The sequence below is a fragment of the Cannabis sativa genome, chromosome 5, assembly GCF_029168945.1.
Source record: "Cannabis sativa cultivar Pink pepper isolate KNU-18-1 chromosome 5, ASM2916894v1, whole genome shotgun sequence".
Classification (NCBI taxonomy): Eukaryota; Viridiplantae; Streptophyta; class Magnoliopsida; order Rosales; family Cannabaceae; genus Cannabis; species Cannabis sativa.
In genome coordinates, this window is record NC_083605.1 from 73,987,211 (window position 1) to 74,059,299 (window position 72,089).

Consider the following 72,089-nt stretch of genomic DNA (forward strand, 5'->3'; position numbering starts at 1 on the left):
ATAAAATAGTATTAATTAATTTAATATTATGCATTAATGCATCGTATCTGAACCAAACAAAATTAAAGCTTAAAATATATATATCTTAGCTTTATGGGCGGCGTAAGTGTTTTCCTTCCTAAAAGATAAGACTAAAATTAATTAATATAACACATATTAATTAATCATAATTAATTTTCACAAAAATTAGACCAAATTAAAGGAAATAAATTCTGGTAATAACTTTGAATTAATAAGAAGATCAACAATAGTGGGTAACGTACCATGTTTTAAATGCACCAAAGAATTATATTGAACATGGAATTTAGACAAATATTAAGATGATAACCTTTGACTGTAAAATTTTCTTATTTATCATTTTTATATTTTTAAGATTTTCTTTTCACTTTTTTCTTGATTTTATGTTCCATATAGTGGTGTAATTGATAATTAATATTTTGAACATAATTTATAATAACTTTGTTACAAAGAACATAGGGATATGCAAAGATTCTCTCTCATGCCATTTTATGTTTTATGTGCATGAATGTAATAAAGCTTACTTTATTCAAAAATGTCAATTTTTTATGATGTTATTCGATGTAGTTAAAATATCATGTCTGTAAATTTTTAAAAAATTTCAAATAATTTACAGTGCAAAATATAAGTTTGAAGTTTTTTAAATACGCGTGGTAAAATGAAATATCATGAAATCTGTTTTTTGTACTGTAAATTATTCGAGATTTTTAAAAAATTACCGAGAAAAAATATTATAACTATAACGAATACTGCTATAAAAAAAAAGTTAAAAAAATATTCTGACATGTGATTTTGAGTGTGGAGATTGACTAAAAAATTATAATAAAAGGTTGTAATTAGTACTTATCTACTCTCGACACTAAATATAGTAAATTAATTAATTTTCAATTTAGGTAAGTACTGCAAATTGGGATAAAAAATTAAAAAAAAAAAAAAAAAAAAAAAAAAAACATTCTTCATGTGTTTGACTAATAACTAGAAAGCCAAACAAAATGTTTTAATTTGCAAAATATTTATCTTATTTTTCGCGTGGAAAAAAAGTAGAAAAAAAAACTGTAAAATATATTTATCTTATCTCATGTGCATGAATGTAACTAAAGCTTACTCTCTATATACTAAATGTAATTAATTAATTAATTAATTTTCACTTTAGGTAAATACTGCAATTGGGATAAAAAAAAACATTCTTCATGTGTTTGATTACTCTATAATAATAACTATTAAGATTTAATTTGCAAAATATTTATCTTATTTTTCTCGTGGAAAAAAAATGAGGGAAAAAATCTCTAAAATATAGTGTTTGATGAGTTCTGCCAAATTAATTAGGCTGACTAGTCCAATGGATAACTCAATTGACAATGATTTTTCTTTGTTTTTGAGAGTTTTCCAGTCAATAAAATTATGAATTTGAGTCTCAAATGGATTATTAATTATTCTTGTTTTAATTTTGATTCAAATAAATTAATAATCAAGGGTGTTTGACTTTCGTAAATAAGTTGTACAATCTCATATTATCTAGGTCAAGTGTATAATTGTATGAGACTACACAGATTAAAAGAGCTTAAATTGATTGATGAGTATTACATGTGCCAATAAGATCGGTCCTAAAGTATATTAGGCTTAAGAGCACAAAATTAAATTTTGGGGCGCCTATATAAATAATTTAATTATTATCAAATTAATATTTCTAGTACTTGAAAAAAAAATTAAAAATCTTGAACCAATTTTTCATAACTACACATTAAATATTTCTAAAAAATATAGAAAAGTAGAAGTTGGAAATGGATCTCTTACCTCTTATTTTAAAATAACATTCTCTACCACTACACTAAACACTATCTTATTATATTTTTTTATTATTTAATATTTTATTTATATACTAATAATTTTTTTAAAATAATTAGCATTTATGTCTCCTGAACTTTACCTCATTTTGTCCCTTAAAATATACGACTTATTAAAATATTTTTCTAAAATATGACAATTACATAATTATGCCACTTCTGTTAGATTTTGTTTCTTTTACTGTTAAAAATTAACAATTTTATCCCCTGAACTTTGACCAATACAAAAATTTTCTCCCTTTTATTCAAAAAATTAATTTTAAAAGTTATAATTTTATTAATTATGAAAAAATCAATAAAAAAATTATTAAAAAATTTGATAAAAATATTAAGTTTATTAAAAAAAATGTTAAGTTTACTTAAAAACCTACATTATTCCTAAAAAAAATTCAAATTTTATTTTATTTATAAATGTATCTTAAAAAATAACACAAAAATAATTAAAAATCCAATAAATAATTTAAATACACTAAGATTTTTTGAAAGAAAAAATCAAACTTATTTATATTTATAAATTCATATCTTAAAAATAAATAAAAATAATTAAAAATTAAATAAAAATATAAATTTATTTTAAAAATAAGTTAGAAATTAAACTAAAAATAAAATGTTATATTAAATCAAGATTTTTTGAGAAAAAAATAGACTCAAAATTTACTTTTAACAAAAATTGGATTTTTAATATATTTTTTTATACCAAAAGAGATTTTTTAATAAAAAAGTAAATATTTTCTTAAATTGCTTAATCAGTTTTAAAATTTTAATTTCTTTTTAATTTTTGTAATCATTCAAAATATTTTTTTAAGATCTAAATCAATTTTTTAAGATTTATTAAAAAAAAATATTGAATTTTTTTATTTTTATTTTGAGGGGGTACGATTTATAATAGGTGTCAAAGTTTAGGAGGTAAAATTACTAATTTACAAAGATACATCAGCATTTAAACGGAATATGCGACAATACCTAACAGAAGACTATTTTTTTGTAAATATAAAAGTTTAACGAGAATTCTTAACAAATCTTATATTTTAAGGAGTAAACTTAATATTGTTGAAAGTTTATGAGTAACTTAAATTAGTTAAATTGATCATGATATTGCAACTTTCACTCATAAATATATAAGGAAAAAGTTTTAAAAAAATGAACTCATAGATATAGTTGAGGAATTTTTATTTTATTTTTGGTGAAAAGTTTACAAAGGTCTTTGTGAAGCAAATTTTTTATTATTATTATTATTATTATTTAGGTTAATCTATAAAATTTTGAGTTTTCAAAAGAAGAAAATATTAGAACAAAAGAGAATTATTAAAAAAACACAAAAAAAAAAAAAAATAAGTTTGATTTATTTATTTTTTTTTAGAAAAATAAGTTTGATTAGGAAGGGTGATTAAGTTAAAATTTTGAGTTGCCATTTATTCTATTAATGGGAAAGTGGTCCACTATAAGACTAAGTAGATGGATCCACGTCAACTTCTGCCCAAACTGCCCAAACTGAGAGTACGTGCAGCCCAAGCTGCCCAAAATTTATTCTTCTTATTAATTGACTTCTCTCACTCTTCTAACTTCTAACTCAAAATTCTTTCTTTCTTTCCAAAAAAAAAAAACACAGAAATTCCTTACGGAGCACCCACGCGGCTCATAATAGCAAATGCCTCCTCCAATATTTACTTGACTAACTTTATTAAATTTTCTGCATCAAAAAAAAAAAAAACTTTATTAAATTTTCAAAATGTATTTTTTTTGAAAAATTTTGTAATGCACTTCTTAGAAGGAGTCTAATTTTTTTGTTTAATCAAATAGGATACTCGATAAAATTTTGAGAAATTTATAAAAATTTAACACGCTAGAAATAGAACTCAAACTGTCTTTCACATGCGTATAAAATAAAAAAACGTGCAAGTTGCAACAGACTGTTTGAATCATATTTTCTCTGTGTTAAATTTTTTGAATCTCTCAAAATTTTTCAAGATGTTTTAAATAACTACAACATAGACAACCATAAACAAATAGACTAAAAAATTCTCTCAAATACCGAAACAGATAAGAGGTACATCACCGGACCACTTTTAAAAGGTGAATGGTATGTTTTTTTTTATTTTTTTTGCAATAATAGAGATAATAGAAGGAAAATAAACTCAAGAGCATATAAAATCAAAATTAAGAGGAGAGGAGTGTTGTGACAAATTAATAACGAGAAAGATTGGGTATGTTGAGCAATTTCATATTGTTTGAAAAAGATCAAGTACGATAATTTTGATACTGTGTAAGTATGAGATTACACAGTTAAAGCCTTGAAGAGATCTTAAATAGATTTATGAGTACTACCTATGACAATATGATGCATATTCTTTTCGATAGCCCATCACTAGGGATGAGCATCAGTCGGTGTGGTTGATTTTTTTCTATATAAAAATCTATAATTTAGTTTTTGGTCTTGATTGGTGCAATTCAAAAACTGACCGCCCAATCCAGAACTTTCTTAAAACTGACTGTTTTGAACCTCAATACTCTTTTTTTTTTAAAAAATCTGATCCAATTTGTTCTATAAGCACATTATTCTACATTCTACAACTCCAACCATATAAATTAATTGTTCAAAAACCAAATTTTCTTATTCTTTTAACTTTAATATTAATAAAATAATAATATATTTTTATTATATATTATCAATAACTACAATACATAAAGCAAAAACAACTTAATAAATTAATATATATGTATAATGGTCGGTTTATTATTCAAAAAAAAAAATTGACATTCAATGGCAGTTTTAACTGTTAGTGGTTTTTTCAATTTTCAGTTTCGCCGATTTCGGTTCCAACAGTGTTCGGCAGGTCAGTCTGAATGGTTTTTTTGGTTTTCTAAATTGCATGCTCAACCTATCCATCACTTAAGAACTTCAAAGTTAAATGTGCTTGGCCTCAATTAACCTTAGATCATAAGTGACTTTCTAGAAGTTTTCCTAAGAAGTGTGCATATATACCCGTGTATACTGTGTAAATATGAGACTACTTAAGTGAAGCGAATGTATTACAAATGCTAAAGAGACTCTCTTTTAAACTCTCTTCATAATTTAGTGACAACTCTCACTCCTTAGCACTCCTCTAAAATCATTGGCTAAAAAGAAATGAGGAATTAGAGAAAAAAGATTGAGAAATGATGTAGTTGGTTCTTCATTAAGGCAAACTAGACTTGTGTTTTGTGCCTTCAAAAAGCAGAGCTATAAATTCTTTATTAAAGAAATGAGGACTTATATCAAAATGACTTGTAACAAGTTTGTTATTTAGATTTTTACGAGTATTTCTAATTTATGTTTGTTTGGACGTCCAATGTTATGTGACTATAGTATATAGATTAGTTATCGATATTATTCAAATATATAAAATGATAAACAACTTGTAAATCTTCGTATTGTTTTATCTTTGGAGTTTTTTTTTTTTTTTTTTTTTTTTTTTTTTTGAAGGAATCTTTGGAGTTTTTAGTTCTTGAAATTTTTTGGCATTAGATTATTAATTCAATAACATATTCATTGCTTAAAAAAACTCTTATGTAGTGAAATCTACATTATAAATTCAATTATTTGGTATTTAGTTGCAGTTTTCGTAGGAACGATCTCACTCACATGAGTTATTACTTGTAAAAAATAATATGTATGTGTGTTTAAAAATTTGCAACAATTTTTTCCCTTGAATATTTTTAATTTGTTGCAAAAATTTTCTTGACCAATACAAATCATTGCAAATATCTTAAATTATATATTGTTTTTTTTAAAAAAAAAAATAATAAATTACTTATGTGGCCATAAGTTACAGATTTAATATAATTAGTGTAAGGATTTATTTAACAATTTTATATTAGTATTTTCACATTAGGCATAAATATTATTTCTAAATATACATATTCTCATAATTTATCATTTAATTATTATTTATATATTTATTTTTTATTTGGACTCCTGAATTGGATCAGATTAACATCATGTAAGTGATATTTCAATAAATTATTTTAAAAAATAATTATAATGTAATTGGAGGAAATATTTGTAACAATTTCTATATTTTATGAGGAATTTTTTGTAACAAGAAGCAATACTTTACAAGGAACATAATTTGGAGAAAATCCTATTCATTCAACCATTATTTTTAAGAAAAAAAAAAACAATTTCTTTTTATTGATTTTTTTAATATGATAAAATTCCTTTTATTGTTATGTCATAGAAGAACTTCTAATTTTTTGTCAATCATAAAACATATTTTATTTTCCTTGTTATTAATTAAAGGAATTATATCTGATTTTATTATGTACCCAATTACTTCTTCCAACTACTCCACAACAGCTAGTCAATTAAAGTCGATATATTAAAGATGATTTCTCTCAAAATTATAAATTTGGACTCTCTTAAAAATTCTCAAAAATTTTATATAGAGAACATTTTGTATCATTGCTTAAAACATAAAGTACCATTCATTTTGTTTAAAAGAAATCAAGTGGTGTTTATTATCTCCCACCGATTCCACCAACTATTTATAGGTGGTGTTTGGTTACAAAATAAAAATAGAATAAGACTCAGAATAGAAATGGTAATAAGAATAAGAATAGAATGGAATTGAATTTCTTTTCTTTTGTTTGGTAAAACTATGAAATCAATAACTGAATAAAAATTATGATGTTTGGTATAATATGGAATGAAATAAAAATTTTATTATTTTGACCAAAATATTCTTTACCGTTTTAAAATAATTTTTGTTTTATAAAAATACCATCAAAGTACAAATAAAAAAAACGATATATATATATATATATATTTATGTATCACTCTCAAATTGTATTTTTTTTAGATTTAATTATCAAACAATAAAATATAAATAAATATTTAATTTAATAGTCTAGTTTACATTAAATATTTAAGTATGTTATTCATATAATTTAATCATCACACATCGTCTATCTATATAATTTTAATAATAATATTGCTTTCTTATAATTTTATACAAAAAAATAATAGACATATTATTGTAATATTAAATGTTGTAGATATATGTTTTAAAAAAAATATATATATATATATTGTCCATATAATTATAACTTTAATCTTTTATTTATGAGAAGGGTATATAAGGAAAAATAATTTTTGGTTGGTATGGAATGACTTTTCAAGTCATTTTATTTAGAAAAAGCTATTCCTTAGTTTACATGAATTACAATTCCTATTGGAATGGATTTTTTAATGGCAATAAACAAACCAAACACTTGAATGATCTTTCTTTAGGAATAATACTTTCATTCCTATACTCATTCATGTAAACCAATCACTACTTTATATAGGCTCATATCTCATTATCTTTTAATTTTAATTTTTTAAAATAGACCGTCACAATAAGTTAATCTCCTAAAGAGCAAATAAAACTCCACCTAAAAAAATTGTGATAGGATTCGAACCTGTAACCAAACAAAGAAAGATGCTAACAAAAACATTCTTATTACTACACTACACATGGTGGGAATATACTCATTTGATACTTGATAATTTGTAATTAAATTTGAGTTCAAAATCCTATTTTATACCGACTTAGTATAGGTGCATAATTAAAACAAAATGCTAGTAAGCATCATATCACTATTGACATAATTAAATATCGAAATTCACATACTTTGAGTACCACCTTAGTGTAATACCTAGCAGACTAATGTCTAATAGCAACACTCTAATTAAAACATAAAAAAGAAAATTATTTTTTATATATATATATATATTTTTAATAAATATTATATGTAAAATACATAAAATTATATTTTTTTTCTTTTAATTTTCGAAAGACTAATATATATTTTTATATAATGTTCAAAAAAACACTATAAAAAATTTGTAAAAAAAAATAAAATAAAATAGGGGAGCCATAACAATCCATGTCCCAAATACCTTGTCCAAAATATCCGACAATTGTTTTGAGAACACAGTTTACTAAAATTTTATTAATTTAAAACATAAAGTACCCAATAAGTAATGTTATCCTTTTCTTCTTTTTCATAGTATAAAAATATAAATTAATAAGGATGACTCATTATATTTTATTTAAGGTAAATATGATTTGAGACTTTGAGTTTTGTTAAAGTTATTAATTGGATCCTCTATTTTATTAAATGATAAATTGAATCCTGTATTTTTTAAAATAATACTAAATAGTACACTTAACTAATTTTTTATCAAAATTAAACATAATAATAAGGTGATATAGAGGTGTTATTACAAAACTAATTACGTTTTCTATATCTGTTCATACTAGAAATTGTCTTCAAGTTGGTTATATTAAAAAAAAATTGAAAATTAAGCTAAGGTTATATTTGTACAATTTTAGAAAATACATGATCTAGTTTGTCATTTAACAAAATAGAAAGTCGAATCGGTATTTTTTGCAAAACACAGAGTTTAAAATGATATTAACTTTTTTATTTACGATAAATTTGACGGTTAAATTTTCTTGGTCAACCGGGGTTGTTTCAGCCCTAATCTATGGTGGAGCTGAGTAGTTGGACCAGTTTAGTCAGGCCAACTTCCAACCATGGAAAATCATAATTATTGTTATAATATTTTTTGTCAAAAAGTCATGAGTTAGAAAATTCAGACATGTGAGACGTTGAAAGTTCTAATAGAACAAATTTATGTTTGAAGCTAATAATATTATTAAGATGAAACAGAGACTTATAATGTTGGAAAAACACAAGTAGCTAATATTTATATATATAAGTAAATAAAACTCACTCAGAACTGGTCTTTCAAACTATGAAAAATCATGCTTGTCTGCTATGAAGGTTAATTAACTAAAGCCATTATTATTTGACTGAGAAACTTGTTAAGTTATCAAATTTAATCAGTTATTCATAAATGTCAAACATTTTTCTGAGACATATATTGTTCTTTATTTCTTTTTCCGAAAAGGGTGACATTTACATTATGTAAGAATTGTAATTAGTATATGGAAGTTACAACTACTAACCACATGTTTTTGACAAGGATTTTCCAAGCATATTCTTTTCTACTTTTTCATAAGAAGAACCACAGTGTGAGCAGCGATGCTTCGATTTTCCCCGAGACTATCGACCTTTTCGTGAGTTTTCGCTTTCAGATTAACAACTGCAGGGTCAGCTCCTAGAAGTTCAGACAAGTTGGCTCTGATAGCTTCCTTGTGTGGACTTAACTTTGGTCTTTGAAGAATTAATGTTGCATCTAAATTTCCAAGCTCATAACCTGCCTCATGCATCAGTCTCACCTAAAATATAGATAAAACATATTCAAACATGTTTATATTGTCTCTCAACTACTAATAGACAGCTCAGAGTGAATGGTTTTCAATAATTGTGTTCCATTGTTTGTGACAAAGAGACATTGTTGAGAAAAACTTCCCAAGTATAATTCTAAATGATAATTTCAACAAGTGTGTGTGTGTGGATGTAAATTCTACAGTTAACAATTCATTATTGGCTTCAAACAAAAAGTCAGACCTAAACAGATAAATAAGACTTTGTCAAGGGTTAATCCCAATCCCAACAGTCTCAATCATTTGGGTTTGTGTTGAAAATTGATAAAACTAAATATGAAATACTTAGTTAACATTATGAAAAGAGAAAGAAAAACATCATTTCTTGCTTAGAGTTTATGTTATAGACAGTGGAATAGGCAAACCGAGCTTTGCTGAACCACTATATTTCCTTTGTGTCATTACTTTTTACTTTCTTTTTCATTGCTTATTATTTGAGTATTCGTACTTTAAGCGAGTAATCGCCGTTTTGGTGTGATTGTTCTTGCCTTGCTCGAATACTCGCACTTTTAGTGAAAGATAGAAAAACATTATTTCTTGCTTAGAGTTTATGTTTGAACAGCTAAAAGGAAACATAGCACAAACTCAATTCAATGGTAAAAATCTGTATATGACTGAAGATTTCATAAGCACAATACAATTCAATCAAGTGTAAAATGCATAGAAAAATCAAACAAAATTGGTTGAATGAAACATAACAATAACAACTTACAGCTTCTTTGATGAAAACTGATGATGCAGCCCCTTTCCATTTGGGATCAGAATCAGGGAAAATTTGACCAATATCAGGAAGCCCCAAAGCACCCAAAATAGCATCAACTACACAATGAAGCAAAACATCCCCTACAAACCCAAATCAAAGAATATATCTTTAACTCTCTTTTCACAAAGAAAATCTAAGAAAGTTCAAGTTTTTATATTCTCAGCAACCAAACAGTATAAAATTTAAGAGTTCTTCTACACTGCACCTCTTAGTGTTAAACTTGCAACAGACTATTTGACGAGTTAAATTATTTTGAATTTCTATAAATTATACCAAATATAAGATTAAAACTATCTAAATATGGAAAACAAAGAGTCGAAATTTCTGTAAATTTAGAGCTTTTACTAACTTAATCCAAAAATTAAAAGAAACCCATTTCAGATACGAATGATTACCATCAGAATGAGCTTCGCAACCTTTCTCATGAGGTATATTAATACCTCCAATTATCAAAGGATACCCAGGCTCCAATCGATGAAGGTCAAACCCATGACCAACCCGAAAAGGAAGAGCCTTTGAGGGAGTAGCAGATACCTCAGACGGAGCTTGCTCAGCGTTCAAAGCGGTGGTCGCGGCGGCCGATACAGAAGGCAGAGCCGAAAGCGGCGTCGTTTTCGATTGTCTTAGAGATGAAATTGAGGACGATGAGAAGAGATTTCTGGGAACTGCGACCGTGAAATGGGAGTGATTGAATGATTTGGGGGAGGTATTGGAGTAGTGTGGAGGAAGAGTTGAAGCACAGAGTGGTGTTGCCGTCGCCGCCGCCATGGCCGTCGAAGGTGGAGGTCCGTGGGTTTGTGGTTTGGCTTTCTCTTCTTAGCTAGTTGTTAATTTTTTTTTTTTTTTTAAAAAATAATATTTAATTAAGTTAAAAATATTTGTTCATTTTTCAAAATATATTAAAAATAAAAAATAAAGTTGTTTGGTAGTGTATGGTACAATGTGTTAAAGCATATGGTACAATAAGGTATGAGCTTTACTATGGTGCTAGATAGCCAAACCTAATACTACTAAACAACTCATAAAACCAAACCTAATAGTATTTTCTTTTTATTAGAAAAAAAAATCACGTGGTGTAGATTTTTTTTTTACTCTTTCAGTAATTTTAATAATCTCGAGGACTAATTTTGAAGACTATGTGACAGCTATATGAGTATTAAATATCATTCTGTTTTAATTGGATTATTGGTATATACTTCGAGGATTCCTATCCCATTAAAGATGACATATTATCGTCATAGCAAGCTAGTCTTTTAAAAGGTCAAGCATAATTCATTCCAATAAAGAGTTATAGTGAGATTCGAACTCTCCATCTAAACAAACCAATAAAAGTTTCTCTACTACTATATAATGTCATTTCGGGGACTTAAAATAAAAAAAAAAAATATTAGGATTTTATTAAAATAAAATTAAGTATATTGTAAACAACAAATAGTCATAGTTTAGTTACTTGAGGTGTATGACATATTATACAATGTCATGAGTTCGAATTTCATAACACTCATTTTAATTTTTTTATATATATATTTCTGAGGGCCCCAAAATTTAATCCGCCTTAAGCCCATATATTCTCAGGGCCAGCCCTGACTATACCACACAATACGTTGTCAAACGTAATACTATTACTAGTGAGTTTGGTTAATTATTATTGTTATTAATTATTTTTATTTTTCAATATGAACTTCACTGTGTGGTAAGTGGTAAGAGTAGCTCCCAGGAGACTGCATATATGTTAAATGGTGTGTATATGTCGTCCAAGGATGCTGTATTTCTTGTAGCATTTTGTTGTTTTATCTACCGTGCACGACATATATGATGTGCACATAGTCACGGCATAATTTTTTTTATATATATATATAATTTAGTTAATATTTATATTATTGTATTTGTAAAAATTAAGAATTATTTTTTTGGGAAATTTTACAATGTACATTTTAAAAGTGATGTACGAATCTACTCCTATTTGTTTCAACATCCGACATACTTTTGTAGTCTATTTTTTTATATAGTAGTGTATATTATAGTTATTTAAAACATCTTGAAAATTTTAGAAAAATTTAATACGCCAAAAATAATACACTTCTTTAAAAGTAGCGCACTGATATACGCTTACTTGCTTCGGTATTCGGGAGACTTGTTTAGTCTTCTTTTTTTTTTTTATGGTCGTGTCCATTATAGTTAGAAAATTTTGATTTTTTATGCTTACATTTGGTTAAAAAATTTCCCCTAAACACATAATTACTAATATTTGTATGATATGACAACTTTTATGATATCATTAAAGTGCCCCCATTTACATCACCCCCATTTACACAATCGGACCCTACATCGGACCCTATATCGGACCCATCGGACCCTATATCAGACCCATCAGACCCCCCATCGGACCTACGTCTCCTATCTCGCAAACTCACAGTTTCATTCGACCCTATTGGACCCCATCGGACCTTGTCCAAAATCATAGATCTGAGATTCTAAAACCTAAATCTATCCCTAAATCTAACAAAATCTATCTTTAACACTAAAATCACAAACAAAATCAATAATAATAATAATAAAAAAAAACGGTGGTGGTGCTTCGGTGGTGGTGCGTCGTGGGTCGGTGGGGGAGCGTCGTGGGCCGGTGGGTCTCCTGTGTGTGTGTGTGGCTGGAGTTTGAGACGATTTGGGGTTTCAGGTGGGATTGGGACGACTCGGTTGGGACGAACTGAAAGAATAGAAGGAAGGAGAGAGAATGGGTGTGGAATTTTGAGAGGGGTAGTTTTGGGATTTAGGTAAAGTGGGCTTATTCTAACAATTACCTATAGTTTAAGTTTTTCTAATTAATTAACCCTTAAATCATCCATAAAAAATCAAATTATTATCTTTAATCTAATTTGTAAATTTATATAAATTATTAGTTAAATATAACAATTGTGGTAATTTTTGTTAATTAATATGATATTATTTTTTATTTTATTAAAAAATGAATATAATAATAAAAAATATTTTTAGTGTAATTTTTAGTGTTGTGGTTAGAGTAAAAATAATTTTTGACGCCAAATTTAATGATAGTGTGACACTAAATTTAGTTTTTCCTTGAAGAAGAATAAAAAAAAAATACAAAGTCAACAATTTTTTAAATGACTTCATCATCATTCTTTCTTTTTTCAATTTTTTTTTTTTTATGACTTGATTATATTATTATCACTAATTGTTTTATTTATGGATATTTTTTGGATTACAAATTCGTGTGTTAATTTAATGCATTTTTATGTCATCGTTAGTCTTTTATTTGTTGTTAGTGGGGATTTTTACTATGTTATTTTGCCTTCTGTAAAAGAGAAGGTCATGGATTGGCCACTTTTGTTACAAATTTTATTAAAAATTATATTTGGATAGATGTTTGTCATCAATTTTTAAGTAATTGTTGATTTTTAATTTAATGAAACATTTCTTCAAAATATATATATATATATGTATATATATATATGTGTTAATAACTTTATGTTCGAAGAGAGCATGGTCATCTACTGTGTTCTCTCTCTATCCCTTGCTGTGTCTCAATTCTTTTCTTCCTGATCTGAGGGTCCTTAGTGTTCTGCTTTTTGTTGCTTCGTGAGTCCTTTTTGTTGGTTTTGCTTCTTGCTTGCGTGTGTTTTTCTGTTTGGGTCTATTTGCTTTGGTTTGCTTTGGTTTCAAAGTCTCTTTATTGTTCTGGTGGTTAAGTCCTTAGTTTCACTTGTCCATGTCCTAGTTCTGGTGTGCTGCTTCCATTTGGTTCTCTCAGGGGTTTTGTAGTAAGAGTTTTGAGTGTCTTAGTTGTTTTTTCTACCTGTTGTTGTTTGTGGTGTTTTGTTTTGGTTTGTCGTGTTGCTGTCGGCATTTATGGAGGTAGTAAATGCTTCTTTAGCCCCCCCTCTTAAAGGCAAATGCCTTTCTGTTAATGATGCTTTGGTCAAGTTGGTTCCTTGCGAATCTTCTCGGAAAGCTCTATCTACCTTTTGTCTGCTGGGAAAGGTAGTGGCCCCCATGTCTGTGAGTGAGGCCAATATTATGGAATTTGTGGCCAAAGCTTGGAAGTTTCCTGTGTCCGTGGTGGCCTTAGCTGAGGGCTCTAATCATTCCAACTGGTTCGAGCTACGGTTTTCTCGTGAGGAAGACAGGAGCTGGGCATTGGACCATGGCCCTTGGTGTATCCGAGGCTACACCTTTTTTCTCCATGTTTGGTCTTCAACCTCGGATTCCCCGGTTCTCAGTGACACAATGCGTATATGGGTTCAGGTACATAATATACCTCATGAGTTTTTTTCTATGGCTAACGGGTTATTACTTGGTGGTACAGCAGGGAAATTCGTCTATGTAGATTTGAAAGAAAATGATCCTGCCTCGTGGGGGAAATACCTCAAGATTTTGATCGAGAAGGACTTCAACTCGCCTCTGTTTTCGGGTTGTTTTTTTGACTTGGATTCGGGAGTCAAGAGATGGCTCCAGTTCAAGTATGAACAAGTAGGAATATTCTGCTATTTCTGTGGACGTCTCGGACATCAAAGAAGAGGGTGTACGCTTACCTCGCCGGAGTTGGTGACCAGTGACAATGGCACCCCTTTCCCTCTATTCGGGTCGTGGCTTTCAACGTCGTCAACCTACAGGGATGTCTTCTCCAGCGCTAATTCTTTCTCTCCATGCCGTGAGAACTCTGGTTATGCTCTTTATGCTCCATTTCGCCGTCCGTCCAAGGTGGTAGCTCTCGGCCATGGCGAGGGTGACTTCAGGCGATCGGTCTCCACCATTGCTCGTGGCTCGACACGGTCAGGGATGGTGACAAAGCGTGGAGCTCTGTCTGCTGGTACTGGTACTGTTCATCGATCGGAGTGGGTCTCCAAATTAAAACCAGCTGGTGTTGTACCTCCTTCTTCCAAATCGGGTAGAGAAAGTGAAGATGGAATTGCTCAAATGGAAAAGGTCTCTGAAGTGTTACCTGTTATAGAACAACCTATCTCTGAAGCTATAGAAGACCGTTCCTTGAAGATTGTGCCTGATTTGAATTTATGTGAAAAAAATAGTGGTAACATCTTAGTGGATCGGGCCCATGTGAAGCCCGTTTCTGCTGGTGGGCCGAAGGTGGGAGCTGACCATTTTGGAGTTAATTATCTACATAAAGATAAGTTGACTTTTAATTCCTTTGGTGATAAAAGAAGAGATGTTGGGCTTATTGGGCCGTGCGTGAAGGATAGTGGGCCGAACTCCAATCTTGTGGACAAAATTAGTGGGCCAATGATACTTGATATGAATATGGGTATTAATGTTAGTGGACCCCCCCCCCCCATTAATATTAATCCTATTTCATGTGGGCCTACTTTGGTGGAGACTCAAGTTGTATCTAATATTAATCATGGGCCAATGGGACCGGATTCTTTGGGAGTAAATGATAATAGCATTGGGCCAATTAATCCATCTCAAGCTATCATTGGGCACGTGGAGGCTTCTTCTAATTCTATTTTGCCTATTGCTTCCCATGGGGCAGTGGAGCAAGATAATGAAGATCAAGCATTGACTCAATTTTTTAATGCTCGAGAAAGTTTATTGTATGACCTCAAACACTTTGGGAACCTTGACTTGTATGAGATAAGGAAAATCGGAGGGGACATTGGGGTCCCGGTTTCGTCTGAAGTTAATGAGAGAACTACTCCCTTCAAGAAAAGGAAATTCGAAGCGTCTGCCTCTCTTTGTTCTCGGCCTCACAAAATTCCTCGCAAGTATCCAGAAGTTGTTCGTGATTTCCCTTGGGACACTAAGCACCAGGCCAATGATTCGAATTTGGTGATTGATGACCCATCTAAGGATAGTTCTAGCTCCCCGAGCTGCTCCGGAATTCTGAAGAATGCCCTGATTGGTTCGTTTGTGATCGATGACGCTGTTTCGAGTGGGTCCTCTTACTCCCACAACCCTGTGGAGGAGAATGTCGAATCTCCTCCACAGGAGCCATGAGAGGTATTGCCTGGAACTGTAGAGGGTTGGGGCAGACCTCTACGGTTCGGGAACTGAAGTCCCTGATCTTTTCCCGCTCTCCGGATTTTGTTTTTCTTTCCGAGCTCAAAGTGGACGCTAATCCTCTGGTTGGGAGGATTAACCCTTCTTGTGGACTTCGGCAAGGTGACCCCTTATCCCCTTACCTCTTCATTTGGGCGGCTGAAGTTCTATCTAGATTATTCCATGATGCTCTTCACCAGGGGGCCATTAAAGGAATTCAGCTAAGTAGGAGAGGGCCGGTTCTCTCTCACATTTTCTTTGCGGATGATCTAATTCTGGTTGGTCGAGCTAACTTACTTGAGGCGATTGGCTTCTGGGGATGTTTAGAGAAATTCTGTTTGTGGTCAGGTCAACAGGTGAATAAGTGATACACCACCTATACATCACGTGTATAAGAGGAGGAAAAACCAACTACTTAGATAAATAATTATTTTATACGAAGTATATAATCTGTATTAGTTAATCTATATATTTTGGTCTAGGTAAGGTTGCTGTCATATTTTATTATTATTTACTTTTACATAGTCCAGCTGTCATAATATTACAGAGACAGCTGGCACATTTATTTGGGAGGAGAAACTATAAATTAGAGAGGGATAATCATTGTAAAGGGGGTCAGAAAAATAGAAAGGAATTATTGGAGAGTAACACCCTCTCGAAAGGTGAATTAGGAGAGTAGAGCCTCTCGAACAAGCTCAACCCAGTTTGTAATTGTTTTCTTCTGAAATTCAATAAAACAGCAACCATTTGGTTCTCACCTTTGTTACTTGATAAGAATAGAATCAACTAACCAAGGAGGTTCTATCATTTTGGTGCGGTGAGCTGCGGATGGCACCCAAGAAAGCTGTCGAACGGTCGGACAACATGGAAGAAGAGATGGAGACAATGAAGATTGAACTGGCGGCAGTCAAAGAATCCATCCAAGAAGTGGGGCGACAAATGCAACAACAACTCCAGCAGCAACTGAAAAGCTTTTTTGAGATGCAAGAAAATTCAAGAAAGGACCAAGATGCGGGGGAGAACTCAGCCAAGGATTTCAGCATAAAAGATACGTCCAAGATGCCAAAGAGTCCGAACGATGGAAATTATAGGGGAACTTCATTCGATACACGCCGGGGCAGCCCTCGATTGGGAGAAACTCAATCAGAACGTTCGCTGGGTCATGTCCAATATCGACAAGAACAGCGACTGCGGAAACTCAAGATGCCAACATTTGATGGAACAAATCCTGATGGGTGGATCATGCAAGCAGAAAGATATTTTTCTTGTTTCCAGTACGATGAATCAGAGAAAATTGAGGCAGCTTTTATTTCCCTCACCGGCGACGCTCTGTTATGGTATCAGTATGAAGTCAAGAAACGGGCCATTCTCAGTTGGGAAGAAATGAAAAGGCTCCTGTTGAGACATTTCAGAGATACACAGGCAGGTTCACTCTATGACCAGTTCCTGTCTATCAAACAAGAAGGTTCCGTAGGGGAATACTCCAGAAATTTTATAAGATTATTGGCACCCTTGGACAACATCACAGCTGAAGTACAACTGAGTACATTTTTAAACGGACTCACTCCAGCAATAAGAGCCGAACTACGGGTGCAGAGACCAAGAAATACAGATGAAGCAATGGAAATAGCATTGGACATCGAAGAAAAGAACCGTGTTGCAGGTCTTTTCCGTCAAAGAGGATTAGGATATGGACGCATGACACCATCCAGCAACAGCCACACTTACCAGCCACTCAACCACCTGAATCGAAGCGGAAACGTGCGCCAAACAGGGGAGGTAAAACGTTTGACAGATGCTCAAGTGCGGACGAGAGGGAAAAGGGATTATGCTTCAGATGTGAGGAGAAATGGTCTCCGGGACATCGCTGCAAACAAAGGGAGATTAATGTTCTTCTCATTCCCGAGGAACGGCCGAAGACTTCCGGGAACCACGGCGGAGGAGCTGCCGGCGGCTAGAAACGAACCTTGTGGAAGTATCCCCGCAATCTGTGGCCGTACGTCATCCAATACGACCATGAAGTTAAAGGGAAACATAGAGGAGCAGGAGGTGATCATACTTATCGATCCCGGGGCCACACATAACTTCATTTCGCAAACATTGGTGGCCAAGTTACGGATTCCTATTGTGTCAACAGGAACCTACGGGGTCACCATGGGAAATGGGGATTCCATGCCAAATAAAGGAATATGCAAGACAGTACATGTGCATTTTCAAGGAATAGATATTTGGGAGGATTTTCTACCTATCAAGTTGGGTAGTGCAGACATTATCTTGGGCCTACAGTGGCTGACTACTCTAGGAATGACGCATACCGATTGGAAACTCCAAACAATGACATTTAAATTTGGTAACCAAGATGTAACTATAAGAGGAGATCCATCTCTTGGAAGGAGTTTGGTGTCTTTGAAAAATATCTACAAAACATTATTGGCAGAAAAGAATGGTTTTTGGGTGGAATTAAATGAAGCAAGAATAGAACAGCCATTTAGTACAGTTAAACTGCCCAGATTTTTAGAGAGAATACTTGAGGAGAGCCCAGAAATATTTGCAGAACCTGTCGGCTTACCACCTTCACGGCAACACGAGCATTCCATCAACTTACAACCAGGAACTATGCCAATTAGCGTGCGCCCCTATCGTTACCCTCACTGCCAAAAAGCTGAGATTGAGAAACTCATCAAAGAAATGTTGGCAGCAGGAATTATTCAGCCAAGCAACAGTCCCTTCTCAAGCCCCGTACTTCTAGTTAAAAAGAAAGATGGGTCGTGGCGATTTTGTGTTGACTATAGGGCCCTAAATCGAACTACCATCCCCGACAAATACCCAATTCCAGTCATAGACGAGCTACTAGACGAATTACATGGTGCTGCCATATTTTCAAAGTTGGATTTAAAATCTGGATACCATCAAATCTTGGTCAAAAAAGAGGATGTTCACAAAACTGCATTCAGAACTCATGACGGCCATTACGAATTCTTAGTCATGCCGTTTGGGTTGACAAACGCCCCAGCTACCTTCCAATCTCTCATGAATGACATATTCCGACCATATCTCCGAAAGTCCGTTTTGGTGTTCTTTGATGACATTCTAATATACAGCAAAACAGAAGAGGATCACATTCAGCACCTGAAACAAGTATTCAGCATATTGGGAACTCAGAAATTATTTCTAAACAAGAAGAAGTGCGCTTTTGGACAGAGAGAAATTTCTTACTTGGGACACATCATTTCTAGCCAAGGAGTATCAGCCGATCCCGCAAAGATACAAGCAATGACAGATTGGCCAACACCAGCCACCTTGAAACAACTGCGCGGTTTTCTTGGTCTTACTGGTTACTATCGAAAGTTTGTAGCCAACTACGCCAGCATAGCACAACCCCTTACTGATCAGTTACGGAAGGATCAATTTGGGTGGACAACATCAGCAGAAAAGGCATTTCAAGCTCTCAAAACTGCCATGACCTCAGTTCCCACACTCAAGTTACCCGATTTCTCAAAAAAATTTATTGTGGAAACCGATGCTTCCGGGTTTGGTTTAGGCGCAGTCCTCATGCAAGATCAACACCCGATTGCCTTCTTCAGTCAAACATTAGGTCCTCAAGCTCGAAAGAAATCTATCTATGAAAAAGAATTGATGGCCATCGTTTTTGCAATAGCTAAATGGCGACCGTATTTAATGGGTAGTAAATTTATAGTACGGACAGATCAACACAGCCTGAAATTTTTAATGGAACAACGAGTTATTGGCTCAGAATACCAAAAGTGGGTTTCAAAACTTATGGGGCTTAATTTCGACATTGAGTATAGAAGTGGAGCAAGCAACCGAGTGGCTGACGCCCTTTCTAGACAACAGCCAGCCGACTTCTCCCATTTAATGATGACTGCCGAATGGAAGCTATGGCCCCAGCTAGAAAAAGACATAGCGGCAGACCCCTTGCTGCAGAAAATAAAAGAGGACATAGAAATGGGAAGGCACCACCACGGCTTTACACTCCATCAAGGGATCCTACACTACAAAAATCGATTAGTGGTTCCCAAAAAATCTAGCATAATCAACCAGATCCTCCAGGAATTTCATTGCAGCCCTTTAGGAGGTCATGCGGGTGAGCTGAAAACTTATAAAAAAATACAGGCAGAATTATTTTGGGAAGGCATGAAAAACGACATCACACAGTTCATCAAAAGGTGTGCCATTTGTCAACAAAACAAGTACCTCACTACTACTCCAGCAGGTCTCCTTCAACCCATTCCCTTACCCGCCCAAGTTTGGGATGACATCACAATGGATTTCATTGAAGGCCTCCCTAAATCCAATGGTTGGGACACTATACTTGTAGTAATTGACCGGCTGTCTAAATATGCTCATTTTTTGAAACTTCGACACCCCTTCACCGCTAAAATCGTGGCTGAGAATTTCATGCAAGAAATAGTGCGCCTTCATGGATTACCTTTGTCCATCATTACAGACCGCGACCGCATTTTCCTTAGCAAATTTTGGCAACACCTATTTAGCCTACAAGGGACCACACTTAAACGGAGCACGGCTTATCACCCCCAAACGGATGGTCAATCGGAGGTCCTTAACAGATGTTTGGAAACATATTTACGGTGCTTCACATATGATAACCCTAAGAGATGGTCGCAATGGTTAGCGTGGGCAGAATTTTGGTACAATACTTCGTACCACTCGGCCACCAAATATTCTCCTTTCAAAGCACTCTATGGTCGAGAACCACCACCCCTACTGCCATACAAAAAAGGTGCCACAATGGTGGCTGAAGTGGACAGTTTATTGGACAACCGCGACGCTATATTGGATGACTTACGCATGCACCTACTCCGAGCACAACAACAAATGCAGCGCCAAGCAAACTTGAAGAGGCACGATGAGGAATTCCAGCTGGGTGATCAAGTCTATGTCAAGCTACGTCCCTACCGCCAGCAATCTCTAGCTAAACGACTTAATGAGAAACTCTCTCCTAGATACTATGGTCCGTTTAGTGTAATCCAACGCATCGGCAAAGTAGCTTACAAGCTCCAACTACCATCTCATTCCACCATTCACCCCGTTTTTCATATATCACAGCTTAGAAGGGCCGTTGGTAATGCTGATTTCTCTCCAGATATTCCTCCACAGCTCACCTCGGAATTAGAGCTTCGCGTGGAACCTGAGATGGTGTTGCAGCAGCGACAAAAGACCACAAATCCAACCAAAATTGAAGTCCTCATTCAGTGGAAATCACTTCCAGCATTTGAAGCGACTTGGGAAGACTTTGAGACCATCACCGAACAATTCCCACACTTCCACCTTGAGGACAAGGTGAATCTAAAAGGGGGAGGAAATGATACACCACCTATACATCACGTGTATAAGAGGAGGAAAAACCAACTACTTAGATAAATAATTATTTTATACGAAGTATATAATCTGTATTAGTTAATCTATATATTTTGGTCTAGGTAAGGTTGCTGTCATATTTTATTATTATTTACTTTTACATAGTCCAGCTGTCATAATATTACAGAGACAGCTGGCACATTTATTTGGGAGGAGAAACTATAAATTAGAGAGGGATAATCATTGTAAAGGGGGTCAGAAAAATAGAAAGGAATTATTGGAGAGTAACACCCTCTCGAAAGGTGAATTAGGAGAGTAGAGCCTCTCGAACAAGCTCAACCCAGTTTGTAATTGTTTTCTTCTGAAATTCAATAAAACAGCAACCATTTGGTTCTCACCTTTGTTACTTGATAAGAATAGAATCAACTAACCAAGGAGGTTCTATCAATAAGCTCAAATCATCTATTTTCTTCAGCAATAATACCCCCTTAAGCTTGCGTGAAGAAATCAAAGAAGCCTTGGGAATTGCTTCTCCTGAAGGTTGCATCAAATATTTGGGATTGCCCCTGTTTAGATCTAGGCAGAAGGATGCTGACTTCAACTTTATCCTGGACAACCTCACGGCTAAGCTTCAGGGATGGAAGGCAAAAACTTTATCTAAAACAGGTCGAGCCACTCTGATAAAGGCGGTGGGCTTGTCCTTGCCTATGTATGCGATGCAAACTTCGAAACTCTCTTCTCGAATGGTGAACAAAATAGATGGCCTGGTTAGAGACTTTTGGTGGGGCTTTGAGAAAGGAAATAGGGGGCTTCATCTAAAGGCATGGGACAAACTTTGCCTCCCGAAATCCATGGGCGGGCTTGGGTTCCGGAAAACAAAGGAGATGAATCAGGCCTTTCTGGCTAAATGGGGATGGAATATTCTTAATGGCAGTCAATCTCTGTGCTGCAAAGTTCTATCTGCTAAATACCTCAAAGGAAAAGATCTTCTTACCTGCAGGTACAAAGATTCAGATTCTTGGTTCTGGAAAAGTGTGGTGAAGGCTAATTCCATCTTGAAAAAAGGAGCTTGTAAGTTGATTGTAAATGGTCAGAGTACTAAGATCTGGGGAGATCCCTGGATCCCACACCGGAAAGATTTCTATCCGAAACCAATTGAGGGAACCTCCCCCAACTTGAACTATGTGTCTGATCTTCTCTTAAATAATGGGCAGTGGGATACTCAAAAGCTGTGCGAAACATTTGATAGAGAAACAGTCACAGACATTCTCAAAGGGGGTCAACCCTCTGGTAGTGGCTCTGATAAATGGGTTTGGACGCTAGAGAGTAAGGGGTGTTTCTCGACTAAATCAGCATATCTGGCTCAAGCTTTAGAAAGAGCTCCCCATTGTGACGTCTCCCCGAAGCTCTGGAATAAGTTATGGAATAGCAAAATCTTAGAGCGCCACAAGGTTCTGTGGTGGAGCATCCTGTCGACTGCTCTCCCCATTAGAGCGGTGATTGGGAAAAGATTCCACATAGAGGACACTAGCTGCCCATTATGCGGAGTGGGGGAAGAATCTTTTGAACATCTTTTCCTTTCTTGTGAAATGGCTTATCATCTCTGGCGCTCCTCTCCCTGGGGTATATTCCCAGTGTGTGACACTGGCATTCGTGTTTGGGACTGGGTCAAGTTTATTTGGGATCTAAACAAAAGAGGAATTGATGCTGATGCAGTTTTCTTATATGCTTCGATTGTTGTGGATACTATTTGGAGAGTGCGAAATGAAAAGGTCCATAATAACTGTTCTCCTGACATAAAAAAGTGTATTGATAATATTTGTACCTCTTATGCAGATTCTCTTGCTTCTTTGCTGCCTAGCCCCACCCCAGATCTCAAGGAAGTTTGGTCCCCTCCCCCTCCGGATTGGATCAAGCTGAATTGTGATGTCAAGGTGGGTCTAAATAGTTTGTGCATTGCTGTTGTTGCAAGAGATCATTTTGGCAATGTGATTAGAGTTCAGACGGCTCGGGAAGACTTCTCGGATGCTCTGTGCGGAGAAGCTGCGGCCTGCTGCTTAGCTGTGTCTGTGGCGTTAGATATCGGAACCAAGTTTGTGATTGTGGAGAACGATTCGAGGATGGTTATCAATGCGCTAAATGGGTTGGAAACTCACTGGGCCCTTGAAAATTATGTCTCATTTTGTATTAAATCTTCTCCTTTATTTATCAGTTGTAATTTCTCTTATATTCGTAGAACTTGTAATTTTGCCGCTCACAATGTGGCTAGATGGGCATTTGCTCATCAGGTGTTTGGGACTATCCCGGTGTCCTCCTTACCTGACAATATATTTTGTAATGACCGAGAGGTCTAACTCTTGATTTATGATATTAACGCTTTTTCTCAAAAAAAAAAATATATATATATATATATGTATACTCTACTAGTGCACCCAATGTTTGATTAACTTTTTAGATGAGAATTTGTAATATTTTGGTCCCACATGGAAATAGTTGATTTCATATCACCACATCCTAACTATTTTTACAAAGTTTTTAGGACACTTTAACACAATATAAACATTCATTTATAAAAATTGGGATCTTTACCGCTAAATTAATAGCCCAAACTAAAGAATCAACCAAACGTATATGATAAATCAAAAAGAATAGTTTGAAACACATGAAAATTAATGTATTATATAATCAATGTACATTATGTATAATATATGTGTAGTTTATCACATATATGCCAATTAAAAAAATTAATAACTATCAAAATATTAACATATAAGGAAACATTTATAAGATATATAATAAAATCATTATGTATTATTATCATTATCTTTTTGTGTGATTTATTAGTGTAAATATAATTATGATGAATAAATATTTCTAAATATAATTAGAAATAAATTATTTAAATAATATTTTAAATTTTATGGAGATTATAATTTTATTCTATAATTTCTATTATAATTACATTTATTTTTTTTATTTTTTATAATTGTGTTGTTGTACTTGGTTAATATTATTGGTAAATTTCTAAAAAATCCCAAATAATTTACATTGATGAAAATAAAATTTAAACAACTATTTACTACGCATAGAAAAATAATTATGACTACAACAAACTAATTATATTTTATTTTTGGCACTGTATTTTTTTTTTTTTGAAAAAAAAAATCAACTGGTGGTCTTAAATATTGCAAACGTACACGATCATGAAAATAAAATTGACTAAAAATTTTTTTAGATGGCGAAATGTGTACCAAACTGACCTTTTTCGGAGTGTGTATATTATAAAAAAATATTTTTATATGTATTACATGTTACAAAAGTTATTGGTTAATTTTATTGCACATCTTTTAAAAGGATCATTTTGATCCATTTTTCATCAGTTATTGCATTTAGAAAAGCTTTTTAATTTATTTTTTTTTATTTCATGATATGTACGTTATATTTTCCTAGAATTACATGTAAAAATTTTTAAAAAATTAAAATAATTTATAATGTCAAAAATAAGGTTCAAATATTTTATTACACTCATGACTATTTTTTAAGTATGGTAATTAACTATTTGAACTTTATTTTCACACTATAAAATATTCATAATTCTTTAAAAATTTATAGGTGATCTTAAAATACTATAACATATGTGATTATAAAAAAAAATAGACTAAAAAGCTCTCCTGAATGTTAAAATAAATAAAGGTGTACCGAACTAGTCTTTTAAGAGGTGCACTATAGATTTTTTTTTTTTTAAAAAAAAAAAATAATAATTAGCCGCTTGGCCCCCTAGTAATTAAATCCTGGCTTCGCCCCTGATTGGGATTAATCAATTCCAATCGCAACATTAACTAAATTCACATTCATCTTGTGTTAGGATTCTAATCACGTAATTCTAATATGGGTAAATACCATTTTTAGACCATGTGTTTTGCAAAATTACTAATTGGACCCTCTGTATTGTTAAATGATAAAATGGACCCTGTATTTTCTAAAATGGTACGAATAGAACCCTGAACTAATTTTTTGTCAAAATAAAAGTTAATAATAATCCGATCTAAAGGTGTTATTACAAAATTGTTTCTATTTTTTTTGTATCTGTTCGTGTTAGGAATTGTGTTCAAGTTAGTTATATTAAAAAAAAAAGTTGTCAAAAATTAAGCTCATGGTCCTATTTTACCATTTTAGAAAATATATGGTCTATTTTGTCATTTAACAAAACAGAGGGTCCAATTGGTAACTTTTGCAAAACAGAGAATCCAAAATGGTATTTACCCTTTTAATATTTTTGTTGCAACTGAGTTGTTGTACAATTGCCCTTTAGTTTTATTGACGCTCAGAGAATTGATGCATCAATACTTATACATTGATTAGGCTACACTATTTTTAGTGTTATTTGAAAGTATTTCATAAGAAAATCTGACACAGAGACCTCATAAAAATAATTCTAATATGGTTAGTTTGTTTATATTTTAACATTGTACTACTACAAAAAGAAAAATTCGCAACAATCCCAAAAATATTTTTTTGGGGGGACCGTAGTTAAAAAAATTAAGTAATTGTTTAAAACCGTCAGGAAAAATTAGTATTCCCGATGGTTTATAACAGTGCCTAAAACGTTAGGCGACGTTTTTCATTAAAAACGCAAAAAAAAAAAATTACGGGATTATACCTGACAGTTTTAAATCGTCGGGTATACTCTATTTAATTTATATATATACTACAAAAAGGAGAATAGTCGACGGTTCTAAACCGTCGGGTATAAACTTTCACCTACTTCTCGCCACATTTCCACGTACCCACCTAATTTTTTTTATATTTCCCACATGCTCACCTATTTCTTCTCACCTATTTTTTCTCTATTTTCCACACCCTAAAACGAAAATCTTAACTCTCCAAAATCTCACCCACCCCTCTGCACTATTGCCCTCCTCTCTCGCCATCTTCCTTCCTATTTTGATCTCTCTTTCTTCTCGTCCATCAATCTCCACCCACCACCTCCAGTCGTTGTCCCTCTCATCTCCATCTCATACATCGGACCACCACCACCTCCCATCCGTCTCCCTCTCTCTTCGAGCTCGGTATAAATACATTTATTTATTTTTATATTTTTTATTTATTATATATTATATATTTATTTTGTTATTGCATAAATTTAATATAATTTAAAGTTAGTTGTTATTGTAATAAAAATCATTAGTTGTTTTATTTTAATTTATGTAAAATTATAAAACTAATGCAGGAAAAAAAATGGGAAAAAATACAATTTTTTTTCTTTTTTTTTTACATTTCCAAAAGTGTCGCATATAGTATAGGGCACGATTTAAAACTATTGCCTATACCTTGTTATAGGCAACGATTTTAACCGTCAGGAAGTCTACATTAGCGACGGTTTTTAACTGTCGCCTATTTTGCCCATTTTGCGACGGTCATATAAGTGACGGTTGTAGAAACCGACGAAAATACTTTAAACAACTGTTTAAAAACGTTGGAAAAAACTATTTTTGTAGTAGTGTTGGTTGGGTTGACGTTGATTTACAGTGTTCTTACAGTTGATTCTTCACAAAAGAACCGCAAACTACAAGTCTTTGTTCATTAGTCTAATAATAGTTGGTTAATTTTTTTTTAACAATACCTAAACACATAGTTGCTAGTACGTTGTTTACGCATTGTCAAATAATTTTCTTACTAAACATCTTATAATGAAAAAATTAGGGATCAAAATTGGCAGTGCATGACTCATATATAGGAAATTCTATTGTAATAAGTTTGTTTATAATAACAAGAGAAGGTTATTCATTGTTTTCAAGTTATATAACAGCTACCTTGCAATAAATGTATTATATAAAATATGGGTTATATTATCAATGTCATTTTGCATTTTAGTTTCTTTATAGATTTCTAATAATTGGCTATCCATAATCAAAATTTTAAAATTCAAAATACAAAACCAATTTCATTTCTAATACATTTCAACGAATAATTTGATCATGGAATGAAGATAATTTGGTCAGTAAGCATTTTGATAAACACTACAATTATATGCTTAAAGCAAAACAATAAGAATCTGAAAATACAAAATTGTAATGACCGTTTTTAGATATTGTTGTTGTAATATAATTGTCATAAAGTTTACTTTTTTTCTTTTATGGATGATCAAACAATTGATATACCAATAACTATACATTGATCTAGCTACATAATTTTTCAGAATTTTAATACGTATTTCATATAAAAAATTCAATACATGGATCATTTATTGGCCGTTCTAATATAGTAAGTTTGTTTATATGTTGGTTGAGTTGACGTTGACTTACCATGTTTTTACGATTGATTCTTAACTTGAAACTAAAAATCATAGTCAATCAGTTCAATAATAGTATTCTACGTTTTGTTAGCAATATCTGATTGCATGCTTCGTAAAGTGATTGCCAATACGTTATTTACGGTTGTTGAATATTTAAATTTATTATTGTAAGTTTGTTTATAAATTATTTTTGGTTGAGTTAACATAAATTTACAATTTAATCTAAAAATTAAAAGAAACTCATTTCAAATACGAATAATTATCATCAGAATGAGCTTCGCAACCTTTCTCATGAGGTATGTTAATACCACCAATTATCAAAGGATACCCAAGCTCTAATCGATAAAGGTCAAACCCATGACCAACCCAAAAAGGAAGAGCCTTTAAGGGAGTAGTAGATACCTCAGACGGAGTTTGCCTAGCGTCCAAAGCAGTTGTCGCAGCGACCGATACAGAAGGCAAAGTCGAAAGCGGCGTCGTTTTCAATTGTCTCATAAATGAAATTGAGGACGATGAGAAGAGATTTTTGGAAACTACGCTGTAAAATGGGAGTGATTGAATGATTTGGGGGAGGTATTGGAGTAGTATGGTGGAAGAGTGGAAGCACAGAGTGGTGTTGCCGCTGCCACCACGGCCATCGAAGGTGGAGGTCCGTGGGTTTGTGGGTTTGCTTTCTCTTCTTAGCTATTTGTTAATTTTTTTTTAAAAAAATAATATTTAATTAAGTTAAAATATTTGTTCATTTTTTAAAATATTATAAAATACAAAATAAAATTGTTTGGTAGTGTATGGTACAATGTGTTTAAGCATGTGGTAAGGTATGAGCTTTACTATGGTGCTAGAGAGCCAACCCTAATACTACTAATCCACTCATAAAACCAAACTTAACACTATTTCTTTTTTTATTAGAAAAGAAGAATCTCGTGGTGTAGATTTCTTTTTCACTCTTTCAGTAGTGATAATTTTGGGAACTATATGCCAGCTATAAGATCTTATACCTCATCATATTTTAATAAGATCGTTGGTGTATATTTTGAGAGTTCTCGTTTCATTAAAGATGACACTTGACCACTATAACAAGCTTGCTTCCTAAAAGGTCTAGTATAATCCCTCTCAATAAGAGGTTATGGTGGGATTTAAACTCTTAATTCAAAATAAGGAAGGATGCTAATAAAAGTCTCTCTACTACTATCAGTGACGGACCCACTCATCTCAATGTGGGGGCTATAGCCCCCATTAATAAAAATATTGCTTTTTAAAAAATTGAATGTAATTTTTTTAATTTGATAATTATACACCAAAATAATAAAAAAGCCCCCACAAAATTAAATAAATCTAGTAAGAGTGATTATAATATAAGTATAAATATTTTTTAATGATAAATAAGCCCTCACAAAGTAAAATTTCTGAGTCCGTCACTGACTACTATACCATACACTATGTGGTCAAAAGTAATACTATTACTAGTGAGTTTGGCTTAATTAGTTAATTATTATTGTTATTGACTTTTTTTTTTCCAATATGAACTTCATTGTGTAGTAATTGGTGAGTGGTTAAGAAAAAAAAAAATCTTACAATTTCATGATTTTCATCATTTTTTTAGAGTTATTTTTATGACTTGATTATATTATTATCACTAATTGCTTTCATTTTTTTTTTTTTGCTATTTCTTGGATTACCAATTCGTGTGTTTATTTATTTATGACTTAATTTAATTTTGTAAAATTTGGGTATTTATTTAAATGGACCAAAATTTGAGCTTAATATTAACCGACTACATCTTTGGGTAGAGGGTGTGGATTACGCATACCTCTTTTTTGAATTACTCATAAATTGAAAAATTCTAATTGATTATTTTTATTTTATTTTTTGAACTGGATTAATCTTTTAAAATAAAAAAAATGCATGTATCGATTTTAATTATTACTTTAATAAAATATGATTGTAAAAAAAAAAAAATTTTACAATTTTTTTATAAATGTTTTTTTTTTTAATTATTTTATAAAAATATTTCACGAGTAAAATTATTTATAAATTATAATCTAAAAAAATTGATAATTTTTTAGAATGCAATTTGCTAATTATACTTATATTATTAAATTAATTTTATGAATATAAATTAAAACATTTTTATGCACAATCAAATATAGAAAGTGATATTCCTATGAATCATACATAAAATTTGGACTTTTTAGTTGAATGAAATGAAAACATAAAATAGAAATAAAAATAAAATCAATGCATAAAAAATTAATAAAAAAATTATTAAATTTTTCACATTTTGCATTAGAGTATCTTTCTTTTTGTTTCAAATTGTAATAGTCATTCTACTAAAATAATAAAAAAATCATTCTAGTAGAATGACATTTCAATACTTTAAAATGTAACCAAACAAAAGAATAAAATAAAAATTATTTTCCTTCCATTCCATTTCATTACCAACCAAATGCCACCTAAATTTCTAGACCATCAAATTACTCACTTCAACTTTCTCAATTATATAAAGCCTAAGAACTTAATTCGATTACTAGTCATAAAATGAGATACTTTTTTTAATTACCTCAAGAAAAACAAGTCATAAAATGTTACAAAATGTCATAATTATTGTTCCAAGTATATATCATTTTGTTTGATCATCACATCTTATGCCTTTGTTCACTATGAACCACAACTTTCATTTTTAGCATGAAAATAAATAATTTAAAAACACACAATTTCATGTAGCCTTATATATAAAGGCACATTTATTTTTTGGCCCTCAATCCTATCCACAATTTGGCCATCAATAGGATATGAGTTCTCATCACCACCATGGTTGGAAACATAGTTCAACTAGTCTAGAGTTAAGGAATAACTTCATGTTGAATTTTCGTATTGACGACACACCCCAACCGCTTCTCAGAAAATGCAGATTTTTCGAGTAGTTGAGGCATAAAACAAGTGTAGCATAAAGCAAACTCTTAGCTAGACATTATAGCAATTCATTTCAAGAGGGACACAGATCTTTAAGCTTGGCTTTCTGTACAAAGTTACAATCTTTTCAACATTTACGAGTTGTGTGTGGCAGGAACCTACCTGCTTCGTTCGACAGTAGCATGCAGTTAATGCACGCCGTATGCTGATGCAGAAATACGAATACCATGTTAGTGGAAACAACAAAAACAAAAGTGATGTCTAACCATTTCATTCTTCTGTATACTGTGAAAATATACAATATTATCATAAAAGTTCACAACAATATGAGCTAGTAAACTATTCCTCAGTTCTACAGCAAGCATGTATGTTTCAGACACCATTAAGAATTAGAACGTTTACGCTATTGGGAATTCATTGATAGCATGTATCGAGGCATTTTGGCTCAATTCGAAGGATCTTGGACAGATGCCCTTTGTTGTTTGCATCCATGCTCCGGTAAAAGATGTTCTGAAGCGGCTCTTTTTGGTCTTAACTGCAACTGAAAATAACATTAGTGTCGCTCTTACACGAATGTGTTTGTGTGTACGGTGCAAAGCACTAAATCACTGACCTTCTCTTCAGCGCGCTGATACATTTGCCTTAGAAGGATATTTTTAGATTCGGTAGTTATCACTGCGTAGGATCAATAAATTCTTAAAGGTTCAAAAAACCATGCACATACTCAGTTTCAAGTCAAAGGCAATAGCTACAAAAGATGTGAAATCTTTTGATTTACCTTGATCAGGGGGTGGAAGAGTCTGGTTGTGTGTGGGATGATAGGTTGTAAGTGTCATCTTCTATACACAAGCATAAACATAATCTTAGAGAAAGAATTTTATTAAAATTTATTAAAATAACAACAACAACAACAACAATAATAATAGTAATCATAAATAGAAGAAGAGAGGGATAGCATTCATTTTTAAAATGCAAATGCATGAATGATAAGAAAATTTTGAATACATTAAAGGTTCGTTTGGTACGCCGTATTACACTGTATTGTATTGTATTTTTTTTTAAAGAAAATATTGTATTGTATAGTATTATATTGAATTGTATTTTATACAATATTATTATGTAAAATTATATGTAGTGTTGATTTTTATGGGCACCTAAATATATAAATTTATTATAAAGATATAATATATAGCCCAATTCAATATAATACAATACACTACGAGGCGTATCAAACGAATTCTAATAGTTTTAAACAAAAATAAAGTCAAAAGGGTAAATTCCATACAAGAAAAAAAATAAAAAAGAAAGAAAACAAACTAACTGTTTTATTAAAGGATTAAGTATTAAAAGAGCTTTCTAAGATTATACTCTTGGTCTTTCCAGGATATTCGAAAATTCTGTTTAAATAATGCTCAGTTGAATTTACCAGTATGTTTTCCAGGAATTAGAAGCATTTCTTTTTGTTTATAAGGCTATAAATATAAACCATACTAATACTCAATACATGGTTGAGAAGTAACATAATCAAGTACTGAATTGCAGAGGAAGACAAGATTAAAGAACATAAAAAGTGCAAAGACCACTTTGCTCTTTCCTTTTGACCACAGCTATCTGCTATGATTCGAATCCGAAATGCTATGTTTTAAGCTACAAATTGGCCACTTTCCAGGTTTTGAATATGGTATCAATATTATAATTGCAAATCATCAGAGACAATCAAAACTAATCAAAGGTGTTTTGACTTATGATAAGTTAAGTCTCAGCTGCAAGTGCTCTTGAAATCTTCATAAGCATAAAACAGATTTTATTAACCTAATATAAAAGGAAAAAGAAAAGTGTTTTTTTCACACAATAAGGATTTAAAAATATATAAACTGACAAACCAGCACTCTAGGCTGATCAAAACTGGTTAAAAAGAAAAAGATAAGGCTCTTGTGTTCTAACATTCAAGAGTTGAAAAGCTATCTTAGAATTCATTAAAGCTGTTACAATTCTAATCTTTCCAGAAGACAAAGCCAAAAATGACCACATTTATTAGAAATTGTGTGGATTTTCAATACTATTATTATGATGGAAAACCATGACAACAACATAGTGAGGTGTCCATACTCGTATTGATATGATTTAAACTGCAAATTCTCCGAGTACCCAATTAAGTACAAATAACAGCAATAAAACCCAGATTAAAAAAAAAATCAACACAAACAGAAGCACCGTGACATTCAACTAAACATCAGAGAAAATACCCAGAAATCCTTTTTCACGAAAAGATCAAAACTTGTCACCAAAAATGCAAACTTTTCACAAAGGTCCACAAAGTTAACAACAGGTTAACTCATCTCATATTATCAATTCCCACAAAAAGAAGAATAATCAGCAAGTAAAACTGTACTAAGATGAAGAGAAGAGTGACTTACTGAAGGGGTGGAAGGATCAGAGGGTCTGAGTTGGCTAAAGTTGTGGGGGTTGTAAGAGGGCCAGTCACCGATCATAGACCCCATGAAAATGCTGGTTTTCCTTAAAGGAGAGAAATGGAAGTGAGGAGAAAGCACATAAGGCGATTCTAGAATCAGTGTGTGTGTGAGTAGTGAATTGAGTACCCTTAAATTTACCAATGCAACCACCCCAAGAACAGCCCACACTCTCCCAAAATCCCACCCAAGAAAAACGTAGTGAGGTGTTGGGTAAACTGTCAAAATTGGAATAACTTTTGTGAAGGACAGCAGGACCCACTCCCCATGCTGCTCTATCATCACTCTCAATAACCCTCTTCTTTTTTGGCCTACTCATTTGCTAATATGGTACATACCAAATACCCCTTTTAAGCTTTGTTTAGGGCTTTTATCATCCAAAGTAATCATATGTGCACATAACACAAAATTGTAAGGATATGTGCATTGAAATATGCACCATGTCACGGAAATAATACTATGCTATATTGATATTGGATTATGCTATATTGATATTGGATTATGCTATATTGGCATTGGATGTAATATTTTAGATTCATATACTAATTTTTAACATTTTTTTTAATTTACGATTTGGGTTGTTTCAGTAGTTTTTATGTAGATTATTATGTGGATTTTAGTTACAATTTTAGTTGTTCGGGTGGTTATTATATGGATTGACATGTGAACTTTTATAAAAATATATATGTATAAAAAAACTAATTTAAAGTGTAAAAATAAAAAAATTTCATATTATAATGATGTTTACCGATTGAGTGGTCTAATGACAAAGTGCTTACTCAAGTTTTTGAGAACATTATTAGTCTAGCCAACTTTGACATTCATTTCTCAAGGGTATTTATGCACCTAGTGCTCAATTGGGGTTCATTTGATGCATTCATAACATGGGCAAGGCAGGATCGACCTTGAGCATAAGCAAGTTAAGTCTGTGCTTAGGGCCATCTAACTTCGGGGCCAATTTTTTTTTTCCTTTTTCAAATTACAAATTTTTTATTGATTTTGAAAAATATTATATTTTTTTTAAAATAAGGGCCCAATTTTTTTTCTTCCTTATGGTCCATTAAATCTCATGGCCGGTCGGGTATTGATAAACATTTGTGAGTAGGGTTGGAGTTCTCTTCTCATCCCTTCCTCTCCTTTTCTCCCGCCAAAAAAAAAAAAAAAAGGTGAAGAAGAAGACATTGTACGATTTAAGTGCGAATGATGCAATCAAATGATCTAACAGCTAATAATACACTAAAATATCACATAAAATGAAAAGAAATAAAAAGATATAATCTTTATCAAATTTATCAATTAATTATTATTTTTTTCTAAAAAAAACTTATCAATTAAATTTGGGATTTTTTCATTTATACCAATGACAATACATTACAAAAAACACAGATATACAATTTTTTTTTAATATTTTCACAGATTTATGTTTCTTACAAAAATACGGTCTACTATTTTCACCTTTTTTCTTACAACAACATTATATTATGTTACTTTCACGCTTTTCTCATTGCTTTTATATTTGTATTATAAATTGCTTTCATAAAGTTTTGTATAAATATAATTAAAAAAAAATGGTGAAATAGAAAAATATAAGGAATAATTACATAAGATACTATTTTTTATAAAATATTTACATTTTTACGTTCAAATAATGTTTTTTTACATTTTTACGGTTTTCTAAAAAATAACACGAAAACAACATAAAATCAACAAGAAAACAACATAAAAGTAACATGAAAATAACATGAAAATAACAATAAAAAAACAACAAAAAATAACATACATATAACAAAAAATTAACAACAAATGAACAAAATTTCAACATAAAAAGACCGTATTTTATGTAAATAAAATCAAAAAAATCGTAAAAATGTTCAAAATTCCGTAAAACCATATTTTTATTGTTTTTTTATTGTTTTTGTGCATTTGTGAAATTAACCCAAAATATAATCTGTAAAATTGTAAAAAACATATGATTTTATTTTTAAGAAATTACACAAATACCTTTTTTTTTGAGAGAAACACAAAATACTTAAAATTGGAGTTTTTTCCTTTTTACATTTTTACAGATTTTGTTTTTTTTTTTAAGTTTTTCAGTTGTTCTTCTTTCAGAAAAAATATTGTTTTACATTGCTTTCCCTTAGCAACAACGTTAAAAAAAAAATTCATGTTTATGTGAAAAAAAAAACTGTAGATTCATAAAAATGTAAACTTTTTGCCATTTTTAGGTATTTATGAAATAATCCATTTATTTCTTTATTTTTGAGTACTTTATGAAAAAAATCCAAATTTCCAAGGTAATAGGTGTGGTTAGGCCCGTTATTAGTCAGCAAGGCGCAATTGATCCACAAAACCCGTTTAGAGATTTGGGTCCCCACAGAAATAACGATACTCCGCGAAACACCGTAACTTTTCTCTTTCTAGGTCTTAAAACCCTTCCTCTTCGAGCTTTGAATCTCTCTCTCACTTCGAGCTTCAGGCTGTTCGTATCGTCGGCGAGGAAACGATACAGCGGCCATGGCGGCACCTGAAGCTCCTCTCTGCTATGTCGGCGTTGCCAGACAATCCGCTGCTTTCCGCCTCATGAAACAAATGGTACACTCTCTCTCTCTCTCTCTCTCTCTCTCTCTCTCTCTCTTCATAAGATTTTTGGATTGTTATGTTATGGAATATGGAGGTTGAATTTCATATGATTTGAAATGTTGTTTAGGGGTGGGAAGAAGGAGAAGGACTCGGTAAAGACAAACAAGGAATCAAAGGACACGTTCGAGTCAAAAACAAACAAGATACTACTGGTTTGTTTGTTTTTTTATTTGTTTAGTTGATTCTGTTATTGGTTTTCTTTGGGAAAAAAAAAAGAAGAAAAGAATTTTTTTTTTTATAGCTCAATTATTAGAAAATGATGTGAAATGTTGGATTTTGATGAATAATTCATGTGTGTTTTGTAAAAGTAGTCTTTATGAAAATTTTATTAGCAAAATAACCATGTTTGATATTACCATTGAACGACTATAATGGTCGTTTTGCAATCATGGCACAGTGTAAATTCAATGTCATTATTTTGCATATTTTACAATTTGAAGTTGTTAGTTTGGCAAATTTCCCATACTTTTCAGGCTTATGAATGATTTTTTTTTTTTTTTTCGAGTTTGGTGTAGGCATTGGTTTAGAGAAGCCTAATGCTTGGGCATTTGACACCACTCAATTTGATGGTATTCTGAAAAGATTGAAAGTGGTGAGTTTTATTATTATATTTTCTCTTTTAATTCACAATTGGTGTGTTGTGTTAAAAATTGCTTTATTTTTTGGTGGGGTTTCTTTGCTCATTCATTTTGTTTAATTTGGTTTTGCAGCAAACTGCACAACCTGATGCAAAGAAAACAGAAGTTGAAGATGAGTCAGAATCAGAATCAGAAGAAGAGGCAGAAGTGCAAAAGCAAATTGAGGAGAAAGTTGCCAAGGTTACTCGACCACAGGGAAGGTTAGTATTGTGTAATTCACATTGGTATTGATTATCGCATTCCTTATATGGCACTCCTGGTGCCCAACACCATGACGGGTGCAATTTATAGCGGTCTCACGTATTATATTTTAAATTAACAAAATGTGGTTCTGATGCTGAATTGCATTAATGACAGTTTGCCGTTTAAAGTGGTGTTAGGCACTATTGGTGCAACTTAGCGATATTCTATTGGTTATCAACTTTTACTGCAGCATTATGATTTATTACCTTGACTTATTTTCATTTATCGTCATAATTAGATATATGAGAAGAGAGAGAGCAAAGCTTGTTCATTCCTATTCGGCGAAGGATCTTGAAGGCATCCTTGTAAGTTCAGAGTGTTACAAAATTTGCATATACCCTCAATTTTTACCTCTTAAAAAAATATCATAGCGTTGCATGTTTTTCAGCTCATGTCTCTGTGTCTAACACATAGCTCATTTTTCTTTACATATTTTATTTTAAAAAAGTTTATTCTTTTTCTTTTTATTTACTTTTGAGGTCCTTCATGGGGGTTTCACTATAAAAGTGCCTCTTGTTAGTGTTTTTTGAGAAAGAAAATTTGAATGTTTACATGTTCTGATAAAAATTGTGCAAGAGAAGGTATAATGTTCAAAATTTCATTTACTCCACTTGCCTCTAAAAAGGCTGGTGGGGCATTGTAAAGCTTATGCTTTTATATTGGTATTGCGAATTTATGATAATTTTTCATGTTGTGTGTGTATATAAGTACCACAAAATTAAATTTTGTCAGATTCATAGTGCAAGTCAAGTTGTGTGTTGAGTCACATAAAGTTGTGAAATTTGATTTTGATGTGTTCTCTCATGTTTTGGAACATGTCGAATATATATTTTTGTGTTATATTACAACATCTTTACAAAGTTAGTGTCCACAACAGGCAAAGGTCGAGGAGCCTACTGCAACAAATCCTAGTCTCAGTGGTCAAGTGAAGGAGTTGGAGAAGGCATCTGAAGCTGAATGTCATATTATATTTGCTGAGGGTAATAATCAGATAGAAAACAGTGAAGAGTTAATTTACATTACATTTAATCATTTCTTTTAATGACATGTGTAATTATACACATGTGCATGCAGCAACTTGGGGTGCAGATTTTTACTGCTTTTACAGCCCTTTCGTTTTTTTTTTGCATTATCTTGAATTGAACGAACTTGTTCTTAGTCAATTTTGCTTGATATGGTAACAGGTAACATGCTGGAAGAGATCTCTCCAGATTGGTGGGGCTTTAAACTTGGGTTTACCTCTGGGGGTCTTCTAGGAGCGGAATCTAGAAGAAAGTTACAAAGTGAAAAGTCAAAGACAAGAACTGCATTTCACGAGGATGATCAGGAGAATCTTTACAATCTTGTTCAAGTAAGATTTTTACTCAAGCTTTGCTGAACAAATATTGTACACTTGTTGCCTTTTCCTGCTGTCACTTATAATTTTCAATTTTCAGGATAATGCCACAACCGGAAAGCAAGGGCTAGGAATCAAAGACCGGACCAAAAAGATAGCTGGTTGTTACTTTCAGGGGAAGAAGACATCATTTAGTGACAATGATGATGAAGAATCTTCCGATCCTGATTGTTCGGAAACCGAAAAACTTGATGTCTCTTTAGAAATGGAAAAGACAAAGGAACCAAAAATTAAGTTGAAAAAGCTTTGCAAGAAGCTTATTCGTCAGGTGAGTCCTCCAAAATTGCATGTTATAGCATTTTTTTCATAATATATTTATGCAACTAACTCACTGTCATGTTTAGGTACCTGGCGAGTCAATAAAGCTAAAGGATCTAAAAACCTTGATCAATGAAAATTCATCTGCCGTTTTTTCAGACTTCTCTTCTAAAAAAGAAGCTCTTTCTTACTTAAAACAGAAGGTATTATTTTCTGTTTCTGGGAGAATGGCAAGGTTCTGATTGGAAATTCTGAAGATGCATTACATGTTTCTTATAATATCATCATGTTGGTTTGTGCAGCTGAGTGGAAGTAAGAAGTTTGCGATTGAAGGCAAAAGAGTGAGACTCGCATCAAGGAGGAACTAAAACAATTTTGGTAGAAATTTTGAGGTGCCATTATTTATTTTATCTAAGATTTTGAGATGTCTGTAGCTGGATCTGTACATTGCAGTGCAGTATCAGTCCAATTCATATTCAAATCTTCCTACATACAATTTTGTGTTGCTTGATCTGTTGTAGTAATTAGTAGATAGTGCAAAATTAGCAATTTCAATATATATTACGAAAAGTATAAATCCCTTCTCGTTGGAGGGATGTGATTATTGTAGACGATTGTGCTTAGAAAGGCATTCTTCAATGAATACTGTTTAAATGTAGTTGGCTTGGGCATTGTTCTTATAGTAACAAATGTTAAAACTATTTGCATTTATTAGAATGATGGGGTTTTTTTAATTTTCTTATAAGCATTATTTTTGGGTTTTGTTCCTAGATATAACTGGCTTGTACAATTTTTTTCGCAATGAACTTCACTAGAAAATCATACCCGTTACAATACAGAGCTTCAATTTCAGCTCTCTGCCCACGCTGAACCATTTGTGCTAGCTCTTCTTTGTATTCTTCCTGCAAGGCATTTGTTCATCTTATTTATTTTGGATATCAAAATATTATTGTCATTGAGTCTCCATTTGGTTGAAAGTTTGAGTTGCTAGGTAAATCACCTGCAAGATATCTGATGACATCAAGCTTTTAGCGATTTGCAGATCTTTCGGTTTCAATGGAACTAAAGATTCTTCGAGTATGAGCTCTATATCATCGCCTCGCAGTCCCAACCATTTTACATTGCAAGCTGCCCCCATGTTTTACATTTGCATTGGTATGTTTGTACAAGTAAATGACAATTTAAGGCAAGAAAATAGTTACCGTATCGATAAGCCTCCAATCCCATGCCGAAACTTCCATACTTGAATGTGCATAAAATAGCCAATCCAGCTGGGTTCCTATTTTTTGTTTTTTCATTCTGTGATGTTAGGTTCAATTCAAACTAGCAAAATACTGTTTCATTGACTAGTAAAATGATTTTGTCTATACCAGTCAACCAATGCCAGAATTGGTAAATCATGGAAAACCCGGCTCATTCGGTGAAGGAGAAACCTATGTCAGTAATCAATGTTCAAAGTGTGCCCATATTAGACATTGTTTGGTTGAAAACAAAATGTAATAAGCAATAAAACTCTGTTCTTGGGTGACCTGTGAAGTTCACCTTGTGGCAATATCTGGATAGCCTTTAGCTGTGATTAGAATGCTTGGAATTTGATTGAAAAATCGATCCTCTGCTAGACGCTGGAATATTGCATGCTAAATAAATAAAATGGCCGAGTAGTCAGATGGCAAGGTACATGGGAATTGGGGTAGCTAGCAATGCCTGAATACATTCAAATATATAGTACCTTTTCCACTACTATTATGTAGCGTGCATCTGTTTTCATTATTAGCTGATCCAAAAGATTCAAGTCACCAGAAATAGCGTGCCCAGAAGATCCACACACAGAACAGTCCACCTCCTCTTGGTTAGGCTCCTACAAAAATAAAACAGAGAAAAAACCATCGAGTTACCACAACACAGTTCTCTCCAGAAAACTATGTTATGAACTAAAAGTAAATAAATATGACTACTATCTTAACTTTTGTCCCAAAACTATAACTACTATTAAAATTTTCTCAACTATTACAACTATCAAATTTTTATCACTCCATCTAATTCGAAAAACGATTTGATAATAGTAATACTTTGAGAACTACAACTCATCAATTCAATATAAATTCTAGTACGGTTTGACATTATTAATTTTTAGCTTCAAATTTTTTGACATATACTAAATTATGTCTCTAAAATTTTTTTAAACTATTAACAATTTTTCTTAAACTATTGAGATATTGAATTCAAGGACTTCCCTCCAATTCCGTTAATAAAATTTTTATTAACGTAGTGATTGAACATATAATAAATCATGTCTCTCGAATTTTGATTGGTACCAAATCATATTCCTTAATTTTCTTTCACGTCACACTTTGTTAGTAAAATTGAACAAAACTCATTAAATTTAACAATCTTAATAGTTCAAAGAAATTTTTAACTTCATTAAATGTTGTTGACAAAAATAATAATTAGCCATAAATAGCTCAAAATTTTAAAACAATATTAGTTAAAAACAAAAGTGCTTATCCTACATAATGAACCAAAGGAGATATGAACACTGCAACAAATCAATTCATTGAATCCTAATCCCACTACATTTCGTCACAGTAATAAACCAAGAAAAATGAAAAGGAACAGGTTGAAATACCTGCAACAACAGACGGCCTGCAACAAGTCCTCTGCTCGATGCCATGATTCCAAGACTGTACCGGCTACACCTCAGCAATGCCACAACATCTACGCCAACACAGAATTTTCTTTTACACATTTCGCAAGAAAATTCAAATGAAAATCAAACAAAAGTTTTAAGTAAAAATACATACGTACCTTGAATGGTTCTGTTAGTCTCCAGCTGAGACGAGAAGTAATCAGGAGAATCGCAGATCAACTTATAGAAGAGCTCCCTCTGCGTTACTCGCTTCTCTTGTGCTAAAATTTTATAGCACATTTCCATTACCTTCCACACTGTTATTATTACAGAAACAATTTCTTTTATAAGAAAAGCAAAAATACTAAATCATTGCAAAGAGAAAGAAAGTAAAAACCTCTGATAAAGGCTTTGGTAGCGGTGGATCGCATTAGAGACCTATTGCAGAGAGATCGAGAAAGGAAAATCAATGGAACTTCAGTTGAAATTCCTTGATTCACTCGGCCATTGCTCGAATTTCTACAAATCTATACATATGAAAGCTAACTTAATTTCTGTGTTGTTTGATGGCCTTGAAAATTGAAGAGATTAGTAGAACAGAAATTTAATACCAGTGGAAGGCCTGAGATTGCCGGAGCAGGAGAAGTTAAGATTCTGAGAAAATTGAGAACCGCAACTTCGATTCTCGGCAAGACCTGCAGAGACGAAGAAGAAGAAGGAGAAAACAGTCACGGTGATGATGAAGATGAAGATTTGACATGTTAAATTAGTCACCTGAGAAGGAGGTAGGATATCGGCGTAGCAGAGTTCTTGATCGGAGAAGAAATTCATGGCGGATTTTCTCGGATCTTCCATTTTTCGTCTTACTGCGTGCGCGGGAAGGAAGAAGAAGCTCACTGCTTATAGTACGACGTCGTTTTTTTGGCTCAATTAAAATTGAAACGTGCTCTTTGATTTTCCAAATCTCTTCCCCTTCCAAAATTTTGTTTTAATTAATTTGTATAATTCCATGAAAAATTATTTTATTGATGTTTTGAATTTTATATATTATAATATAGGGAAATTTTTATATATATACATTATATATATTAATATTACAGAAAAAACGTTAAATGAAAACAATCCATGTGTATGCCGTGACACGTCATCAAGCTTACCGTGATTAGTTTCAATAATTTTGGAACCACCGGCGATGAAGGAGACGCGCCCACAACTCCACTTTTCTCGGTCATCCCTGCGCGTGGTTAACCTGATTCAAACGGAAAGAAACCAAACCAAACTTGAACGAAGAAACACCATTGACGGAGACCTTGACAGATCTGAAAATTGGAGAATCGATCATCATATCTCTCAAATACGTTGTTGTATACAACAAGCAAATCATCATCTCTCTAATTCGATCTACAATTCAATCGACCAATAAACCTATCAGCTGATCACAACAACAAAAAAAACAAAAACCAGAGATCGTTGCTTCGAGGAAGAAGAAGTACGTCAACTTCGACATCAAAATAAACTAATAAGTTTATTGACGTATATTTGATTATAGTTTACTATGTATTATAAAAAATAAATTGTTGTTCCAACAAATAGAATCTACTAAGTTTATTGACATATATAATGGTAAACTATAAAAAATGAACTGAATTAGGATTCCAATATACGAAAAGAAAAATAAAAATTTGTTTCAATATGCTAAAATAAACTAATAGATTTATTAGCATATCCGATGATAGGCTATATGAAAATGCTACTATGTAAACAAAGAATGAAAATATACTTCAATATCTCAAAATAAACTAATAAGTTTATTAGGCATATATGAGTATACGCATATATGCCAAATAAACTTATGAGCAAGGAATTTCATCATATTCAAATCTTTGACAAGTGCATATATTGTTATTCAGGTTTACTATATAAGACATGTTACAGTAATGTATTTTGTATACAAACCACTTTTTGGGTAAAAATTTAAAAAATCAATTCAAAAACTTAAAAAAACGTGCCCACGCGCCCAGTTGGACATGACCTCCATCTATTCCAACTGACACTTACGTCACCCCATCAACTCAGCGTGCCCAACAAGTCAAAAAAAATGGTTTAAAATGAAAAAACGGTATAAATAACGGTATATTCAAAAATTAAAATATCCACGTTATTATTGATATTAAATTGAGAAAAACGTGTTTAATTGTAAATTTTCCTATAATATAATTATATTAACAAATAAAAAAAATATTATTGACCGTGAAATATGATGAATAATAAATAAAGTAAATATTAATGAGAGAAACATATGATTTATATAATAGTGATAATATAATGATATTAGTTAAGAAAAGAAGTAGGATTAAAATTAGAAAACAAACGCTGTAAAAGTAAAATTTTAAAAGGCATTTGTTTCCAACTAGTTTTTTATCAAAAAAAAAAAAAAAAAAAAAAAAAACTTGAAGAATTTGTAAGGAGCATAAGTACAAATATTTTTTTTTCTTTTAAATAATTGTTAATAATTATTTGAATAATATACAAATTCAATTACAAAATTTCATTATATCCTTTCAATTTAATTAATAATATTTCACATTGTACAGGTCCTTCTAGAAATTTCTTTCCTTCACTTTCTCCAAATTGTATTGATAAACTAAAATATATCAAAATTCAAATTATTTTGTTAAGTGAAAAAAAAAAAAAAATCACTAATTTGTTTTTTTAATTAGAAAGATCAAACTCAGATATTTTCCTTTTATTAATTTTGATATCATTTTTAAATCTTTAAACTTTAAAATAAAATATAAATTAATTAAAATTATTTAATTCTATTAAATCTTTTAACTCAAAAAGTTATATATCAATTTTTTTTATATATATTATTTGATATCGTATTCGTATAACTTTTTGAGTTTTAAGATTTAATCAAATTAAATAATTTTAATTTACTTTTACTTTTTATTTTTATTTTATTATCATTTATAACAAATAACTTCAATCCAAATTCGAATATAGATATCTTTACCGATATTATGTCATATCATTAACGAATTTAGTATTTAAGATCAATATTCTAATTCTATTGTTACTAGCTAACCTCTCTCTATAAATACATCAAACATTAGAGGAAAAAAATTAAACAATAAATAATAGTGTGTGAAATATTGTGATCATAAAATTTCATACTTTTAATACTCTCTTCATCAACACTTAATAATCTCTCTAAAGATTAAATGCAAATAATCCCTCTTAAGATTATTTGACTTGCATATTTTTAAGTGAAAACACGAAAATTTAGTAAGAGATCACTCATTCTAGTACTATTTATTTGAAAAATCACTCATCCTAGTACTATTTATTTGGTTTGCATATTTTTTAAGTGGCAACACAAAAACTTCTTAGGAGATCACCCATCCTATTACTTATTTGGTTCGCATAATTACATTCTAATTACTATGGCCGACCTTACTCTTCCAATACTTTGTGCAAAGGGGTGTGGATTTTATGGAAGTGCCGAGACTAAAAACATGTGTTCTAAGTGCTACATCAACTTTCTTACACATGAATCGAAAATACATATTGATTTTAGTGTTACTGCTAAACACGATGATGATAACGATGGAGGTGTAAGTACTACGGGAAGTGTTTGTGTGTCTGATAATAAAGTTGTTAATAAGGATTTCAAAATCAGTAACAATAGATGCAAACATTGCAACAAGAAGATTGGATTGACGGGTTTTTCATGTCGTTGCGGCCATGCCTACTGCAACCACCATCGCTTGCCAGAAGAACATGCTTGCACCTATGATTTCAAAACCAATGCTCCATCAAACCCTAATTTAGTTTTTATTTGTGCTGATAAAATGAAGCATAGATTATAGTTTATTGACTCTATTAAATGATTTATTTATGTTAATCAAATAAGTGGTATATTGAAAAAAATATATATTCATTTTTTATTAAATAATAACTTTGTTAACATTCCCTTACAAAAAAAAAAAAAAGTTCTATCCAATAACCTAAACTATAGAGAGGGCATCAGGGACAGTAATTTTTGTTTATGGTAATTTTTTTACAATGTTATATTGGGGATGAATCACATGTAGGCATGGGTAAATTATGCTTTTATCCACAAGCTTATAAAGTTAGAGTTGAATATTTTGATATATGTATGAATATTAAATTATTAATATTTAATATTGATTAATTTATACATAAATATATATATATATAAAAAATTATTCATACATGAGATTGTGATTTATAGTTGTACGGAGAATTAAAACCACTTAGTCATGAATAAAACAGTTAACAACATATTAAAGTTATGAAATTTTTAATCAGTGGTTGTTAGTGCAATTCATTGATGCCCGTTATTCGGTGCAAGTAATCTTGATTCGGATTACTGATGTAGCATGACATTTAAATGAAGTGTTGTACATAATAGAAATTATATGTGACAATGACCGATATGAATAAACTTTTCTTTATCAAACTTATCATTTACTATAAAGATTGAAAAACCGAGTTTTTGCAAATGTCAATAATATATACGAAAATATAAAACTGTATATACTTGCAGAAGCAGAATGTAATTCTGCTACTGCAGAAACCAGTTTTGCAGCAACAAAACAGAACAGGCAGAATATAAAAATATTTGCAGAAAATTAAATAACTTGACACAAGAGATTTGTACGTGGTATCAGTGTTCTCCCGAACACTCCTAATCCACGGGACCACGCCCAGAGAATGAAATCAATTAATAAAGTATCAAAATTACAAAGACAATTGACTCCCTCTAAAGTATTGCCGCAATCCTTTGTAATCCACTTTATGACTTCTGAAACACCTTCAAGCCCGAACTTCCTTCGTCCTTGAAGTGTGAGTGCTTACTTCCTTCCAAAGTAAGGCTTCAACAAGTCTTCTCCCGAAGACCAAAGTGCTTACTTCCTCCCGAAGTAAGGCTTAATCAAGTCTTCTCCCGAAGACCAATCTCTTGTTCAATCAAGTCGTTCTTCACAAACTCTAGGACAGAGTAAGAACAGAAATAAACTACTAGAACCTAGATGAACAACTAGGCTCTCACAAAACAAAGAAAACTCTCTTCTCTCAAATAAGATAAGTGCAAAAAATGAATAATGGAAGAGCTGATTCGAATGGCTGCTCTCTAGGCTCTATTTATAGAACATAGAAACCTTAGAGACAGTCACAAGATCGAATCTACAGCTGTATAAAAACTTTCCTAAGAAAACACGATCCGGCATCGTATTCGGATGCCGACGCAGACGAATCAGACCAGAAATGGGAAACTTGCTATAATCGGGTCTGATCCTCTATTAATACTTGATTACTGCCAAAAACAGATTAGATATTCTGATTGTATCAAGATACAATCGAAATCAATAAGGAAAATGCAATAATCAAAGTTTCCTTAAAAAACCAACTTTCCATAAGAGAATTGCTTCTCTTACAAGAAGTTTCTAAACAAAGGAAAGTCCAGCTGAAAAGAGCAACTAAAAACCGAAAACACAAGGTAAGAAATCGGGTATGCATGCAAAACAATCTTACCATAAATGAAAAAAATATTTTGTCAACTAACTTGCCAAGAAAGGACTTTACAATCTCCCCCTTTGGCACTTTAGATGAACAAAATATTTTTTAACACAAAGTACTTGCAAATCAAAGTTAGCAAGAACAAATAACAACTCCCCCTGAGTAACACAATCAAAAACCAAAAACAACAAAATAACATGCTAACTTTTAATCCAAATAAGTTCACAAGTACCAAACACAACTCCCCCTGGAAAAAGGGTCCAGAGTTGGTCAAACAAACATTTAAAAATCAAAATATTACTCCCCCTTTTTGATTATCTAAGGGCCAAAGATAACAAACAAGAAAATATAGTAATATGTCCAACAAAAGCAAAGAAAGAAAAAAACTTAGTCTCTGTAAAGCTTGACCAAGGTGGACAACTGCTTTGACATCTCTTGCTGAACTTCCTCCATGGCAGCAAGACGATTGTTCACTAGCTGAACCTCATTCTTGACCTCCTGGATTTTTGCAAAAGCAGAACTCGAGCTTGCAGCAGCAGTAGCCCCAGCTTTAGGCCTCTTTTGAAAAATGCCATCAAAATACTCCGAAGGTTGAAATGTTGTTCCAATGAGTGAAGGCTCAAGAGTTTCATGATATTGAGCCACATTTTTCTGAGAGGACAAAACCTTAAAGATTAAATTTGGAAACACAAGTTTAAAAGTTAGCTTTTTACCTCTTCGAAATGAGACAATTTGGTTCAAAATGTGGGAGACCAAGTCAATGGATGCTCCTGAGGTGATACGGTAGAGGAATGAGGCCACATCTTGAGACACCACAGTCTTGTTTGAGTTTGGAACCCAATTGCTAAGAGCAAATCGCATGAGAGATGCATGAGCAAAGGTTAGATGTGTAATCCGAAGACTCTCTCCCGATTTCAGCTCAGCCCGTGCACCAGTGAGTTCAGTGAGCATCAATTGGCGATCCATAGACATTATGGCATTTGGGACATTCTCTGGCAGTTGCAAGGCTTAAGAAATATCTTTTTCAGAGAATGAAAACCAATGTCCTCTAACATACACTTTTCGAAAAAGTCTAAAATTCTCATTAAGAAAATCATCAGATAAGTTAGCATAGAAATCTTTGACAATGTTTGCAATGTACCCTTTGAAACCAGTGAGAGTGTTCTCCCATTGATGGTATTGAATGAACTTAACAATTCCATACACCCTATGAGCATGCAAATCGTAATTCCTTTCACTCTCAAACTTTCGGGTAGCATATAGATTACAATCACACTCATTATCACGATAGTAGAAACGAGGACAATAAGAGAGAGATGTAGGAATGTTACCAGAAGATGATTCCTTCATTGGCTGCTTGCCTTTGGCAGCAACAGAAGCCTTGGCTGCTGGAGGATCGAGCAGGAGTTGGAGCAGATTTGGTCAGAGGTGGCTCTGGTTCATGTTCAGTTTCCTCACTGTCTGAGGAAACTCTAATGTCTTCTGGAATCTCCTTCTCAGAATGGAGAGACACGGATTTGTCCGAGGAATCAACAGAGGGATCCTCCATGGGTTCTTCTTTTTCAGAACTTAAGGAAATCGAAGGGGGATTTACCTTTTGTTTCTTGGCAGGAGGAACTGGTTTGTTGTGCACGAGTGCGAATGGAAGGACCAGTTGGAGTAGAAGCAGCAACTTCTTTTACTGATGCAGCAGGAGGAGAAACTGCAGCAGGTGGAGGAGATCCCTTTGAAGATGAAGACGACGAGGTCCATGTTTTGTATGGGCGCACAGATTTTCGAACCACTTGTTTAGGAATTTGTTTGGGCTTCACAGGCTGAGATTCACGCTGAGGAAGCGATGAATCTCCTATTTTTGCAGCAGCAGGAGACACAGTTGAAGCAGCAGGAGGAGCATTCGAGGGGGTTGCAACGATTTCTACCACCTTTTTGGGATGCCCTAGGTTCTTTGTTCTAACCATGGTGATCTGAAAGAGAGAATGAACAACAAACAAGCAAGGAGACAAAGAAATAGAATCGGGTAGGTGGTGAGAATAAATGACAAAAAAAACTGGTTTAAATAAACATGGAAGCATGAAGAAAAAAGGAAACTAATTTTGAGTTTTTGAAAAATAACTGCTAGCTCATGAGCAAAAAGGAAACCGCCCACTATCTTGCAAAAATAAAATTTTCTCCTTTCCCTTTTTTCTAAAAAAAAAAATAAAAGAAAATAAAAAAACCAATATTATTTCCAAAAAAAATCCATTTAAGACAAACTTTCAAGGTTAAAAACATATTACCATATAAGAGATCAATCTTTAAATGTAAACATATCAAAATAAATCAAGGAAGAATAAATATTGATACTTACCAATTAAGCACAAATTTCCTTAGCCCATGAATCAAGTCATCAACGCCTCCCTCTCTTTATTTTATTTTTTATTTTTATTATTTTGAAGAACCGAAAATAAAATAAAATATGTACAATAAATATAAGAAATTCGAAACCAAACAATTTAATCAAAAATCATTACAAATGACCAAAAAATACATGTTATGCTTTCAAAAGAGAATAATTAATTAGTATTTCAAGAACAAATCATACTTAATTGATGTCGAGGAAAAAGATATGCATGTTACTAACAATTGTGAACCAGGATTTTTAATTTATTTTAGTAGAGGAGACTTACAAATTTGAACACACTTGTCAGACATAAGTGTGTGCAGTGAAAATATGATCATTGTCCTTGGCAAGATTTTTTATTTTCGCCTTTTTCAATTTGATCCCGCAACTGGATGCTATCACACCATACTGAAGGTAGCCCTTTTCTATGGTAGTGCATCCTCATCATAGTTGCTAATTACAATGTTCCAGCTTACTCAAAAAATGGCTTTCACACCTCAGTATAGGTAGCTCTATTCCAGCAAGGGGCCTGACAAGCAACTGAAAAAAAAATCGCTCAACTCTGTATAAGAACATTATTTAATCCCAGACACAAATAAAAAGTAACATGAACCTTTTGACTCAACTTCAAAAAGTATGATAAGAATGAGAATCTAACTAATTATAATCCAAAAGCATAAACATAATTTGTCAGATTAGAATGAAAGAAGATTAAATGCTAGTAAAGAAAAACTTAACAATATTGTACAAAAATATGAACAAGAGAGATTAGACAATGCAAACTCCCAAAGACTTTCTGAAGGAGTCAAAGCGACTTAAGTCTAGGGCCTTGGTGAAAATATCAGCTAATTATTTTTTAGTATCAACATATTCTAATTGCAAAGATTTATTTTCAACAAGTTCTCTGATAAAGTGATGCCTTATATCAATGTGTTTTGTTCTAGAATGTTGAACAGGATTTTTGAAAATATTTATAGCAGTTGTGTTATCACAAAAGATAGTTAAAACACCCAATTCAAATCCATAATCAATCAACATTTGTTTTAACCATAACAACTGAGTGCAACAACTACCAGCATCATGTTGGAATTATATTTTACCAGGAACTTAGATCTACTCACAAGTATGTTGATTTAACAACCGAAACATGAACTTCTAAAACGATGAACTAAACACATAAAAGTTAAGAATAACTTACAGTGATGGCAGCGGAATTAAGTGTCTCCTTCCACTCAGATCTCTAACCCTTGATTCTTGTCTGTAGCAGAGTATAATCAAGATCTGAGTCCGATTCTCCTTCAGTTGGATGTGATCCTTCACAGTCTTCCAAACTATGATTGAGATACCGAGTGATGTGTGTGGACACTTCTCTCTCACAAAGGAATTCGAAATTTCTCTCTCTTTTCTTCTCTCAATTTCGTGTGATACAATGCATATCAAAGCATTCAAAAACTTGTTATGAGAAGAGAGAGGGGGCGGCTATATATATAGGAAAAGGGAAAGCAAAACTTTCCAAATAAACAGTTTCCTCTTTTACTGTGTAATTGATTAACTGCCTTATTTAGTGTGATCCACCACTTTCCTATTAAGGCTAGGCTTTGATTAGCAATTACATGGCAATTAAAAATAATAATAATAATTGGGAAACATCAAAGGGAGTGGCCGGCCATGGTGTGTTATGGGCCTCACTTGGATTTTGCAGTTTCCTCAATTTTATTTCTATTTCTCCAAAAATGCCATTTTTCCAATTCTAATCATTTAAATGCCAAAACTAATTATTTAATAACTAAAATAGATTATTAAATAATATTGTCATTTAAAATAATTATTAATTAGACCTGCAAAGTCTCTCCATTAATAATTAAACCTAGAAACTCTTTTATTTACAATTTCATCCTTAAACTGTGAGAATTCATAAATTAGACATAGTCTAACTTTTAGAATTATAATTGATTAATCATAAATCAATTATAGAGTCTTACAAACAGTATAGTCTCAACTAGAATGGGGACCATGGATCTATATGGTGAGCTTCCAATAAGTTGAACCGATTTACCAAGTAAATCCCTAACTTATTAATTCCTTGTTGAATCCACTCTTAGAACTTGGAATTGCACTCTCAAACTTATATAGAGCATATTATATATTTCACGATATCAATATGCTATCTCATTTAACCATTGTTATAATCTTAATGTGATCAAGAGATCCTCTATATAGATGATTTACATCGAGATGAGACCAATTTACCGTTTACACCCCTCAATGTATTTTGCCCCTTTGAACACTTAGTTACCTGTAAATGATGTTTTAGTGATCTATTATATAGTCACTGAAACAAGAGCTCATCCATTTACTTCTATTTAACTAAGCTCGAAGGGAATCATCACTTTACTTCTATACACCAGTAGAAGCTATAGATTTCCATATTTATGTTCAACACTCCCACTCAGTTATGCTATCATGTTCCCAAAATATACGTATCACCCTGACCCAAAAGTAGGCTTAACTAATAAATCAAAGAACATGAATAACACTCCTGAGATTGAGCCTAAGCATATCAGGATTTAGATTCTCTTAATCTAAGATCAACTTCTGATATTGTCTTGGAAAGATACAACGGTAAGTTTACAATATCTTTGACCAAGTTCAATATCGGTCCAGTCCAATGTATACTCCATACATTCGAAACCAGTATACTTTACCAATGTCCTGGAAAGAACATAACACTTACTCCAAGTGTAAGTATACTTCATCGCTGATTATCACATCAGTGTAAATCCAAAACACTGATGAACAGGGACCATATCTTTTGAATCATATAATCACAATCACATTCCACTGTATTGACAATACTGTAATTGTGAATAACTATATGTTCTGGATTTAACTGATTTTGTGCATATATCAAATATATATATTAAACCATAAACATGTAACATACATGTAATCATAAATCACTTCAATATTCTAAATTGATAACTAATCAGATTGTAATGGGTTTTATTTAGGGCACAAAACCCAACACATCAATGTACTCAGCTTCAGCTGTGGACAATGAAATGGAATTTTGTTTCTTGCTATGCCAAGATACTAAATTATTTCCAAGAAAGAAACAACCTCCACTTGTACTCTTTCGATCATCAGCATTGCCTGCCCAATCTATATCACTAAAACATGCTAGGTTAGAATTAGTATCTTTAGAATACCAAATTCCATAATCAAGAGTACTATTAACATATTGAATAATCCTTTTTACAGTAGATACATGAGATTCCATAGGATTACTTTGATATCTAGCACAAACACCCACACTGTAACAGATATCTTGACGACTAGCAGTTAAGTACAATAGACTTCCAATCATACTACGATAAAGTGTAGTGTCTACTTTTACTCCATTCTCATCTTTTGTTGATTTCAAGGTGGTGCACATTGGAGTACTTACTTGCTTAGCCGACTCAAGACCAAACTTCTTGACAAGGTTCTTAGCATACTTACTTTGAGATATGAATGTACCTCCTTCTATTTTTCTAACTTGAAGACCCAAAAAGAAAGTAAGCTCACCAACCATGCTCATTTCAAATTCACTCTTCATTTGATCAATAAAAACCTTCACTTCATGGTTAGATGTAGAACCAAATACTATATCATCAACATAAATTTGAGCAATGATAAAATCAGATTTTATATGTTTGATGAAAAGAGTTTTATCCACACTACCTCTTTGATAATCATGAGAAATTAAAAATTGAGTTAACCTTTCATACCAAGCACAAGGAGCTTATTTCAAACCATACAAAGCTTTTTCAAGTTTGTACACATGGTCTGGAAATTGAGGATCTTCGAATCCTTTTGGTTGCTCAACATAAACTTCCTCATTCAAAATACCATTTAAGAAGGCAGATTTTACATCCATTTGAAACAATTTAATGTCCAGAATACAAGCAATACACAAGAGTAAACGAATTGATTCTAATCTAGCAATAGGAGCAAAAGTTTCATCAAAATAAGTACCTTCTACTTGTGTGTACCCTTGTGCCACCAATCGGGCCTTATTTCTCACAATTGTACCGAACTCATCACTTTTATTTTTAAAGATCCACTTTGTTCCAATTATATTGATACCTTTTGGTCTTCGAACCAAAATCCAAACCTTGTTGCGAACAAATTGGTTGAGTTCCTCTTGCATTGCATTGAGCCATTCTTCAAAAGTCATGGATTCCTTCACATTTTTCGGTTCATATTGAGAAACAAAACAAAGAAAGCTAATAAAATTAACATACCTTCTTCGAGTTACCATGCTTTCTTCAAGATTTCCAAGAATGAGATCTTTTGGATGATTCAGTTTAACTCTGGTGCTTGGTTCCTTCTGAATAGAATCAGTAATAATATTTGGATGAGACGAGATAGACGGTTTCGGTTCTCCAGTCTCAGTTGCAGCAGCAGATTCATCATTTGCATCATCAGAATTGAGTTCTGCTATATCAGAATCTACTTTTGCTGCTTCTGGAGGAGTATTCATAAAACTATCTATCTTGGCTTCTGTGGAAAATTCTGAAAAATCTTTAAAATCATCAACAACCACATTAGTTGATTCCAAAACAGTTTGAGTTCTCATGTTGTAGACACGATAAGCTCTACTGTTTAAGGAATATCCAATAAAAACACCAACATCACTTTTAGCATCAAATTTACCAATATGTTCACGATCTCTATAAACATAACAAACACATCCAAAAATATGAAAATGACTTACATTGGGACGTTTACCTTTCCAGATTTCATAAGATGTTTTTGAGGAACAATCTTTTTACCTGAGATCTTACTCTTTTTGTAAATTTTGGAGATTTTGCGGCAGCAGAAACTGCTTCTGCTACGACAGGTTTTGAAACTGTTGCAGCAGATTTCACATTTGTAGCATCAGGAAGATTCGTTGGAACACTTGATTTTACAAACTTCGTGATTCCAGAACTTTCCATACCATTTGATCCAATGCCAGCAAAACCTCTTTGAGCTGCATTCTGAGTTTTTTCAAAAATTGTTGTTTCGATGAAGTTTATCGCCCATTGATTTGAGATGGCCCATTGAATATTATGAGTCATTGCATTAGCCTCCATCTCAAAAAAAAAAAGGTACTAATTACAACTTTTTAGTCAATTTTTATATTTGAAATCACGTGGTGGAATATTTTTTAATTTTTTTTCATAGCGATATTACAGTTTACAGTGCCGAGAATGGAGTTCTTGATATTCGGAATAATTTTCGGTACTGTAAACTATTTGAAATTTTTCAAAAATTTACAAGGATGGTGTTGTAAGCATAACGAACACCACTGTGAAAAAAAAAATTGAAAAAAAATATTCCAACATGTATTTTTGAACGTGAAGGTTGACTAAGAGGCAAAATGAGTATAGCAGTTGTATTTGAGTTTCTTGAGTTGTTGGAGATTTTTGATTGATTGGGAAGCCTGGCGATTATGCTCAATGTGATTAGTAGCAAAAGAACAAATAATTCTTGTTGGTTTAGGCTTGGTTTCATGTCCTTCTTTATTTCTTTTAGACCAAACACACCTAATCTTTTGCTCTTACACACCTAAATAAAGCATGACCAACTAATTCTTAAGGAAGCTACACAAGTTAAGACCACCTTTCTATGAAACAGATTAACAACAGTTGGAATGATGTAACCAAAAGCTCCTTACCATAACAGATATTAATTGGGCATTTAAAAAATCACCATCTCCAAAATACCTCATATTAAGAATTTTGGTATTATGAAGAAATAGTAGTGTTAATTAATCTAACTATATATTGTACTGGTTTGAATATCTGCCAGTACAGCTCTTCATTCTCTAATTAAATCATATGTATGGACCATAAATATATTAACAGATATTTTGCTGTAAATATCCTTGAATAATTAACTATGATTTCCACATTATATAACCTTCTAGAAATTCCTTCCCTTTACCTTCTCCGATTCATGAACCTAAATAAATCTTTTCAGTTAAATTTTAAAAAATTTAATCGAATTGAATATATTTTTTTTATAATTATGTTTTGGTTGTGTATTTTTATTTATTTATTTTAGAAAAGAATAATTTAATTAATAATATTTCACATTGTACAGGTCCTTCTAGAAATTTCTTTCCTTAATTCACTTTCTCCAAATTATATTGATAAACTAAAATATATCAAAATTCAAATTATTTTGTTAAGTGAAAAAAAAAAAACACTAATTTGTTTTTTTAATTAGAAAGATCAAACTCAGATATTTTCCTTTTATTAATTTTGTTATCATTTTTAAATCTTTAAACTTTAAAATAAAAAAAAAAAATTAAAATTATTTAATTCTATTAAATCTTTTAACTCAAAAAGTTATATCAATTTTTTTATATATATTATTTGATATCATATAACGTTTTGAGTTTTAAGATTTAATCAAATTAAATAATTTTAATTTACTTTTTATTTTTATTTTTATTTTATTATCATTTATAACAAATAACTTCAATCCAAATTCGAATATAGATATCTTTACCGATATTATGTCATATCATTAACGAATTTAGTATTTTAAGATCAATATTCTAATTCTATTGTTACTAACCTCTCTCTATAAATACATCTAACATTAGAGGAAAAAAATTAAACAAATAATAGTGTGAGAAACATTGTGATCATAAAATTTCATACTTTTAATACTCTCTTCATCAACACTTAATAATCTCTTTAAAGATTAAATACAAATAATCCCTGTTAAGATTATTTGGCTTGCATATTTTTAAGTGAAAACACGAAAATTTCGTAAGAGATCACTCATTCTGGTACTATTCATTTAGTTGGCATATTTTTAAGTAGCAACACAAGAACTTCGTAAGAGATCACTCATCCTAGTACTATTTATTTGGTTTGCATATTTTTTAAGTGGCAACACAAAAACTTCGTAGGAGGTCACCCATCCTATTACTTATTTGGTTCGCATAATTACATTCTAATTACTATGGCCGACCTTACTCTTCCAATACTTTGTGCAAAGGGGTGTGGATTTTATGGAAGTGCCGAGACTAAAAACATGTGTTCTAAGTGCTACATCAACTTTCTTACACATGAATCGAAAATACATATTGATTTTAGTGTTACTGCTAAACACGATGATGATAACGATGGAGGTGTAAGTACTACGGGAAGTGTTTGTGTGTCTGATAATAAAGTTGTTAATAAGAATTTCAAAATCAGTAACAATAGATGCAAACATTGCAACAAGAAGATTGGATTGACGGGTTTTTCATGTCGATGCGGCCATGCCTACTGCAACCACCATCGCTTGCCAGAGGAACATGCTTGCACCTATGATTTCAAAACCAATGCTCCATCAAATCCTAATTTAGTTTTTATTTGTGCTGATAAAATGAAGCATAGATTATAGTTTATTGACTCTATTAAATAATTTATTTATGTTAGTCAAATAAGTGGTATATTGAAAAAAATATATATTCATTTTTTATTAAATAATAAATTTGTTAACATTCCCATACAAAGTAAAGTTCTACCCAATAACCTAAACTATAGAGAGGGCATCAGTGACAGTAATTTTTGTTTATGGTAATTTTTTTACCATGTTATATTGGGGATGAATAACATGTAGGCATGGGTAGACTATGCTTTTATCCACAAGCCTATGATATGAAAAAAAATTAGGGTTGAATATTTTGATATATGTATGAATATTAAATTATTAATATTTAATATTGATTAATTTATATATAAATATAAAAAAAATTATTCATACATGAGATTGTGATTTATAGTTGTACAAAGAATTAAGATCACTTAGTCATGAATAAAACAGTTAACAATATATTAAAGTTATGAAATTTTTAATCAGTGGTTGTTAGTGCGATTCATTGATGCCCGTTATTCGGTGCAAGTAATCTTGATTCAGATTACTGATGTAGCATGACATTTAAGTAAAGTGTTGTATATAATAAAAATTATATGTGACAATGACCGATATGAATAAACTTTTCTTTATCAAACTTATCATTTACTATAAAGATCTAATTCATATCATAATGATGATCAATAGTAGATCAGCTTAAAGATATTGAGTAATTATGAACTCATGTTCATGTTATTAGTGAAATTGATTCTTTCGTGAAAGTTTCTCATAGAAGATATTCTTACAGCTTCTACTTTAATCTAAGTCTAATAATGTGGATGGTTAGGAACATGATAGAATGTTGGTTCCCTTTAAGTATTAATTTTAGAATTAAAAAATTGTGCACAAATTTATATTGGATATAAATTATACTTTCACTGGAATTGATTATATCAATGGACTAAAACTCAGTAAATATAATTTTATAATTAATAAGAGTTCAATTCCATATATATATATATATATATATATAGTAAAGTATTCATGGGATTAATAAATACGATTATTTAATAAAATTCAATAAATAATTTAATTTATTGAAGCTTAGAATTATAGGTCCATGTGCCTGGATTGCCACCTTGAAACACTGTTAATGGGTGTGATAAAGTTGGGGAAAATCTATTTTGAAGCCACCTATATTTTGTTTTATTTTTTTAGGTTAATTAATTTAATATATAAATATTTGAATTTAAAAAGTAAATTCTCTGGTTGAGAGATTTCTTCAATTAGTTATAAGATATAAATATTTTATAATTGAATTTGGTTATATTATTTATTCAAATAATTAAATATGATTTAATTAATAGATTTAAATTTAAATGATTAATTAAATAAATAAAATTAAATAGATTTTTTATCAATATAAAACTTAATAATAACACAATGTAAGGATGTTATGATAAAATTAGTTACTTTTTTTTACATCTGTTTATGCTACTAATTGTCTTTAAGTTGGTTATATTAAAAAAATATTAAAAATTAAACTCAGTGTAATATTGTGCACATGAAAGAATTATTTCATAAATATACAAAAATGGCAAAAGTTATACATTTTTTTATGGATATGTTGTTTTTTTTTTTCAAAAATACATAGTGTTATTTTTCATTATTTTCGAAAAATATTAGATTTAACATTACTGCTATATACTTAGGTACGCTGCTCATCTTTTTGGCAGGTATATACTTAGGTACGCTGCTCATCTTTTTTCTTTTTTCTTCTTTTCATTTTGTATGTATAAGCTAACTTTTTTTTATTATCTACACATCCATCTACCTCATTTATATTATTTTTCTTTTTATTTATTTTTTTTACTTTTTCTTTAAATGACATGACATTAACATATCTTTTTATTTCATTCTAGTGTATTTTTTAATTTTAATGTGTATGTTATTAACAGTTTATGATTTAGTAGTATTTTTGGCTATAATTTTGGTTGGTATACTAATTAGTTTCTGTTGTAGTAATTTTTTATTAAGTAGATTTTTTCTAGGTTTGTGCTTGATCAATGTAATACTGTTGTATTACTTTTTATTTTTATGTTAACTATTTCAGAATAAAATTTACTTGGTATTTCTTTTTAATAATGTTATAGGTGAATATTTGCTTGGGGATATATCTATGATTAGGTGTTTTTGATTCGATTAAGCACTTATATATGTTATTTTCTGAGTTTTGTGCCTTAATGCTCATTTTCTTGACCACCATAGAAACTATGTTGGATTTAATTTAATAAAGAAATAAGCAAAAGAGATTCTATTTTGATAGAATATTCATCAACATAATGATGGTTTCCTATTTGTTGCAATTAATTATTTTTTTCTATTTTGATTTCATCATTCTTTTTTATCTAGCTTTATATTAAAATAAAGAAACTGTTTTATTGTTTTTAATATTATGAAAGTAAGACCGATGCATTACTTTTTATTTTTAAGTTTGTTATTTCAGAATACAGTTTACTTGTTAGTTTGTTTTTAAATGTTTTATGTTTGTTTAATTTCAAAGAATTGAAGTTTTTGGTTAGCTTTAATGGTGGAGAGCTTCGACGAATTTTAATGGCAGTCCAGTAGCTTCGACTAAGTTGTTAGAAGAGCTTCAATAGTGGAGATTCGAATAGTGCGAAATTCTAGTTTGAGATTGTTTAAATTTGTTTGATTTCAGAGAATTGAAGCTTTTGAGTAGCTTTAATGGTGGATTTAGTTGCCAGGTTCCACAGACATGATTGGAGAGCTTTGACGATCGAGTTATGATTTCGAAGCTTCAACAATAGAGTTTGGATTTGGTTGATCGAAGCTTTTCTTTCTTTCTTTTTTTTTTTTTTTTTTTTAGGTTCTGGAATGAATATATATTGCTCGATAAGGGTGTGATGCGCACCGTTTTGGGCAAACGATGGTTGCCTGAAAATTCTGGGTTGCCATTTTTTTCGGTTGGTTATGAGTTTTTTTCGAATTTTCGGTAAGCATATACATATATATGATGTTTTATTTTTTTTTCGTTATATGTAAGATATTTTTTGTAATTACGTATATAACTAAAAATTACCTTTTTTTTTTTATATATATTTATTTATTATATATAAAAATTTATATATTACAATGTATAATTTAGTTCTCAAACTCAGGATTTTCAACACACACGCACCCTTTAATGACTACATGAGCTAGCCTGGTTACCCACTTTTATATTTTCGGACTTACAAAAATATCACTCTCCAATTCTCTTCCTCACAACTCTCTCTCACCATCTTCAAATACAAAAAACATTATAAGTCTAACTTTTTGACACATATTGAAATTTCTAACCTTTTTATTTTTATACTGTGGGGAAGAATTTTTTTCAAAAATATTGTGTAAGTTTTATACTGTGTACTGTGTTAAGTTTTTACTACTGTTCTACGGTTGTTTTTTAGTTGTTCCACTGTTATTTTTAGTTGTTATGTTTTATATTTTACTGTTGTTTTATAAAAATATAGTATTTTTAAAAAGATTTCCATGTAATGATAAATTCTAATATTTTTGTAAATTTCGCTTATAATTTTCAGAGCCGACCCAATTGCGTCATTTTTTTTTCTTAAACCATGCAAAAAGAAAAATTGTTTTTGTTAGTGTGGTTGGTCTACTTGTGTTCTCCATTAATACAAGACAAATTAAGAATAGTATAGTTATGGTAACTACTTTATCTCGAATAAATATCGAGCTTCACTTGTGTTCCACTTCCACCACAATCAAGTCGATCGGTTTTTCAATCTTGATCCAGCTTTTTCAATAGGGTTTTTGAGTATCAAATTATCTAAGTATCGCATTCAAACTCTTTGGATTATATATAAGTAGAATATTTATAAGTAAATTAATCGTTTTTTTATTTATATAATGAAAAGGGTTGTAAGTGTAGATATAATATAAAAGCATATGTAGAGTGTTATAAACGTTGTATATATATTTTGTAGTCAATAAGCTCATAAAATTAAACTAGTGTATAATGTGATTTAAATTTGATATATGTTAAAAGTTGTGCTAATAAAATTTAGCATTAATCAAAATTTACCTTAAAATAAATATCACAATTTTTTAAAATTTATTGATACTCATTAATGCAATTTATAATTTTTTTATATTTTTATTTATATATTTGATATTTTTTTTATATACTTTTAATAAAAATTTAATATTTCTATTAAAATAAAGTTTACATATTCTATTACATTAGATAGAGATCCGAAATTTACTTCAAAATTCTGGCAGAGTCTTCAGCGAGCTATGTACCAATCTGAAATTCAGTATAGATTTTCATCCTCAGAGTGATGGACAGTCCGAAAGGACAATTTAAATACTGGAAGACATGTTACGAGCCTGTGTGATGGATTTCGAAAGCTCCTAGAGCAAGTACATGCGCCACTGATAGAATTTTCGTACAATAACAACTATCAGAGTATTATAGGGATGGCTTCTTATGAGATTGTAGGGCAGGAAGTGCAGATCACCTATTCATTGGGATGAAACGGAAGAAAAGAAATACTTAGGTCCGGAATCAGTGCAATATGAAGCCATAGAGAAGATTAAGATTAGAATGCTTGCCTCTCAGAGTATAGGCAAAAGAGTTGTGCAGATTCGAAGCGCAGAAGTGTAAAATTTTAGATAGGAGATCATGTATTCTTACGAATGTCTTCAATTAAGTTTTCATTTCAAAACCAATTGCTTATGAGATGCGTAGATTATAAATCTTATATATTCAATATTCCTTCCACACAATTGATTCTTTTGATTTTACTTTTTAGATGGATGTTTAGATTTTTTTTTGTAGCTCGTTTTGGCTCATTATCTTTAAATTCTTTTTGACTTTTGGACTTTTGGTGCTAATTTTTAGATCAAATCTTTGGAGATTTTTATTTTTATTCTGATAATATATATTAAAATTATAAGATACATAAAATTTTATTTCAAAATTGAAATTTATGATGAAAAAAATAACTCATAAAACTTATATATTTTTTCTCACGGATAGACTATATAACGTGTAAGATATTATATATAATATTAATTATATATATAAAAAAAAAGTTTGTGAAAACAAAAGATGGAACCGATATATTTGAATTTGACTGCTTCAAAAGAGGGGATATCAAAATTCTTGGCCACTCCGCGTGGTAAAGTCTATAAACCTAAGAACCTATTTAATTTATTATGGCGTTGCCCAATAATTAACTTTATTATTTCCCTTCATTTCACGTAACAATATTTATATATATTATTATTATTATTATCATCATCATCATTAATTTTCTTATAATTATTCTCGATGATGACGTCATTCCATCCTCATCCTTAGTTTGTCTCTAATTAGGAATAATAAAAAAATTCATCACACACGCACACGTTCACTACAACTTGCAAAATATATCATATTATATTATAAATTAATTAATTAATTAATATTATAAATATAATTAAAATGTCATTTTTCTTGGCATTTGACTATGAGAGATTTCGTGTGTTTTCGCAGCGTTTTCGTGTTCACTCTGTGAAAAGTGCCGCATTTTGGAATAAATTGACTAATGAGAAATTAAGAAAAATATATATTATAATTATTTATTATAACTGAATATATATTTATAGATTAATTAATAATAATTTTATATTTTTAATGCAACTTGTTTTAGGTAGTGTCTACTGTATTTTTGTCACTTAGTCTTCTCCAACTTAAAGTTACGCAAAGTTAAATTGTTTTATTAGAAAAAATTCTTTTGGCACATAGAAAAAAAATTAATGAATGTGTGGCCACATGCATATATAGAAGGAAGGCATGTTGGGTGAGTAATTAAGATCGGTGTACTATATAGCTACCCTAAGGCCTAAGCTATATCCTATTAATTAATTAATTAATTTATACTTGAGGGTGGGGAACCATATTATTAGGGGACCATAAACAAAAATAATATACAATATTTATATATATATATATATATAGAATATATACTTATTTACATACTGTGTTTTACCAATTTTTTATATTTTTAACAATAAAATTAGACGGAAATTTTTGGATCTAATAATATTTGAATAATTTAAGAAAAATTTGTAGTCTAAAAAATTTAAGTACCTAATTTGTTATATGTTAAAAAAAATATATATATATTATCATGAATAGTAGATACTATTTTTTGTTCAAAAAATAAATAGGATACTATTTTTTATATTAAAATTTGAATTATAGAGTGTCCAATAACTATTATCCATATAAATTTTAATGTATATCATCAAATATATAAGGCAGTACTGTATTTCGTAAATAATTTAGGTGATGTGAGATTGAGAGAAAATAATTTATTTATAGGTGGTCGAAATATAATTTTATTAGATTAAAATTAATATACTTAGAGTTGTTTGTAGGAATATTTAACTCATATTATAGATAGGATCATAATTAGGATGGTATTTTATACTTTCACTTACAATCTATATATATATGTAATGCACTAATAAATACATTTCCATGTTAATTATTCTATTGATAATTTATATAATACATACATATATGTGATATAGGAAAAAAACTATATGGTGGCGAAAATGAAAATATCAGAATTCCATGAGCTCATTATGACGTACGTCGTGCATGCATGCACAACAAGAAATTAATAAAATAATAATAATAATATCATTTCAAAAAATCCAAACCCCAGCCACCGCCACATAATAATGAATGAAGATAAAATTGTTACTATAAGAAGTAAGAGTTTCATTCACGTTCGTCAATTTTTAATTTCATTTAATAATATACTTTAATTAATATAAAAAGTAGAGAGGTAGCTTACTTTTAAAACCAAAAATAATCATATAAATAATAAATAAAAAAAATTATTAATTTATATAAAAATAATGAAATTATTATCCCAATACACATTTGACCAAAGAAAACTAATCAATCACGCGGCTGAGCCAACGTTTTTACAATAGCGTGGAGATTCAATCCATAAATATCCAAACAAACACACTCTAACTCATTAAACACTAACACAGACTCGCTTATCCATTGGCTTAGAACCTAAGAAACTCGCCAGCTGGCAGCGCGTACAAGCGAGTGTCACATTTTCGCGAGTAGAGTCGCAATTTAGTTTAGTCACGCTCTCTGACTTTTATTAAAGTCAACTCGTTATTATATGTGCAATTGGGGGGGCTTTGTTTGGATATTAAAAATAAATATATATAAATTAAAATGGTATGTATTGAATATTGAATATATATATATATATATATTTTATATATATATAATCGATATTAACTTTGTTTTATAGAAATTATTTCAATGGATCTTTATCATGAGGACTGGGATTTGCTAGCTGTGGTCAGATCAGGAGGGAGCACTAATACCACCAATAATAATTTTGGTTATGAATCTCCAAACATGACCAATTATGATCACCAAACGACATCGTTTTTGGTTGATAATACTAAACAAAACGACAACGACAACGAAGATAATGATGATGAAGGTGATGATCTCTCTATTTTCAATTCATTCCCTCATCTTTTTGAAACGACGACGCATTTAGATGAACTTGAAGAACTCTACAAGCCATTCTATCCAGTTGATTTGCACCCTCCGATGGTTGACTCTCACGATCATGATCTTGATTTACTACCGTCCGATCTTAATAATCATGAACCAACAACGCAGAAGAATAAGAAGAAGAATCTCATCATGGTTCAAAACACAAAACAACCAGCTCCAACAAAATATAAGAAGAGGTAATTAATTTTAATAATAATAATTAATCAAAGCTCTACAATATATTTGATTGAATAATTATGATTGATTTTTTTTTTTTTTTTGATTAATAGGAAAAATCAGCAAAAAAGAGTGGTGAAAGAGGTTAGAGAAGATGGTTTGTACTCAGATAAATGGGCATGGAGAAAATATGGTCAAAAACCAATAAAGGGTTCTCCGTATCCAAGAAGCTATTACAGATGCAGTAGCTCAAAAGGTTGCTTAGCAAGAAAACAAGTCGAACGGAGCCCTTCCGATCCCGACATCTTCATCGTCACTTACACCTCGGAACACAGTCACGCGCATCCCACGCGCCGCAATTCTCTAGCCGGAAGTACCCGAACCAAGTTCCCTCCCGGTACGGCCAATACCAATACCGTATTATCCAATAGTATTAATAACAATGTTGTTATTAATAATAATCGCGATTTAGAGAATAACAAATCTCTAAATCTCGATTGTAATGGTAATAGTAATGGTAATGAGTATCTGTATCCGAGTTTGGAAGATTTGGAAAAGGGATTATTAGAGGAGATTGATGATGAAGTTGAGAGTACTAATTCAAAATTAGAAAAATTATTGGATTGTGATCAGATTGATCAGTTAGATTATGAGTTTTTAGATCATGATGATCATAATTTTATGGATGCTTGGTTCACTGATCAATACTCCACAACTGTCACCGGAGCTTGTTGACTCATGATACCAAAGGCTATAGTTAGATTTTGATTATAATTAATATTATACTTTTTTTTCTTTTTTTGAATTCTTTATTTTGAAATATATGTGTAATTTTAGTTTTTATAATTAAAACAATGCATATGGTTTGTAATTAAAAATCACAATTTGTATATGCAAGAGAGAGAGAAATTGAAAAAAGAATAAAAAAAAATACAAGTACTTTTATATATTTCCTTTCCTTCAATATTTTCTATACATTTAGTTTTAACAATTTAATAATAATAATAATAAATAGAAATTTATTCAAAATGTTGTTTTTTTAGGTTGAAAGATAAATTATTGGTTGGATTTTATCATATTTATCATTGATAATAATAAACACTATACTCGATCAGGGGTTAAGAACTAAAATATGAAATTTGCTTTGTTTAATCATAAAGAGGTAAATTTTCGAATTATAGTCAATCATTTTAAATAATACTCTATATATAAAAAGGTATAAATAAATAAATAAATAAATAAATAAATTATATTCACATGTCTTAGTTTGGTTGGTAAACACACCCAAATAGATAATTTATCTTAATTAATCCGGTTTTGTAGATAAGTCCATTACGAGATCATTTACATTACTATATTACTATATATATGTAATAAATTGGGTCAATAATATTAAATAATAATTTCTGGATTAAGTCATTAATTATATATAATTGAGATACAATATGCATGGATTTGGATCATAATTAATATAACGTCATCCTTGATCAATAATTGATACAATTATATGAATAAACAAGTTGGGGTATGTATATATAGTTTCTTTATTTAGATTTAATAATTTTAGATTCTCTTATTATTTTATATGTAGTGCACAGCGGTAACCAATATCTCAACTGCAAGTGAAAATGATGGTTAATGTATATTGTTATATGAATAATGTTAAATTAATTAATTATATTGTATTCTTATTTGTATTTGTATAATTAATAATTAATTATTAATAAGTCATACATATTTTTATTTAATAATTATTACAGATCATTATTAATAACAATCATTTGTAGGATGTCACCTAATCTTGTAATGGCATTGAGCATTATTTTGCCTAATGAGGCTCTATTTATGTATCTATACATATATATATAGATATATATATTTATGTATTATAAGAATTGATAAATGGCACTACCACAAAAATTTCTATTAATATAATAAAGTAATGGGTTTCATATTTTTTAATTTAATAATTATTATAAAAAACTGTTAACCACAAATTATGGTGTGGTGTTAATTGTTAAGCATACCTGATACTAAGAGTACCTCAAATGGAGAAACTCAAATTTAGTGTTAAATCAACACCAAAAAACTATTATTTTAACATTATTTTTTTTTCAATTCCAATCACAACACTAAAAATTACACTAAATTTTATATTCTTTATTATTTTATTAAAATAATAAGAATATTTTAATACTAAATATATATAATTATTTAGTTTTTCCTCTTAAAAGTATTATTTAACTATTAAAAACTTTTTGAAAAAATAGTGTGGTCTATAGTGCCTCACTAAATTTGGTGAGACACTGTAGACAAAGCCATTTATGAGTATAGTCTTAGTGTTTCATTGGAGTAAATATAGTATGAAACTACACTATATTTGGTGTTTTAGAGTCCGGTTGGAGATGAACTAATAACAAGAGAAATGTTAAAAAATACTAGTGGTTGTCTAAAACCCTCTAACATGTAATATTGCTATTGGTATAATTTAATGTATCAACTTATTTTATAGAATTTCCCTAACTAATCTTAAATCGTAGTTTAAAATTAATTCGATCCTAGGTCTTAACAAAATCATTGAGATATTTTTAAAATAAAATATAGTATTTTAGAAAAATACTAAAAAAATATGCGTATTTTTAAAACACATTTTTTGTTTTTGGCCCCTATTGAATCTTAGGTTGGCGCTTAACCCGTCTTAACTCAAGCTCAATCCTCCATAAGTAAAACTAAGTTATAGCAATGCTCTAATAACAATATTACTCAAATATAAAGCCTAAATAATAATAATAATAATAATAATAAATTCATTAATATGCGGAACCCTAGGGTTGGAGAAAGAATCATTAATATCTATTACATGCTCCCTTAATAGGCTTCATAAATTTATTGAACATGAATTTAGGCAAACTGTACGCTTCCCTTTGAAAATTGAAAATAGTAATTAATGGCTTTATTAAATGATTTTAATTACAACTATAAAACAACTTAATTAGTGTAATTAATTAATTAGGTCCATGACTTAATTAGTGTGGAATTAATTACGTGAATTCGTTAAATACACCCCAAGATTATAAGACAATTTCTTTTTACCTTTTTGTTTTAAAAACTCAACTTTTCATACATTAATTTGAGCATTATAATAACGGATCCAAAATTTAAAGTAATGGAAGCGTAATTCTTTTTGTAAGTCACAGGAACAAAAATAAACTTATTAATCTCTATTATAATGTAATTTAGTTTAATCATTATACACTCAAACTAATATCATATATATCTATAAATATTAATTTTTATTACAAATATAAGTGATAATTAATAAAAATACATATATTTTTTTTCAAGGGCACGACTACTCTCTCGCTTCTATGGTCCACCCTAAATTAATGTAATTTATTTTTAAAAGTTGTCTAAGAAAAACAAGGAAGAAAAAAAGCCGCCACATAATATAATCAGAAAAAAAAGAAGTGTTCTAAAAGTTGTATTATCACTACAAAAGAAAAATTGTTTTTTAAAGTATTATCAAAACATATTATAATACTTTCTAATGTGTTAAGATGACTATGTTAATCATCTTAGATATTGGAACACTATGTATAATATTTTTCTTAATTATAAAAAAGATAAAGAGTGGTATTAGTATAAAAGTTTTAAGTTTATAAGTTGTATAAACTTAATATTTATTTTTAGCAGCATAAATATTCAATGTTTATAAAATTGTAATTTTTCTCTAGATTTGTCTATACAGAATCCGTTCTGAATTTATTAAAAGAATATTTGGAAGTAATTGATACTACATGTTTCTGTCTAGACCCAATAGTCTATAATACGAGCCTTATATGTGGTGACGAACCTAGAAAAATTACGGTTTTATAAATATTTGGTATTTATGTCGATAAAAATAAATATTGAGTAAATGTCACTTACAATCTGAAAACTTTAAGTACTTATACCACAATTTATCCTTATAAAAATGTATTATTGTATAGCCAACAATGAATATGTGTTATTTTAATAAAATAGACCATGCTAAATTTAACGTAATATATAATTAACATTAAGGAAAATTTGGTACACAATAAATTTTTATTTATTAATTTGCCTCTAATTTATTGATTTTTTTTTCATATTTTATTTATTCATTTAAATAATTTTTTGTGTACGTACATTTTCATAAATAATTTTACTCATATTTTGTGCTAATTTGTACACTTTATTAGAGAATATATAATTAAAAAAAAATGACTTAATTTATATAGATATTTATTTTTGGAGCCAAATTTAATATACATATTTTACATTATCAATTGGAGCTAGATATATGGGGGTCTAACATTGATTTATTAATTTACTGGCCAATTCCTCCATAGGGTATATGTTCAAAATATTATACCAACTTAAAAAATTGGCTAACGTACCTAGCTAAATAAACAAAATTAAATCATAATATTAGCTGTTAATTTATTTGTTTTATTCAAAGTTAGTAGGTATGAAATATATATATATATTTATTCATTTCGAGATGACATAATTAATAATGTTATGTTGGTGTGTGAAATTGCTAAACCTAACAAATAAAACTGACAAATCAATTATATATATATATTATTTATTCGGACACGAATCGAATTGTACATTCACGAATTGTATTCAATGATGTATGACAGCCATTAGATGAGGGAGTTATTTGATCTGATGGTTGGGGTTAATCTAAGGGTAATTAAGGTTAAAAAATAGTAACTTACCCTGAGACCCATCTAATTATGTACCCTGAGACTCATCTAATGTACTATGGAATACATTTCGTGAAAGTACATCACAGAATTGTCCCATTATTTATTATGACTTTTTATATTACTAGAGAAAATATATATGAGATGAGAGAATCTTTATAGAGTTCCAGATTCTTCATATTTATGGAGAAAATGCTATTCAAGTATTTCTTGTATTCAAATACTGGATGGTTACTGGCTATTAAAACTTTAAGACAGTTAACATATGCGTAGCACAAGAATTTATAAATTATAATATTATAATTTTACATATATTTAGTTTCTTATATGTATATGAGTTAATTAATGGCATTAACTAAATTATTGGAAAATGAGCCTAATTATTAGTAATTGATATATATACGTTATTAAATTTCAGCATTAATTAAAATATAAAACCTGATCAACCTAATTAATAGATATAGAATCATAATAATTATTATTTATCAATACTATATACAGTAAAACCTCTATTTAAGAATATTCTATTTAAGAATAACCTCTTATTTGTTATAAAAAAATCAAGTCCCAATTTGGGCTAGTTATAAATAAGAATAACCTCTAAATTGTAATTAGTTATACATTTTTTAAGTCCTCTATTAACAAAGTATACCTCTATACATCTTAATAAAATATATACATATATTTTGTAAATTTATTTATGTAAAATTAATAATTTTATTTCAAATTATAATATATGTATGAACATTATATTTACTCTAAAATAATTTTAATATAATATAATTAATGATTATTTATTGTTATTATTATTAAATTGATATTTTTTAGCTTTTTAATTTTTTTTTCTAGTGTAACTCTATTTAGTTATAACCTCTCAATTAAAATATAATTTACTTGGTCCCAAGTGTATTCTTGAATAGAGGTTCTACTGTATGTATACTCGAGGCTTAATTGGGGCGGGGAGTACCACACCCGACTCCCCCCCCCCCCCGATTCGGGGAATGAAAATCAACCCCGTACCCGCCCTGCTCCCCGCCAAGCTGGAGATTCCCCGCCCCATTAGGGAAAATCCCCGCGGGTCCCCACCCCCATGGAGCTTTTGTGCATCCCTAATCATACCCATATAAACACAATAAAGATACAGATGCGCCTATTTTTAATTTTGGTATAATAAATTATTCAAAATTTATCAAAAGATTGCATAGCATTGAAAATATGTATCTTTAGTTTTACCTCTCTTCATTATCAAATGTGAAAAATGTAGGTTTGTAGTAAATTTTATAGATTTAAATTTATTAAAATTAAATTACTTAAAATTCAAATTCAAATTAATAATACAAACTTATTAAAATTAAATTATTTAAATCTTATAAAATAATAATAAAAAAATATAGTAACTCTATAAATTAGGATTTACATTATGTTTCTTTTTATTTTTTTTAGAATTTTTTTCTTCAAATAAATATATATAGGTTTGTTTTATGAAATGTGAAATATATATATATTATAAAATGATATTATTAAAAAAAAATATTACTAATAGATAATGATAAAAAAAAAAATATAGCTCATTAATCTATGCCCTATAGTCTTTTCTTTGTGTAAACAAAATATATTTAAAGAAACTATAATTCTCATCCCATTAAATAGAAGGATTTAATTCTCTCTTAAAAAATAGAAGGATTTAAAAGTAATTAATTAAGAAAATCAATGACATTTTTGTCATTTACTTTAAGAAAGCCCAAAAACAACATTCTCTCTTTTAATAGAGTTATAGATTATATTTAATGATTATTTCATATAGGGATGTATAATAACTTTTAATCGATGATGATATTATTAAACTAAACTTTTGAAACTTCTACATAAGAACCTATTTGATATCACGGACATTCAAAACACTTTAAAAATTAATTGAAGTGCATATTTAAATTCATTCTAAAGTAAGGACGTCACCATCAATTATTTTATGATTCTTTTCAATATAAAGAAAAAGTCTATATATTCATCAATTTTATAATAATACTAGATTATTGTTCCTTTCATTGCATTGCACATATTGGCAATATTAAAAATAACAATAAAAAATAATAATGTTACAAATAATAAATTAATATCTATATATATTTATTTATTTTTATGATGTGAACTACTCTTCGGCGAAATTCTTATATTGAATAATCGTAATAATACTAAAAGAAGACGAGGATCTCATGATAGCCTACAAGAGGTATTAACTCTCTACTCATTAGTTTACATTTAATCTATATATATTATGTTGAGATCTTATTAGACTTTGGATAAAACTATTTTTATCAAATTCGCTTTAGTTTTTATAACTTAAATATGGACAATACTCTATTCCACATCATTTATTCTTTGTATGTATATTTATATAATTTTCCAAAGAATAAGATTCTTTTTGAGTATTGCTAGGAAGCATACATAGTGTCTAGCACTACAATAAAGTGTCATTTTATAATTGATTAACAATTTTTTATAATATTTATTAAAGTAAAATAAGTATACCCGATATTAAATTGGAACAATAATAATATTATATTTTATAAAAGTGCTAGGCACAAAGAGTACCCCTTAGCATTTCTCATTTTTTTTAGGTGTGTTTTTGGGTGGTATTAAAGCAGCCACCAAACCTAGAAATGGAGAGTTGATATAGGTGGTAGTTTCCAAGTGGGTGTAGAGTACTTGGATCTCACATCACTATTGTCACTAGAATTAGGGTCTCAACCAACTAGATTGGGTTTGGGTTTAGTTTATTGATTAGCTTGATGAGAAGTAGCTAGATTGTTTGGCCTTGGTTCCAATACAGCTTTAGTTGGGTGAACTCTCAAAGAGGGAATAGAATAGATGAGCCTAGCTATGTGGTGTACTAGTTGACTAGCTAGCTATACCTTCTCCTCCCAAATCCAACCATGTATATGATGTATTGATGGGATTAATCTTTCCCAATTAATTTGTAGTTTAGTCCACCTAAAAGAAATAAAATAAAGATACTAAGGGGCAATTTTATTTCTGGTAGAACATGGAAGTGTGGTTAAGAAAGTATAGGATAGATAGAGGTAGATAAAGGTAGTGTACGGTAATAAAGTTTTCTCATTATTTAGCTATATATATAAAAAAAAAATAGCTCATACATCATATATTTAATATTAAATGTACATGTATTATTAATGTGAGGCTATTTTTTATAAATTTTCTTTTTATATTTGATTTAGTACTAAAAGGGTAGAAACTTGGACTAGGAATGCTCTTTTGTTACCATTTCTCGTTTCACCATTTCTAAAGGGAATGTTAGGTTATTCCCTTCCAAACAAGTTTCTAAGATACATGATTTATTAAAATAAGTAGAAGTTTTGGATTATTTTGTTGGTTTTGAAATTGCATAATAATCATGTAAAAAAATCATTTTTATATGATTGTTTTTTTCTTTCAAAATGCTCGGATATTAATAAAAAAATATTTATATTTTATG

At 30.6% G+C, this 72,089-nt stretch overlaps 5 protein-coding genes across 10 annotated transcripts; 3 read left to right on the forward strand and 2 right to left on the reverse strand.

Annotated features, from left to right (window-relative positions):
* Window positions 1–8,718: 8,718 nt before the first annotated feature.
* On the reverse strand, window positions 8,719–10,874 carry LOC115716460 (2-C-methyl-D-erythritol 2,4-cyclodiphosphate synthase, chloroplastic). The gene is made up of 3 exons (XM_030645266.2): window positions 10,337–10,874; window positions 9,891–10,021; window positions 8,719–9,130 (listed from the first exon to the last, which is right to left on the reverse strand). Exons 1-3 carry the CDS (start codon window positions 10,707–10,709, stop codon window positions 8,897–8,899), a joined length of 738 nt encoding a protein of 245 aa, XP_030501126.2. The 5' UTR covers window positions 10,710–10,874; the 3' UTR covers window positions 8,719–8,896.
* Window positions 10,875–30,116: 19,242 nt separating this feature from the next.
* On the reverse strand, window positions 30,117–41,811 carry LOC115716370 (meiotic recombination protein SPO11-2). 6 transcript variants are annotated; one of them, XM_061115977.1, is made up of 16 exons: window positions 41,548–41,805; window positions 41,385–41,468; window positions 41,171–41,300; window positions 40,953–41,090; window positions 40,774–40,862; window positions 39,877–40,005; window positions 39,690–39,784; window positions 39,518–39,580; window positions 39,350–39,426; window positions 39,148–39,275; window positions 38,973–39,049; window positions 32,919–33,018; window positions 31,280–31,340; window positions 31,115–31,176; window positions 30,904–31,042; window positions 30,117–30,706 (listed from the first exon to the last, which is right to left on the reverse strand). In XM_061115977.1, exons 1-15 carry the CDS (start codon window positions 41,626–41,628, stop codon window positions 30,947–30,949), a joined length of 1,410 nt encoding a protein of 469 aa, XP_060971960.1. In that variant the 5' UTR covers window positions 41,629–41,805; the 3' UTR covers window positions 30,117–30,706; window positions 30,904–30,946. The 6 variants fall into 6 exon arrangements, with proteins under 6 accessions (XP_060971960.1, XP_030501012.2, XP_060971963.1 ...); XM_030645152.2 differs by lacking the exon at window positions 30,117–30,706 and having other exon boundaries at window positions 30,747–31,042; window positions 31,280–31,337; window positions 41,548–41,811; XM_061115980.1 differs by lacking the exon at window positions 30,117–30,706 and having other exon boundaries at window positions 30,747–31,036; window positions 31,280–31,337.
* On the forward strand, window positions 35,382–38,805 carry LOC115716372 (G-patch domain-containing protein 1). The gene is made up of 10 exons (XM_030645155.2): window positions 35,382–35,564; window positions 35,680–35,764; window positions 36,128–36,204; window positions 36,323–36,450; window positions 36,732–36,798; window positions 37,371–37,473; window positions 37,678–37,844; window positions 37,930–38,157; window positions 38,234–38,350; window positions 38,450–38,805. Exons 1-10 carry the CDS (start codon window positions 35,487–35,489, stop codon window positions 38,513–38,515), a joined length of 1,116 nt encoding a protein of 371 aa, XP_030501015.2. The 5' UTR covers window positions 35,382–35,486; the 3' UTR covers window positions 38,516–38,805.
* A 2,289-nt stretch (window positions 41,812–44,100) lies between the features above and the next one.
* Window positions 44,101–44,743, forward strand: LOC115718045 (zinc finger A20 and AN1 domain-containing stress-associated protein 6-like). Its single transcript, XM_030647010.2, has one exon. It carries the CDS (start codon window positions 44,220–44,222, stop codon window positions 44,643–44,645), a length of 426 nt encoding a protein of 141 aa, XP_030502870.1. The 5' UTR covers window positions 44,101–44,219; the 3' UTR covers window positions 44,646–44,743.
* Window positions 44,744–63,384: 18,641 nt separating this feature from the next.
* LOC115717301 (probable WRKY transcription factor 27) lies at window positions 63,385–64,812 on the forward strand. The gene is made up of 2 exons (XM_030646271.2): window positions 63,385–63,883; window positions 63,977–64,812. The coding sequence occupies exons 1-2, from the start codon at window positions 63,441–63,443 to the stop codon at window positions 64,596–64,598; spliced, it is 1,065 nt and encodes a 354-aa protein (XP_030502131.2). The 5' UTR covers window positions 63,385–63,440; the 3' UTR covers window positions 64,599–64,812.
* The last annotated feature ends 7,277 nt before the right edge of the window (window positions 64,813–72,089 follow it).

What these genes read in the sequence shown, in the direction of transcription:
- LOC115716460 (XM_030645266.2), bottom strand. Translation starts at nt 10,709, where the DNA reads ATGGCGGCGGCGACGGCAACACCACTCTGTGCTTCAACTCTTCCTCCA. An exon ending in TTGCGAAGCTCATTCTGATG is followed by an intron (nt 10,022 to 10,336) that starts GTAATCATTCGT and finishes TTGGGTTTGTAG; the next exon opens with GGGATGTTTTGCTTCATTGT. An exon ending in CAGTTTTCATCAAAGAAGCT is followed by an intron (nt 9,131 to 9,890) that starts GTAAGTTGTTAT and finishes TCTATATTTTAG; the next exon opens with GTGAGACTGATGCATGAGGC.
- LOC115716372 (XM_030645155.2), top strand. Translation starts at nt 35,487, where the DNA reads ATGGCGGCACCTGAAGCTCCTCTCTGCTATGTCGGCGTTGCCAGACAA. An exon ending in TTCTGAAAAGATTGAAAGTG is followed by an intron (nt 36,205 to 36,322) that starts GTGAGTTTTATT and finishes TTGGTTTTGCAG; the next exon opens with CAAACTGCACAACCTGATGC. An exon ending in GTTACTCGACCACAGGGAAG is followed by an intron (nt 36,451 to 36,731) that starts GTTAGTATTGTG and finishes CGTCATAATTAG; the next exon opens with ATATATGAGAAGAGAGAGAG.
- LOC115716370 (XM_061115977.1), bottom strand. Translation starts at nt 41,628, where the DNA reads ATGGAAGATCCGAGAAAATCCGCCATGAATTTCTTCTCCGATCAAGAA. An exon ending in ACATAATAGTAGTGGAAAAG is followed by an intron (nt 39,785 to 39,876) that starts GTACTATATATT and finishes TTATTTATTTAG; the next exon opens with CATGCAATATTCCAGCGTCT. An exon ending in CTGATCCTTCCACCCCTTCA is followed by an intron (nt 31,341 to 32,918) that starts GTAAGTCACTCT and finishes GCTTGTGTATAG; the next exon opens with AAGATGACACTTACAACCTA.
- LOC115718045 (XM_030647010.2), top strand. Translation starts at nt 44,220, where the DNA reads ATGGCCGACCTTACTCTTCCAATACTTTGTGCAAAGGGGTGTGGATTT.
- LOC115717301 (XM_030646271.2), top strand. Translation starts at nt 63,441, where the DNA reads ATGGATCTTTATCATGAGGACTGGGATTTGCTAGCTGTGGTCAGATCA. An exon ending in CCAACAAAATATAAGAAGAG is followed by an intron (nt 63,884 to 63,976) that starts GTAATTAATTTT and finishes TTTGATTAATAG; the next exon opens with GAAAAATCAGCAAAAAAGAG.